Raw genomic sequence first — 72,089 nt, 5'->3', positions numbered from 1 at the left:
TAGCCTTTCTTGCTGTGCGTGACTAACCCGCTGTGTCTTTTCTATTCAGCAGGTGCGGTGCGATTCCAGGAAGATGATGGAAGGACCGCTCGATGAAGTTCCTGGAAGATGCTGGCCCAGGTGAGGATGGATGCTCGTGCGGTACCTTCTTTTCTGCTTCTTCTCTGCAGATGTGGCGGTCCGGGAATAAGCGGAAGGCAGGGCCGGAATGTTCAATTGCAGGTAAATTGCAGGCCTTCGTCGCTTAATAACTCCTGTTCTTCTCTTTTCCATTCCCAGGTGCCGATGGATAGAAAACCCTGGACGGGCATGGCTGAAGAAGGGCTGAGCAGACACAGTGAGCATTACGCTGCAGGAGTGCAGAATAACGCAAAGCGTGTTCTGTTTGCAGGGAGCGGTTTAAATAGCCTTGCAAGTAGTTCCAGGCAAATAGTCCCTTAACTGTATCCTGCCACTTCAGGTAAAGTAGTCCCACAGCTACACCCTGTACCGGAAGGCTCAGCCTCACTAAACTGAGAATATAGTTCCTTGAGTTCAACACCTACTATGAGCCTGGCGCCAGCGGCGCCAGGACTGAGTCCAGGAGATTCTAGGGTACTTCTTAGGGGCTTGATAAGCCCTTAAGGATGCCAGTGTCAAGGGTGCCCTTACCAGATTCAAGGGTTTGGGAGCATGCACCATGACACCATGATATTAATAACTTCAAAACATTTTTATTTATTATTAGTAGCAGTCTCCTAAAAATTGTCAAGCTTATCAGAATGTAGGAAACCAATTGAGACATTGAATGTGAAGGCTTACATTGCATACTATCCACCAGTGCTCAGCAATCTGGTCTGTAGCTTGAATCAACACTCGGATGCTGTCAGACAAGATCAAAGTTTTGATTTCAGGACATTCATGTCTGAAAGGGGCAGATTTGCAGAGGACATTGGCTGATACCCTCCTTGACATAGTGTTGGCACATAAAATGGAAGACATAAATTCAGGACAGTTTTTTAAATTTCTAACACTCACATATTGAAGTCATTGTACCATTCACAATTGCACCATCTGCAAAAGTACATTTGTTTTTCATCAAATAATTGGCAACGTTGAAAGATTCCTCTGTAACAGCATGTACATTCCAGCTTTTAGCATTCCTACTTTTTAAGATCGCATACAGCTTCCTTTTTCAAAAATTGTTTTTCCAAATGTGTGTATTATTGCAAAATGCCTTACAACTTTACTCTTAAAAAATCTTTTTTACACTGTGGATGCAAATAGTACACCTTTTTAGCCTTTTATTGGATGGTGCATCTGCATCTAATATTTCAAGGGTAGTTTGTTTCTTGTATTTCAATCAATGTGTTATATGCTTTTAAAAACATCCAGCATATATCACTTTCTGCTTTAAAAAAAAATAATCCACTGCCCGTTTAGTATATTACCAATTCATGAAAATTGTTCACATGCAAGGGTACAGACATTGTAGCCAAGGAAAAGTAAGCCAAAGTCCACTTTGTTGACTACCCTAAAGTTTTTCTGTCAAAATAATTGTCAAGATTGTAAAAAAATGAACATGTGGATAAAAAGTGCAACAGGGCTAAAATAATATTGTCTTATAGCAATGACTTGAAACAAGCACGAATCCATCTAACAACCCAACCATAGTATATGAAATGTTATGTTAACATTTTAAGCAAAGAGTATGGTTGTAGTGGGGAGCGACTTGTTCTTAATGGGTGGTAACCTGCCACCCATCTGCCCTTTATGAAGTAAGCAGTATCACAGAGAAGGAAAAGCACTCACCGGATCGCTGCTTCTCCTTGCAGAAATCATGCAGGGCATTCTGGCGCATGACTGGATTGCACCTACAGCTCTCTGATATATTGAGGGCTCTATCGTCCCAAAAATGTTTTAAAATGACAATTCTGACATATTGTTTGCAATGGCGTTAACGTGTTTTACACTGGCAGTGCCGCCATGACAAGGTGACAAGGCATCTATTGCAATGTTCCATGTGTTGGAGAATTAAATCGTATGGTGTCTTGCCCAATTTTTAGCAAAAACAGCGCTCATGAATGGCACCCTTTCAATCCAGTGTTTAAAGTCTGAAAATCACCTACCAGAATTTAAACATATGCATACAGGTACCCCACAAATCTCTGTAGATCTACCGGTTTGTGTACAATAACCAATTACAATAGCCAAAGGGGCTCAACCCTATAAGTTGTTCTCCCATCACATGGCTCTCCTCTATGTTCTCTCCCCGTATTCACCACCCTGTTTTGTACAGTGCTCTCTGTGATGAATCCTGTGGAATCCTCACAGAATCTGTGCCTAAAGTCTCCTTCCATGTGGCATGAGGAAGGCAGCTGCTACCTGATCCTAACCCTGGTGGTGGTGTTAGCCATGTGAATCATATGGGAGGAGAAGGTTCTCAGGGAAATGGGAGGACTCCGTCAGCAGAGATGCGGTATTCATCCTCTCCTGAGGGTTCCTTAATGCTTGCATATATAATGGCATGTCATAGGAAGGCCTCCTCCTCAAGTTACAAAATACAAGACTCCTTTTTGTATTAAAAGAAAAATGAGTTATATAGGGAACAGGGAGATAATGCAGCTACTTTTAGTAGTTCTGATTGTATAATAGGTTTGGATAAACCTAAGAAGAAAATGTTGCCTCCTTTAAAACCTCCCCTTGAGAAAATATATTGTAAACTATTTAACCCAAGTCTATTAAATGATCTTAAAAAAAAATAAGAACATTATGGACTTCAAGTCCCATAATGCTCATTGGTACTGAGACAAAGAAGAGGGATGCATAGTTGCTAAACTGTATTGAACAATAATCTAACTGTTGTAACAACCACACCTGAGTGGGACCTTTTAAACATTTAAAGGTCCCTCAGGTGCAGGTTGATGGGAGGTTGCAGTGTGAGAAGCAGAAGCAGCAGGAAGTAGAAGGTGGGACTGTCACATTGCCAGAAGCCGGATGGGTGTGCAACGGGAAGTGGTGTGGAGGCCAACTGTCCCACAGGGGGCAAGAGAGGCACTCGTGTGTCCTCCATCGAACTTCGGGGATAAGCTTTCACTGAAGCATGTTTAGAGCAACTGCTGCTCCTTTGACAGCGCGAACAGAGGAAGCAGACGCAGAGCTGTCGAGCGTCAGCGAGTGCCTGACGTGTAGAAGCAGCATTTCTGCAGGAGCCACGAAATACCAGTGAGTTGGTCTGTTAGAGGTAACCCTGTGGTGCTCCAAAGTAGTATGCTGGGCACAAATATACTTTTTCTGAACACTGAGCATTTAAACTAAAGTGAGCAGAAGCAAAGTATAACCTACATTGCCAAAGCCAAGAGGGGGCAATAATTGAGAGAAACAAATGAAACCTTTAAAAAACGAGAAGTCGAATGAGAGAATACTGTAACTTGCATTACCAAAGCCAAAAGGACACAATAAAATAGGGAAAGGGATATCACTTGCCTAAAGAGAGATATCCAACAAAGGAACAATATAGCCTAAAGGGCCCCAGTCAATTAGCTGTATAAAAGGAAATCAGAAGTTGCAGGAGAGAGGCCCTACTTCTAGAAAGGATCAAGGGGAGAGAATTATATCCTGCATTGTCTAAGACAAACAGATCCCCATGAGAAACATTGTCCTTTTGTGCAATGTGTGTAAAAGAAGTTGTGAACCAAATGTGTTGAAAGTAAAGAGATTGAGTCAAGAAGCCGTTGTTAATTTCTCCTTCCCCATTGAGGTTTAAGTGTGGAAAGATTGGAACAAGCCTCACCACAAAGTACAAATAGTAGTTTAATCCTGGCAGGCGAGTATACCAGGAAAGGGACAATTGGAGGTTAGTCCTGGCAGGTAAGTGGACCAAGAAGAAGGTGATTTAAAGTACTGCAAAGGGGTAGAAGGTTGTGGTGGAAAGGATGTGACAATTCCACTAATGTGTTTTTATGAACTGTTATGTATACCATCCTGACAAAACAATGTTGCTAAAAAGGAATAAATGTGAAATAATAAAAAGAGAATTGCCTACAGAGTGGAGAATTAACTTTTGATGTGACATATGAAGAGAGAATCCTTTCTTTTGTTGACTAAGCTAAGATTGTGGAAGCTATTGTAAAGCTATGATATTGATCTTCAAAAGTCCTTGTTGGAGCAGACCTTGTAAACTTAGCCAAGAAAAGGACATTTCTGGAACAGTGCATTCTACTTGGCTAGTAAAAGGAACCTTTCTGAAATGTAACTAATGTAGAGGAGCAGGTGTATGCCGGTCCTCTGGTCCCTGCCCCCTTACCGCCATCCTACTGGAGTAGCAGACGAAGAGCTACACTTGGGAACCCATGCATGAATCCATGCAACATTCCTATACCGTGTTGAGTGTATGAAAGACGATATGCACTCAGACAGCCATTCAGAATATACCCTCACATAGCGGCAGAAGAAGGATGCTACCAGGAAGCATGCCCATGTATGAACCTATGTTGAAACAATATGAAAATACTTAAAACTGACAATGTAACAATGTAACTGAAGCCCTAAGAGAATCCTGTATCTAAAGACAAATTGTGAATATATGAAGATGAAATAACATGCTCACCAATAACTGTAAATACGCTGTATTGCAAGGTAGAAAAAGTACATAGAAGCTTGCTAAAAAGAGGTACATACGCAACGTTTAGGACGACCATTGGAAGAAAATGGACGACGGTCTGTGTTACAAATCAATCCTGCTACCTCAAAAGACGACCCTAGGATTGCAAATTGAAGAACTGACAGAGAAGCTGTTTTCATGTGCAGGATAAGGAAGTACCTAGGCTTGGGATCAAGGAGGCTTTTTCGAGAGATGAGTGCAAGGCACAAAAGGAGTCGAATGAACAGACCATGTGCATAAGACATAATTCTGCTAAGATTAGGAGAAACGAGGGCTTCTGCAAGTGCCAAGTGTTGAACAATCACAAGGGCAAAAGCCTATGTGAAGTGGAGTGAGCAAGTCTCAAAAAGCCCTATTTAATAAAATCAAATAGTAGTAAAAGAGAGGCTGAAATTGACAAATCGTCTGTCTCCTAACACATGACTCAGAAGTCGAAAACAAGGGCTATTCATTAAAAGTTCAGATGGAGTTAGCAGTCTGCTCATACTCCCTTGAATATACCAGGACCGTGAGCAGACTAAGAGTTCAACTACAAACAGAAGGCCTTGGCTAAGGATCGAGCCGATGACATACGTTGGACTAATTGGGAAAACAAGGAATGAATTGACGCATCTCGAGCACCTAAGTTTCATTTCTACTCATCTGCTGCTAAACAAGCCGAAATTCCTAGGTTGGATGGGGTTGCCAACCAATCATAATGCCTGCCACACACTTTATCATACAATGTTGCATTTACCAACCGGCTGCCCTATTCTCTGCTATAATCAGTAAACTACGTATTTAGAAGTAGCCCCGGGGGTGTCCTACAGACAAGGGGCAGCCAATGAGATATTTACACTTTTGATTCTACAAGTAGACATGTTACCCTAATCCAATCCCTCCCGTTAATAGGTTTTGCAAAATGCCACATAGGATGACATCATTAATGACGTATGTAAAAGTATATAAACTCTGTACAAACAAGATAAGGTGCGAATATGCATGCATCTATTTTGATAGCTGTTCTTTCTCCCTGCTTTCCTTCATTGAGATTAAAGCAGTATTTTACCATCTTCATTGGGTCTGTCCGATTATTTGGTCTGTGTTATTTACTGGTAATTACATCTAGGGCATAGAGGATGCTTCAAAACTTTGGTTTGAGACAACCTGTATTGATCCTGGGGAAAGGGATCCAGCCCAGGTCACAAGGATCCTTGTTTACAAATGTGTTTTGGAATGTTTGTTATTGTGTGAAGTTCACATTGCCAGACATTCCCTGTGTGTTTTGTTGTGTGTATATTAGTGTGAGGGACAGATAAGTGTTGGACATTAGGTAAGCTTCCTTTAGCCTTGGTTGGTTAGGTAGGGAAATCCTTATTAGGCTAGGGACAGACGGGCGTACATCTCCCCTCTTTATTATTTAAAAAAATGACTTTTTGTGAGAAAATTATCTACTTATCTGTTCTGCATTTCTGACCCCTCATATATGTTACTTTGTAACTCTGTTTAAGCTATATTAATCCTATAAGTATCAAAATATATACATAAAAAACACTGCTCGCTTTTCTCAACTAATTACTTAATTTATACTCTTATTTCTTAAAACATAGGCTGAAACAGAACTCTTAAATTATATTTTTTTAAGTCCTTGCATTGATAGCAAGTCATATTACATTCCTGTTTAGTTTTATAAATGTAAGTAGACAAGCACCAGAATGCAGTGCAGCCAGTAGTTTTCCACATTTATTTAAATGTAAAATTGCTGTTAGCGCTTGAATTCATGTATTGGGACATGCATAGCGGCGGGCCCCTATGGATTACAGCAAATTCTATCTTTACCTTAGATACAATTGGGGTACTAATGCCTTAAAACAGAGAACTCTGTATCTTCAAATAAAAATAAATAATCCACAGTTTTACCATAAACAGCCACACGTACCTTTTTTCTTGCAAGCTGGTACTCGCATGGATTGTCCTTTTTCTACACACAAATACGCTGAGCAATAGTGTAGCTTTATTTTCTCCATTCTGATGAAAGCCTACAATAACCAGCATGCAAAGTAATGGTAACCGAAATAATTAAGAAACCGTAAGACAAACTATTGCAGCCCCAGCTTTGTTTCAGATGCATGCAGATGTATGCAGCCCTTTCGTTTCTAATCAGCCATCATTGGCACTTCTTGGTGACAATGGCCACAACACACATTTCCGATTCACTTATAATTAATCCCTTGTTGGGGCACTGCCCCGAGCCCTTCACTACCAGATACAGCTGCTCCTTTCACCGTGCACACAGCTTTTGACTATTTCCTTTGCAGGAAGAGGGGAGGCAGTGGAAGAGGCCGAGGGACTCCAGACACCAAAATAAACGCACAGTGCTCTTTTTCATGCCGGGTGCAAGGAGCTACTGGGAAGCCTCGGGTGAGCTACCAGTGACTTGCGATCTGTTGGTTGGAACTCTAGCTCTAGAGGCTTTTCAGTGGTCTCATAAGAGTTGTGGTGCTCCTTTCATCCAGATCCTGCCAAACAGAAACACACTGCGCTACAATTTTTCACGTCGTTTGTCTACTTGCCATAATTGATCTGGACTCCCTAGAACTCGTAGTCTCAGAACACCTGTCATTACCTCCAGGTGCGTCGACTGCGGGGCTGGAGCCCTTTAAACCACCGCCCATAAGAGGCAAATGTACAGCACTGGAGCGGCACTCAGTTTTAGCACAGTGCTTTACGACTTGCCATAACTTGCCTGGATTCCCAATGACTCGTAATCCCAGAACGGACATTAGGTGGGGTGACTGCGGGGCTGGAGCCCTTTCACCTGCCGCCTATAAGCGGCATATATACAGTGCAGAAGTGGCGCTTCGTTTTAGCAATGAGTTTTATTACTTGCCATAATTTGACTCCCAAATACTCGTAATCCCATAGCGGTGACAACCACAAGATTCACATTCCTGTGGTGCTGCCCCCTTAAGGGACGCGCATGCGGCAGCGGCATGATGTTGCACGCCGCCGCCTGCATTATAAATAAAGGGGGCGTTCCCGGTTGGGGAGTGCGACCGGGGAGCCTGAAATAAAGGGGGCATTCCCAGCTGCGGGAGTGCGACCGGGGAGCCTGAGCTGAAAAGACGTGTGTGTCTGAGTCTGTGGGGTTGGGGGCTCACGGGAACTGCCTGATGGGTCACAGAGGGGCCCCCAACAGTGGCGACGAGGTCGGTGCATTGCCCGGGCCCCGGCGGTGAAGACATTTCAATTTTTGATCCGGATCGGATTACTCTGGAAATTCGTTCCATGCCGTAGGCCGAGCAGATGCCACGCGGCAAGTGGCCATTTTGGATTCCTGGCAGGGGATACTCACGGGGCTCTGGTAGGGCCCATGCAGGGCCTCCATGCCTAATTTTTTGTAATATTGATGGCGGGCAGTTGTACCTGCCCACACATGCCCAGATTTAGACTTTTTTTGGGGGATTTTTGGGCGAGTTAAGGTGAGGAAAGAGGGGAAAGATGCTGAGGCCTGCTTAACCCTTACACCTCCCTGGCTCAATTTTTGGGACATTCATGCTGGATTACAGCATCCTGCAGCTGAGGATCTCCATCTTCATTGTCTCCTTCATCATCATGCCCAGCTGCTGTGTGTATAGGCACAATTTGGACTGGTAATATTCTGTGGCCTGCTGTTTTCTGCTGCCCATCATCACCATCAGGTCTGGACAAGTGGTTCCTGGGCGTCTGGACTGGTGCACTTCATGGCCCCAGTGGGCCTGTGCTGGGTGGGTGAGTTGTGGCCCCCAGTTCATGTTGGGGGTGCCTGTGCGCTCTATCCCATGAGTGCGCCTGGTGCCCAGGACGGTGGGCAGCCTGCAGGCCCTGCCCCAGCCGGTAGTACAACAGGGAGTGCAGCCGGTTCCCCAAGTCATGGCGCAGATGCGAGCCCCTGCAGCCCTACAGCCCATTCCAGAATTTGACATCTCAGGCCCCCCATCCAGCTTGGGGCCAAGGTGGAAACGCTGTGTGGACCGTTTGGACATGTACTTCAGGGCCACCATGGAGACAAATGAGGACAGCAAGCTGGCGACCCTACTGTATGCGGCTGGCCCTGCAGAGCAGGACATTTTCGAATCCCTTCAGCCCGTTGATGCTTCTTACGGGGCTGCCAAGACGGCCCTTCAGAACCACTTCCTGCCGCTCGCCAATGCCGATTATGAGAGATTTGTCATGTTGTCGGCCCGGAAGAAGGAAGACGAGATGCTGGACACTTTTTATGGCCGTCTCAGACGTCTCTCGTTGGTGTGTGCCTGGGGTGACTCGGAGAACATGATTAGAACTATGTTAATGCAGGCCTGTTCATCGGGAAAGCTGAGACGGCAGGTGCTGAGAACCGGGCACTAAACTTGCCCGCATCCTTGAACTCGGGCGCTGCCATGAGGTGTCGGAGGCAAGGGCGTCAAGGATGGAAGCTGGGGCGCGCACGGTTAAGACAGAAGAAGTATGTGTCATGTGGCGGGGCAGCAGAGGTATCCGGAGACCAGGTACCAGCCTCCATGACAGGGGCGGGAGAGTTGGTGAGTCGTGCCAGAAATGTGGCTATGACCTGCCCCACCCTGCTGAGTGCCCATCGGCGGGGAGAACTTGTGGGAGGTGTGGACTCGCGGATCACTATTCCCGCGTGTGTAAGGCGGCCCTGCCGGTGATGGTGCCCCGAGGCTCAGTTCGGTCGGAGTTCCTGCGTCAGAATCGCCCCCCGAACGTGGCTCAGGTGTACCAGGGGGAAGATGGTGCCCCCGCGGAAGAGGAGGAAGAGGAAGAGAACATCTTCTTCATGTCCAGCGTGGGGTCTCTGAAATCCAAGAGCAGACGTCAACCGAGGTGTGTGGTAGCAGTGAACAAGTCTCCTGTCCCGGTGCTCGTAGACACGGGGGCGTCGGTAAACGTGATAGCCCGTGGACACTATGATGCAATGGACACACCACCGAAGCTGGTCAGTCCGAAAGCTTGCATCTTCGTTTTCGGTGGGTTGGAACCGATCCCCCATAAGGGCGCTTTCGTGGCAAAGGTGGAGCATGACGGTTCGAAGATAACGGCCCGCTTCTACGTCACGCCGGTGAGCACGAACACCCTCCGGAGTTGTGCCGCGGCAGAGGCCCTAGGCATCGTCAGTTCTTCCTACTCTGTAAATCTTGAAGACATTAATGACTTGCTGGACAAGTACGCCGCCCTATTCCAAGGAATTGGTCAGATGGCCGGTGATCCAGTGAGGCTGTACATTGATGAGTCTGTGCAGCCCATTGTCTTGAAACATCGGAGGGTGCTGTTCCATCTCCGGAAGCAGGTAGATAAGGAACTGGACAATCTAGTAAATCTAGATATCATCGAGAAGGTCGAGGGACTTACACCATGGTTGTCACCAATCGTGGTGGCAAGGAAACCGAAGCAGCCTGACTCTGTCCGAATATGCGTTGACATGAGGCTACCCAACAAGGCCATCAAAAGGGAGAGACATCTGACCCCGACCATCGACGACATAATCGCTGAAGTACAAGGTGCTTGCTTCTTTTCTAAATTGGACCTTCGAGCCGGCTACCACCAAGTCGTACTGCACCCGGAGTCAAGGTACATAACCACTTTTACTACTCACCGTGGACTTTATAGGTACAAGAGACTCACTTTTGGCGTGTCATCGGCAGCGGGGGTGTTTCAAATCATCATCAGAGGTGCCCTCGCTGACCTGGATGGAGTCCTAAACATTAGTCATGACATCCTGGTGTTCGCCAAGACTGAGGTGGACCATTTGCGCAAGCTGGCTAGGACTTTTGAGAGACTGCAGTCGCTGGGCCTCACACTTCACAGGGATAAGTGTGAGTTTTTGCATCCGACCATCAAATTCTTTGGGTTTGTATTCAAGGAAGGGGGTGTGTCGCCAGATCCGAGGAAAGTGCAAGACATCAAGAAGGCTCAACCGCCTGAATCTGTTTCAGATGTGCAGAGTTTTCTTGGCCTGGTGACATACTGTGGTCGGTTCATCCAGAATCTAGAGTCCAGGTCGGAGCCCCTGAGGGCCCTCCCAAAAAAAGAAACATGGCATTGGGGCCTTCTTGAACAGGCGGTGTTCGAAGACCTCAAGAGCGCTCTCACAGCGGAGGATACCATGGCGTTTTTCGGCCCCACTCTCCCGTCCGAGATCATCGTTGACGCCAGCCTGTTTGGTCTGGGACCTGTATTGACACAAATTGGCCGGGATGGTGGTGTTCGCTCTGTAGCCTACGTCAGCAAGGTGCTGTCTGACATCGAGCAGCGCTACTCCCAGATATAGCGGGAGGCCCTGGCAGTGCTGTGAGGGTGCAGGTACTTTCGGCTGTACGTCCTGGGCAGGCCGGTCCTAGTCGTGACGGACCACAAACCCCTGCTGCCCATACTGGCGGGTTCCTCGTCCAAGCCACCGGCGAGGATTGAACTGTGGATGCTTGCTCTCCTCGAGTATGGTGTCAGCCTCGTGTACAGGCTTGGCATGAACAATGCGGTGGACTACATGTCCAGGAATCCCGGTGAGGGCGGCAGGGATGAGCAAAACACTTGTGCCGAGGAAGCGGATGATCACGTCCGGATAGTGGTTGAGGTGGCCACCCCCAACGCTATGCCCCTCGAGGACCTGGAGGCAGCCGCAGCCCAGGACGAGTGTTTTCAAATCCTGAAGCATGCAATCCAACAGGAGTCATGGAAGACCATACTGGATTCCCTGGCCGGCCGCACGCAAGAGGCCAAGGTGGGCCTGGAATAATTGTGGAAGGTGAGGGAGGAGTTGTCGTTCTCAGCAATGGGCCTTCTACTAAGGGGTGACCGGATCGTCGTGCCCCAAGCCAAGATCAGCGATATGATAGGTCTGGCCCACCATGGACACCAAGGAGCCGCCAAGACCAAGGCTCGGCTACGCCTCAAAGTGTGGTTCCCTGAGCTGGAACGGAGGGTCGATGACTTTGTTGCTGCATGCGTCTGGTGCCAGGCGGCATCCCCGCTGCAACGAGAACCGGCGATTGAAGCAATGCCCAGGGGGACGCGGCCATGGGAAGTGGTGCATGCGGACTTCGGATCCACCACACTGGGCACACACTTCCTGGTGGTGGTGGACGAGTATTCCCTCTATCCGGAGGTTGAGTTTGTTGACTTAGTGGCATTTGAGCACGTGGTGGTTGCCATCGAGAAAGTATTTGCCTTCCATGGTTTCCGCCATACCCTATGCTCGGACAATGGGGCGCCGTTTCAGAGCGAACGCTTCTCAGAACTGATGGAGGGGTATGGGGTTCAACATCGCAAGATCACTCCGCTCTGGCCAAGGGCCAACTGTGAGGCCGAGAGGCTGATGAGAATTCTCAACAAGACTTTCCGGATAGCGCAAGGCCAGAGGCAATGCCTGCAGAGGGCCCTATACCAGTTCCTACGGGTCTACTGCACCAACCCCCACGCTTCCACCGGAGTCGCCCCAGCTGAGGCCCGGTTTAAAAGGTGCCTCCGAGGGCTGCTGCCAGAGGTGGGGGAGAAGGAGCCCGGTGTGATCAATGATCAGCAGGTGGCGCTGGATCGCCGGCTGCGGACGGAGCAGGAGAACGCGAGAAGAAGACTCCACCCGCAACGCCACGAACCAGGAGATGAGGTCCTCATCAGGAACCGACATCCCCATGCAAAGCTTTCTCTCCCATATGAACCTGAACCACTCAATGTGGTGGCTGCCAAGGGGTCCATGGGAGGTCGGCCGTCACCAGGAATGTGAGTTTCTTCAAGAAACTAGGGCACCCCAGGACTGAACTCCCTCACAAACCGGACAGCCTGGAAGTTCCTGACGAGGGTGGAGGCTCGGCTCCCCTCCCTGCGTCCCCAGCCCAGGGACTGCTGCCGGATGGACTGCCCGTGCCGGAGGTAAGCGGGAGGTACCCCCAGAGGGCTGGGTGAGGAAAACCCACTTACCTCAACGAATATGTGCTGGGACAAGTTTCTTAATCGGCTCGTGGGACAGGTGTAACCGTAACAGGGATCCGGGGAGGTTGTGAATAAAGGTGAGTTGTGGGACTCTGTTGGTAATTGCACTGTTTGTTGTTGTTCTTGTTGTTTGCAATCATTGATACACATTTGTTTGTCCTCATGGAAAAGGAGGAGTGTGGTGCTGCCCCCTTAAGGGACGCGCACGCGGCGGCGTGACATTGCACGCTGCTGCGTGCATTATAAATAAAGGGGGCGTTCCCGGCTGCAGGAGTACGACAGGGGAGCCCGAGCTGAACAGATGTGTGTGCCTGAGTCTGTGGGGTTGGGGGCTCACGGGTACTGCCTAATGGGTCACAGAGGGACCCCAACAATTCCCGACCACCCCCACCACCCACCTTACGCCCTACCCACAATGAAAATGAGGGAAAATTACACATTGTTGATGGAATATTAAAAGGCTGCAGACTTTATTAATTTACAGACATTTATTTTGGGCGATCCAGCCATAACCGTCGATGGCATTCTACAATCAAATTGATTAACTACACTGACAATGTGAATTGCTTCCGGGTGAAAGGTTTCACTTGCGGGCAAATTTGTTCTGGGTCAGGGTGACTAAAAGGGTTATATTTCTTTTTATGACTAACCCTGACCCCTTCGTCAGTCAGTGCTTTTGACTCCCTCTTATAGGGCTGGGGAGCAGTCAAATTCTTCCTGAGGCTAGCCGTCGTTGCTCCGATGCGCCCCCAGGTTATGTGAATACCTTATGGTAGCTGCTGCTCGGCTGCCGTGCAACTCTGCCATTCCAACATCTGTGACTTCAGAGGAAATCAAAACATTATGCATATGATGTATGACGAGCTTGAAATAATTAACTTAAGTAGAGGCCGGAGGGATTTACAAAATTCTGACTGCAAAAAAGGATGTGTTAAGGGGTCAGGCCATTATAAAGGGGGTATCGAATTGCTCTACCCATCCCTCTGATGTACACAAAATTTGGTAAAGAAGTCCTGTGGAGACGCAGGGTAAATAAAAACGGAGGGACTGTCTTCTGTGGGGGGTTCACCAGTAAGGTGCCCCCGCCCCCATTGTTCGCCTTTGGTGAATGGGGATGTTAGCATTACACCAGGCATTACTTCCAGGTGCGGTGACTGCAGGGCTGGAGTCCTTTGACCCGCCGCCTATAAGAAGCAGATCTACCATGCTCATTACCTCCATGTCCACTCTTCCTCGTCCCAGCACTTATAAATGAGGTGCCCCACATCCATACAGGAACCCTCTTTCTATTTTTAATTCTGTAGGCCCCGCCACCTCCCGCCTGCGGGCATAACAGCCTGCCTACCCCAAGACCCAACAGTTCGTTTTTTCCTGCCTGGGCAGAGTCTGTTTTCTTCTGTCCCCCCCCCCCTCTGCATAGCCAGGGGGTGGGGACAATTCATTGTCTTTTCCTGCCGCGTCAAGGGTCCCCTCCGGGGTGGGAACTGGCTCGATTTGGCAGATGTACTTCCCTGTTGAGTGCAGGCGGGGTGTCCAGTCCCTCCTACCACTGCCGGCATAGCTGGGGTTGGTAGTCGAGGTTGCCTGCCCCTGTCGGGGGGCTGGGTTGGTGGGGCTTCGCGGAGCGACTCTGACTCCAGATCTACATAGCCCAGGATGGTCCTCACCGCGGACGAAGGTAAGCAGGAGCAGGGGGCATAGTCTATTCTGGGAATTGTATGCACCTGGCCTCGCGGGCTGGGTTTGGTTGTCTAGCAATTGTGTCCCCCCTCCTGCCTGGTTTTAATTGTATGCAGGGGCCTCGAATTGTCTGTTGGTTTCTCCTCTGTGGCTGCTCCGCTCTGCGTGCAGGCCTCAGCTTCTGGGGTTGGTGCTGGCACCATGGGAAAGCACACCTCCAAATCTCGCCATGTGGAGCCCCGCTCTCCTTCACCTTCATCTTCTTCCTGTTCCCCTCGCCCTGCTAAGAGACAGAGGGGGTGTAGGGTGCCTGAGGACCGGCTCCTGCCTGTTTTTTGGGGAGTCCTGCAGTAGGAGGGGATTCAGCCTCATCATGGAAGGGGGTGTCCCTTTCCTCTTGCTTGGACGGCTCTTCTTACATCCTGGGTGATTCCCGGAGGTCTGCTGAATTCAAGGGCAAGTACCTGGACAAAGAAGCCACAGTGGATGTTCTTCTGCATGTGTCCTATTATATGGGGGTTTTTCGGACTCTGAACCCCAGTCTGCTCTGGCTGGAGGGGTATGGCCCCCTCCGCCCCAGTTTAAACGCACTCTCAAAAAGGGTCTCCTGCTTCTCTCTGAAATGAAGACTGAGATTTTGAGGGAGTGGGTTGATTGGACAAGTCAGCGGTCCCCAGGTTCCTTGCCAAGCTGTATCCCTTGCAGGGGGAGGAGGTGGCCCTGCCACAGGTGGTTCTGGTGGATGATATTATCCCTAGTCTGATGGGGAGGACGTCCTTGGCCTCGGACGATTTCCTTTGGGACCCCACGTATCGTAAAGTGGCTGCTTCCTTGAGGAAGGCTTATGGTGGGGCTCATCTGGCTTTACGGGCTGCCACTTATGCTTCATACACGGCGGAAGCTACCCTTGGGAGTCTGAAATCCGCCCTGAAAGTGGCATGGGAGGGCTTGGGTCCTGCGCCCCTTCTGCAGGCCATCAAGTCTCAGGTGGAGTTTTTGCCGGACTTGGCGTATGATGGTGTGAAGGTGGCCACCATATCCATGGGTTCCATGGTGGGGGGGGGGGGGGGGGGGCGTTGACACGTTCTTACCAGTGATTGGAAGACGGACGCCCTATAGAAGTCTACTGCCATGAACATTTCCTTTGAAGGACTGATGCTCTTTAGGTATTCCCTGAAGGACAAGGTCAAGGCAGACAAACATGCTGGCCAGTTACAAAGGAAGTCTACCCCTCCCCAGCGGTCTCGCCCCCGCCCTTGGGGTCATGCTCGGCCTGTGCAGGGGTGGAAGTGGCACTCGGTTCGGTCTCCCTCCCTCATGCTCCCACTCGCCAGCAGAAGTCCTGACATCAGGCCTTTCGGGGGCTGCCTGACAGTGTTTTGGAAGTAATGGTCCCGGCTCTCGGGGGATGCCCGAGTCAATCATCTGGTGAGATGGGGGTACAAGTTGGAATAGGTTTCCCCTCCTGTTCTGTCTGGACTGGTCCGGACGCCTCTGACCAGGTGCCCTGTCAACAGGATGGCTATGCAGCAGACACTCCGGGAACTCCTCTCCAAGAGGGTCCTTCGGTGGGTGCCTTGATCAGAAAGGGGTCTGGGGGATTACTCCATTGTCTTCCTGGTTCCCAAACCTTCGGGGCCCTTCTGTCTTATAGATCACAAACTCTTGAACCAGCACATTCTGACTCTGAGGTTCAAAATGGAGTGTTTTCAGCGAGCCATTCCTCTGGTCAAAGGCTCAGATTTCCTGGTTTCGCTAGATCTTCAGGACGCCTACCTGCACATTCCTATTTGGTCTGCCCATCAGAAGTTTCTCAGGTTTGCGGTGAGCAAGGGTCATTTCCAGTTCTGGACCTTGCCCTTCGGTCGAAAGTCAGCTCCCCAGGTCTTCACCAAGGTTCTGGGGCCAGTCGTTGCCTCTCTGCACCTTCTGGGGATTTGGGGATTCCCGTACCTCGACAACTGGCTCCTGAAAGCTCGATCAAGGGTTCTTTTGCTGCAACACCTGGAGTCTACTTGTGCTCTGCTGACCTCGCTGGGGTTTCTGTCAAGGATGGCACTCTGTCAAGAGTGGCACCGGGCACCCAGGTAGGTTTTGGGTGGCTGTGCTTATGTAAGATGACAGATAAGCACACACAGCAGGAAGCACAACAAGAAAGAAGAATAGGCTACAGTAGCTGTGAACAAAAAGGGGTGGGGAATACAAAGGTACAAACACACTGGATTCCCTCTTGGGGTGTATGCAGAAATGTGAAAGAGTGTTCGACGGGCCTTTGGAAACTCCAGCCTTCTGCACAGATTGCTATTACAGGGGCCCACTCTGTATGCTCATGGCTGGGAACAACAGCAGTGGGTGTCTGTACCTGAACCCTAAGGCATGAACAAGGTAACAGTACTTCACAAGACTGAAGCCTGTACGGGTCCAGCAGGAACCAAACAATGACACAAAGTACAACACTGAAAACGCGACAAGGGAAGGGGCAACGGTTGCCTGCCGGAAACCAACAGTCAAGCTCTGTACAAAGGATTTACATAAGACACAAGTGAAGACAAGAACAGAAATATCCAGGGAAAAGGAAGTCAAAGAGAACAAGGTTAAGAACAGAATCCGGAAGAAAGGAAGGGCAGAAACCTAGTATCTAACTGTAGGGACTTGTGACCGGAAACTGTACACGGAATAGTAGAACAGTAACTCAGGGCTGGAAAGACAAGAGAAAGCTAGCAGAAGGAAATTAATGAAACAGTATAACTGAAATGGATAACCTAAGGGGAGGACAAAAGATTCAAGGAAGAGAAGGAAGGGGATCAAGAACAGGGGGTTGCAAACAAGGAAGAGAGCAAGGGAGCAGTAGCCAGGAAACAGGGGGGCTGCAAACAAGGAAGCAGGGCTGCAGTAACGGATGGCACAAGGTGCAGGCAGACTGTTGTGGACTGCAGAGGACTGTAGTAGGCTGCAAGGCAGGGAGTCCAGAGGAGCAGGTCAGCAAGGAGCGAGCCCACAGGAGCATGGCAGCGAGGCAGGGAGCCCAGAGGACCAGGGCTGAAGGCAGAGCAGTGTAGCAGGCTGCAAGGCAGGGAGCCCAGAGGACCAGGGCTGAAGGCAGAGGAGTGTAGCAGGCTGCAAGGCAGGGAGCCCAGAGGAGCAGGACAGCAATGAGCAAGCCCACAGGAGCTCGGCAGCGAGGCAGGGAGCCCAGAGGACCAGGGCTGAAGGCAGAGGAGTGTAGCAGGCTGCAAGACAGGGAACCCAGAGGAGCAGGGCAGCAAGGAGCACTGGAATCAGAAGCAGGATAATAAGGCAACAAGAATAGCATACAAATCGTGGCTCTAGGCAAAAAAGGGGCTGGGAGAACTCTTGATGCAAGAGATTGAGCTCCTGCAGGCAGCTGCTTAAATACAGCCCTGCCCTGTACTTAGGCGGGCTAATTGGCAGCACCTGGAGCAGCACACCTGAAGGTAATCTGCCTCCTTCCTTCTATGGTCCTGAGAAGGTTGAAGCAGCACTGATCGCTAGTGCTTCTGGGGATTGTGGTTCCAATATTGATGAATGGGAATAGCCAGGAATTGATAACTGTAGCAAGGTGCATTATGGTACATGTTGTTAGCTGAATTAAATAAGAAAGTACCAAAGTCGTGCAAATGGAAATTAAGGACCAAAGTGTGAATAGGGGTTGTTCAAAGAGTATTATGAAGATAAATGAGTTCCAAATAGTCCGTGATGGTTGCCAATGTGTGCGCCAGTGGCACAGGCATGACAGTATGTCCCTCTCCATGCCCCTCTCCAGGCCCCCTGAAGACTGAGAAACAAGAAGAGCAAGGCCAAGGCCTGTCACACCGTGAGAGAGCCTTATACTAAAAAGGCACATCATGAAGATCCAAAAACTGTTTACGGCCGCAAGATGAGAGTCTTTAAAGGAGGAAACTTTATCATTGTTCAGAACCTTTGGGATTTAATGCAGAAAAGACAAAGGGCCTCATTACACGGAAGGCGGTAGTCCAGGGTGCTATTAGCACCCTGGACCATGCCGGTAAAATACCGGCACCGCCTTGGCGGAAAGGGGATTTACCGCCCCATTCCAAGGTTGGAGGGGCGGTAAATCCCCTTTCCGCCATTGCCCTTCCCCATTCCCATTTCTGCCCCATAGGGCTCTATGGGACTGGGGAAGGCGCTAATTACGGCACCGCAATTTTGCGGTGCCGTAATTAGCTCCGAGGTCCCTTAGCGGGTTGGTATTTAACGCCTGCAAAAAGCAGGCGTTAAAACTCCAACCCGCTAAGGGACCTCGTAGTACGGCGGTAAGGGTTAACGGTCACCGTTGCCATTAACGGTGACCGTTAACCCTTACCGCCGTCCGTGTAATGAGGCCCAAAGTCTTAGGGGCACAAAACACAACAGTGCGTTCATGAACTGAGGAACAGTGAGGATCTGCTGCAGGCTCCATGGCATATATTGCTTTGAAAGTAGTGGTCTTCCTTAGAGCTGGCAATGCTACAGTGCTGAAAGGTGGAACCAGAGATTCAGCTGGATTGGTTGCTCTAGGAAGGTCTTCCAAATCTTCAGATGTATTGGTAGTTGGCGTGATCTTTATATTTGAAGACAAAACAGGCAAGACAGGAATTTCATTGCAAAGTGTAAACAGGGGTATCTCTTTGTTCGCAAATGGATCTTCAACGGTATTCAGATACCTGGACTGGTTCTTGAAAGGAACAGTATCCTCTAAGCACTCGGTTGTCTCATTAGATATGATAGAAACTATCACCACTACGGAATAGTTTTAGGGATGTAGATCAGGAAGAGAAGGTGCTGTGGGATCAGGTTGTGTAGCAGAAGCAGAGGTTTCAGCCGCAGCGAGCATAGCTGCGGAGGAAGCAGAATTCAGGGCATCGAGAGCATCAGAGGTAGCTTTAACTTCAGGAAACACAGCGGCAGGTTCTTCAGAAGCACCAATGGCAACATCAAGATTTACAACAGGGACTTCAGGAGTCACAAATGTTGCAGGGACACCATGAGTTGCAGTGAGTTCAGACGCCACAGCAGCTGGGAGATCAGGAATAGCAGTAGGAAGTTCAGGCGCTGTAGCAGCTGGGAGTATAGGTGCCACAGGAGCACCAGCGGGCAGGGACGCAACTGAGGCTGATGGAGTAGAGTCTGGTAGTTTAGGTGCTGCAGAGGCACCAGCAGGAACAACCGGAGCTGTAGCCTTAATATGAGTCCTTTAACTAGCTTTGCAACAGGTACTGTCCTTGCAGGCAGAGAGGAAGGGGGTGCTTCTACTGCAGTAAGAATGATTTGAGATTCTGCATCAGTAACAGATTCAGGAGTACTAGCAGGAAGAGCAGCAGAGATTGGGCTTGCCGATTCTGTAACAGGTAGCATGGCTGATGTAGGATCAGGAAAGGGTAGGCTTTCTGATGGCTGGCCTTCAAAGTCTTGTGTACCCAAGTTGATAGATGGGTCTGGGGTATTGACTGTTGGCAAAGCTGGATTCCAGACAGGTATTGGGTATAGTTCAGGATCTGACTCATGGCCTGGTGCTCGAAAGTCCATAGAAGCAGAGTACATCTCTGACTTGGTCACTTCAGTAGAGGCTGTAAGTGTGAGTAAAGGACCGCCATCAAGGGTTGAACGGGACAATCCTTTGACTCAGCATGATCTCCAGTCAGATGATTACACTTGATTTGTGGTGTAATGGCAATGTGAGCAATTTGGCCCACCGGAGGAGTTAATTATTCACTATCTGAACAACAGCCTGAGTTACTGTGTCTAGTAAGTGAATGAGCTGTGTTAAGATTTAGATGGTATGCATATGCCAAGTTCAGGTCTTCCATCTGCTCTGTATAAGTCTGTATCTTCTTCTGTGTTACCATTCCAGTTCTTATGTCAATCTCTAAAGACAGAATGTCTGGTGTTTGGCATAGTGTCAGATGGTCTGGTAAATTGTGTCCCTTTGCTAGATTCTTACAATGCAAATAGACAAATTCATCAGAGGTCTTCGGTTTGTCTTTTAAGGTGCAAGAGCTGTTCTTGTAACTGGTATGTTCCATTTGCCAGTTCTACAACTTCAGAATCTGGTGTAGCAAAAAAGCCAGGTGTTGCAATGTGAAGACTGACCTTGGTGTTATCGTGGTTAGTAGTTACTGGGGGAGCATTGAGACAACTGATGGTCAGTATTGGTCTTTTGTACCCAGGACCAGCTGCACTAACCTCAGGATACTGAATGCCTTCTCCTGTTAAATGAGTGTTATCAGCAGTCTGGGGAGGTTGTGTAGCTTGCCAGGCTGATCTTGAGCATATCACTTTGGCAACAACGTACTCTGGTTGAGAGTCTGCCAGAATGAGTGCAATATCTTTGGCTGTAGCAGTGTTAAGACATTGGGCCTGAGACAGGGCAACCTGGAATAAAGGAATACAAGGTTTGTGTACAGACTGAATGTTGAATGCAGGGTCAGAAGAAATGCCAGAAAGCGCATGAGTGTTTTCCACTGTTTGGGCTAACAAAATCTGCAAGAATTCATTATCTTGCTGTAGTTCTTCTACAGATAGGGACTGCGGATCATCATTACAAATGTCATAGTAGTTTAACATAGAAGGGTCAGAGAGCCAGTGAGTGTAGTACTCTGCTTGCAAACCTTTGTTTACAAGGGCTAGTCTGTCTTTTAAACTAGGGTTTTTGTTTGCTGTCCTTAGGAAAACTTTAGATTTCTGCAGAGGTTTCCTGAACCGAAAGGAAAGCATCTTTGGTCTGTGTGTGCCTTTCCTGCCTACGGAACAAGAATTTATTGGCTCTTGCATTCTGTCAAGGATGGCACTCTGTCAAGAGTGGCACCGGGCACCCAGGTAGGTTTACGGTGGCTGTGCTGATGTAAGGTGACAGATAAGCACACACAGCAGGAAGCTCAACAAGAAAGAAGAATAGGCTACAATAGCTGTGAAAAAAAGGGGCAGGGAATACAAAGGTACAAACAAACTGGATTCCCTCTTCGGGTGTATGTAGAAATGTGTGTTCCACGGACCTTTGGAAACTCAGCCTTCTGCACAGATTGCTATTACAGGGGCCCACTCTGTATGCTCATGGCTGGGAACAACAGCAGTGGGTGTCTGTACCTGAACCCTAAGGCACGAACAAGGTAACAGTACTTCACAAGACTGAAGCCTGTACGGGTCCAGCAGGAACCAAAAATGACACAAAGTACAACACTGAAAACGCGACAAGGGAAGAGGCAGAGGTTGCTTGCCAGAAACCAACAGTCAAGCTCTGTACAAAGGATTTACATAAGACACAAGTGAAGACAAGAACAGAAATATCCAGGGAAAAGGAAGTCAAAGAGAACAAGGTTAAGGACAGAATCCGGAAGAAAGGAAGGGCAGAAACCTAGTATCTAACTGTAGGGAATGGTGACCGGAAACTGTACACGGAATAGTAGAACAGTAACTCAGGGCTGGAAAGACAAGAGAAAGCTAGCAGAAGGAAATGAATGAAACAGTATAACTGAAATGGATAACCTAAGGGGAGGACAGAAGACTCAACGAAGAGAAGGACTGGGATCAAGAACAGGGGATTGCAAACAAGAAAGAGGGCAAGGGAGCAGTAGCCAGGAAACAGGGGGGCTGCAAACAAGGAAGCAGGGCTGCAGTAACGGTTGGCACAAGGTGCAGGCAGACTGTTGTGGACTGCAGAGGACTGTAATAGGCTGCAAGGCAGGGAGTCCAGAGGAGCAGGTCAGCAAGGAGCGAGCCCACAGGAGCAGGGCAGCGAGGCAGGGAGCCCAGAGGACCAGGGCTGAAGGCAGTGGAGTGTAGCAGGCTGCAAGGCAGGGAGCCCAGAGTCCAGGGCTGAAGGCAGAGGAGTGTAGCAGGCTGCAAGGCAGGGAGCACAGAGGAGCAGGGCAGCAAGGAGTGCTGGAATCAGAAGCAGGATAATAAGGCAACATGAACAGCATACAAATTGTGGCTCAAGGCAAAAAAGGGGCTGGGAGAACTCTTGATGCAAGAGACTGAGCTCCTGCAGTCAGCTGCTTAAATACAGCCCTGCCCTGTACTTGGGCAGGCTAATTGGCAGCACCTGGAGCAGCACACCTGAAGGTAATCTGCCTCCTCCCTCTCTGGTCCTGAGAAGGTGGAAGCAGCACTGATCGCTAGGGCTTCAGGGGATATTGGTTCCAATACTGATGAATGGGAATAGCCAGGAATTGATAACTGTAGCAAGGTGCATTATGGTACATGTAGTTAGCTGAATTAAATAAGCAAGTACCAAAGTTGTGCAAATGGAAATTAAGGACCAAAGTGTGAATAGGGGTTGTTCAAAGAGTATTATGAAGATAAATGAGTTGCAAATAGTCCATGATGGTTGCCAATGTGTGTGCCAGTGGTACAAGCATGACAGTTTCTCATAATCAGAATAAGTCCCATCTACAGCCCTCACAGGATCTTCAGTTCATTGGGGCCCTGTTTTGGACTTCGGGGGTGTGTTGTTCTTCCCCTTGTCAGAGCTCAGATGCTGCAGGATTACCTGGTGCATCTTCTGGCTCGGGAGTCGACCCCGGCCAGGGACTGTCTTCAGGCGCAGGAGTACATGGCGGCGTGTGTCTTCCTTGTTCCCTAGGCGAGACTTTACCTACGTCCCCCATTGCTCCATATCCACAGGTTCTAGAAGGAGTCGGCTCTGGACTTAGAGGCTCCTATCCCTGTAGGCCCCTCCCTCAGGGTCCAGCTTTGTTGGTGGCTGCACCTGCCCAATCTGTTGTTGGGGTTCCTGCTTTGTCCACCCTCTCTGATTATGATTATTGTTGCCACAGGTGCCAAGCTGGGGGTGGGGTGGTGGCCCTGGGTCAGGAGCTACAGGAGAAGTGGTCCCAGGGGGACGCGGCCAGGTCCTCCAACTGTATCAACCGCCAGGGGAGCTCTCCGTCTCTTGCTCTTCTCCTCTGTACTTAGGTGGATTCTCATCTTCTGTCACTGTCTGCTTGTCACATCAGGAGCCGGGACAATGTGGGGGCGGATCGCCTCAGCCGTGTGTGCCCCTCTGGGGAGTGGGTACTACGGGAGGTAGTGTTTCGGAGGCTCTGCAGGGTTCTGCGGACTCCTTGGGTGGATTTGTTTGCCTCTCCCCTGTCTGCGAAGGTCTCCTGGTTTTTCTCCCATTTCCCCTCTCTAGGTGAGTGGGGGGGGTGGATGCTCTGACCTCTCTGTGGTCGCCGGGGCTCTTATATTCCTTTCCGCACCTCCCTCTCATTCAGAAGGTGTTGCTGAGCATCCAGGTCTCTCAGGGGTGGTGAACTTTGTTGCCCCGCTTCGGCCCCACAAGTGCTGGTTTCCCCCTTCTCCTGGACTTGGCTGTCTTCCCCATGTTGCCTCATGGTGGGTGTCTGGATCCGGTGGTGGGCCCCTTAGGGTTGGAGAGTTCCAAGAATTTGGTCTGGGGGGCTTGGAAACTTAAAGGGCATGCCTAGTTTCTGGGGGACTCTCTGACAAGGTGGTTTCTCACATTCAGAGGGACTGGTGTCCTACCTTGAGGGCCTATGAGAGGCACTGGGGACATTTCATGTCCTGGTGTCTGTATCATGAAGGTTCCTCCTCCTTGGGTTCTGGGACTTCTGTGCGTGCTTCAGTTTCTTCAGGATGGGTTTAATTTGGGTCTCTGTCTCCACCCTGAGGGCTCAGTAGGCTGCTATACAGCCCTTTGGGGGTCCGGCTGTGGGTGGTCACTCCTTGGTGGGTCGCCTTCTTCTGAGTTTTTCTCTTACTCGGCCTGTCCTTGTTTCTGGCTTGCTGTCCTGGGATCTCCCGTTCGTCTTTCAGGCTCTGCTGTCTTCTTCTTTTGAGCCTTTGTCTGAGGTTTCCCTTCGGTCCTCACGCTGAAAGTTGTTCTTTATGGTGGCTATGAATTCAGCACAGTGGTTGGTGGAGCCTGGTGCCCTCTCTTGTGAGGTGCCCTACCTAGTGGTTTCCCCTGATGCATTGTTTCTTAAATGCCACCTGTTCTTCCCTCCCAAGGTGGTGTCTATCTAAGTTTCATCTTGCCCACGAGATTGTTCTTCCTTCCTTTTTCCCCCCTCTCCCTCCTCTCCGGAGGAGGTTTTTTGCGCCGCTCTGGATGTGCGGCGGGCGGTTCTGCTCTATTTGGAACGCACTACGGCTTTTTGTTCCTCCCCGAGCCTCTTTGTTACCTTTGGAGGTGCGGGGGGGTGGTCCCCGGGCAGAAGGCGTCTGGGACCACCATCAGCTGTTGATTCTGGGATGCTATCACTTTGGCCTACCCTTCTGTGGGGTCTCCCCTGCCATCTGCGGTGCAGGGCAGGTCCACGAGGGGGATGTCTGCGTCCTGGACTGAAGCATGCTGTGTTCCTATCCAGGACATTCACTGCACCGCCACTTGGTCTGATCCACACACTTTCAGTAACCATTACCGTTTGAATCTGCACCACCAGGAGGCGGGGGCTTTTGGGACGAGTGTGTGGAGTGTGGCGCTCTTGTGAAATACTTTGTTACTGCTGTCTGGATTTGTGTATTTCATTAAATTAGTGTTGGTTGGGTTGCATTTTCCAGTTGCCTTTTGGTATATTTTCTTTGCGATCGGCCCATTCTCTCTGGAGTTGGCACACCTCAATGATAAGTGGTGGGACAAGGAAGTGTGGACTTGGAGGTAATGCTCAGATTACTTACTGGTAATCTTCATTAGTCCTAGTCCTTCTCTTCCTCGTCCCCGTCCCAGCACGAGTTTCCTGCCTCTCCATTCCCCGTATTGAATGGGCCTATTGGGCAGTGTTACGTACTGTTGGGTATTGGGGAAGGCGGGCTGTTATGCCCAGAGGCGGGAGGTGAAGGGGCGGTGCCCAAGAAATAAAAAATAGGAAGAGGGATCCTGTATGGAGGTGGGACACTGGGATGTGCTGGGAGGAGGAAGAGAAGGACAGGAGTAAGGAAGATTACCAGTAAGTAATCTGAGCAAGCTGCGCAAAAGCTTGTCGCCGTCATCCGGCTGTGACCTGGCTGAAGGTCTTAGGATGACCGATGCTTAAGTCCGCTCCAGGGCTGATATTGGCCAGCACATCACCTCAACAACAGAGACGTGTGTGTACTCAGATGGAGCGATAAGAAGAGCAACGGCCACTGTTTCCACCCCTAAAGTGGACACCTATGATCTACATAATCCTACAACATGTCTGTTAAAATCTATTAAAGTGCCAACAGCTCCTCCACCCCCTTTAAGGTCAGTGAGGGAAAATGGCAAAATGTTTCGAGCCGCAATCACAAGGGGGTTCTGTATCCTCTCCCATGCTGGAAAGTGATAAAACATTGCTGAATTGCTTTGGAACTAAAGTGACAAAGTACAGCTAAAGCTATTGTTCTGGTGGGCCACTGAAATCTAGGGCCTGACGATAGCACACTAGTGGTAAATATACCTCTGAACAATATGAGGGATTGGCATACCCCTATCACAACAAGCTCTGCCCGACCTATTGATGCAATAGTTGACCCGATGATAAACAACGATCAAATCAGAGAACTGAATAATAAAGAATTTGAAACACACTGCAATATGATGCATATATAAGGGAAGAGTATTATGTACCCTGCAACTCCCCCTACATAACTCTACCCAAGTAAATGATGAACTTATGGGACAAGTAACAGCATTGGAACACGCGTTTCTCTCTGGGAATCTGTCTTACAACACTGAGACATTGTGCACTCAAGTTCAAGCATTATATAATATATTTTTTGTTTTGTTTTAGCAGAGATAGGTTTCTAAACCCGGGATCGGAACACGTTGCCCCTGAGCTATCTCCCCTCACAAAGCATTGAAGTACTTGTTGGCCATATTAGTTAAACAACTTGAAACACTACAGGATAGTGATGCTATCCTGAAACAATGTCTAGACCAACAGAACCATCACGAATGAAGCATGTGTCAGACACTTCTATTATCAAAGGAATTGTAAAGATAAGGGTGAGATGCAGGCACGCCAAGATGTAAATTATAACCCACTAGGAGGACTAATAAACTTCACCCATGATAAAGACTCTGAAGAAATTATTGTTATTAGCAACTGGTTTAACACAAAAGAACCAGATTTCTGTATGCTTAAAAAGAGGAAATTGAAGACTGTAAACGTGAAAAAATGCACACCAGATAAACCTGGAAGAAAATAAGAAAGACAGAGGAAAAAGACAGATGACTAACTGTAGATCCTAATTGATAAAAAGGAAGCATGTGAAAAATATGAAAGTGTGCACAAATGTGAGAGAAAAAGGAGAAGAATGAACCAATTAGCTGAAATGGGAGATCTGGAAGTGCACAGCTCTAAAACAAAAGCACAACAGATAATGGCAACAATGATATACGAGATTATTTGGTAAGAGGAAACACTAACTTGTCAACAATCGGGCATGTTGTCTGAATGACAAGATCACAATGAAGTCGCCAGGGATTACTGCTATTTTGGAAGGCATACAGCCTCTCTCTCACCCTGATCACTTGAACTCTATGCTCCATAGAAATTGACTTTTCCCCAAGTAAGAACTGTCAGAGATAAGATTAACACGAATAATGGAGTCTTTAGCATATTTCCTGGTGATGCAAACGGGGAAGGGCAACAAAATTACTTAATATGGAAATCAGCAGTAACAACCGCCAGAGATAAGATTGTTATCAATGCGATTAAATGGCGTACGAAACATATCTCTTTATGGTGTAAATGGGAAAGGGCAATTAAGTGGAACTTGGTAGAAACAGTGGAGTGCAAAGTGTGTTCTGTCTCAAATAAAATTATCATCTAAACAGATTGACTTTGCTACTACTATTTAATCGTACTCGGCAATTACAAGGCATTACTTCCGATGACATAACACTTGTGGAATAGATGGAGGATTCCCTGTATGCCACTGCAATTGCCTATTTTAGCTCATCAACAGCATTTGACTTTGGGATGTCCTTTGACCTAGAAATAGGATAGGAAAATTGGGCTATGACTGCAATAGTTAGATCTGTGGGAGAAAAGTCATTAGTAAATTACACCTGATGGTTCGTAGCACTATATAAATGCCAATTATTATAGGCGAGGCATGGTCCCCACACAGCCATGTCCTTGCCTATTTTGTTTAGATAGCCAACACTTGGAAGGGCGTCAGCGCCCACAAGGTATGTTTACAAGTGGGAGAGTTTCTATCTCAGTTAGTCAAAGAAGCGAAGTTGCAGATGATCACATTTCTGGGGGTTGAAGCACAATAGACAGATGCTGACACATTGGACACATTGGAAAATTAAAGCTGGCAATGGCTACCTTTTGGTTTTACAACTGAGGCTTCTGAGTCGTCCCTAGCCTGCCCTTTTCCATTTTGTCCTGGAATACTCGTAGCTTCACACACTATCCCACCATTTTTAATGCGATAGCCTGGCAAGAAACATGGATGACTGAATTACTGACATTGGATGGTAGACACATGATACATGCCCTTGCATTTAAAGGTAACAAGGGCAGGCCTAAAGGAGGACAGCTACTAAGTATCTAATTCGGTACAACTAGCACAGGTGGAACTAGGGTTCAATTTATGTTTTAGCAGCCATAATGAGGTCTAGAATGCAGGAGGGTAATCCTTATCCATACTGGTCATTAACAAATATGACCCCGCCAACTAACAATGAACATCCTATCATTATATCCATGATTGATAAATTACTGGAACAACATAGTGCAAATATTCCTACGTTAATGCACACATTCCATCTGACTCTGACATTTTGAGCAGGAGTACATAACGGTTTATTGAGACGCCACTCTCAACACATGAGTCCCCACTCATGTGGTTATGCAACAAACTGTTTAACAGATTTCTTCTTTCTTTTTTAGCCCTATATCAGACACATATCATGCCCCTTGGATCCCTCTCCCCTGAGCTAACAATGAGTCAATAACCAGGCCGGTGTATGGGAAATATATTGGTATTTATTTAAATTAAAAGTAATAGTAATTAGCATGAAAAGGTCAAAAACCACTTTATCAGTGGTACAACACAATCAACTTCTCTCAGCATAAATAAATCATAAAAGTGAGTTAAAAAGAACACAATCACAATTCTTAACTTTCTGCAAATTTTACTTGACGCTGATCAATAACAAAGGCATTTATGTAATGTTGTGGGATTTTGATTTTCCTGCAAGCTTAAAAGGGTAGCAATAGGATTTCAAGATTGGTAAAAATACAAATGGCAATTATAATTTCACCCACATCTTTGGTTTAAAATAACAAAGGGTGATTTATCGCTTTGTTTTTCATACCCATCCGCCCCCTTGCTTTGGTCTATGTTGGGAAGTCAGATAGAAAAGTTGGAACTCTTTGGGGAGTTTTGGATTTCAGACCCCGCTTACAGAAAGGCCTGTGTTGGGGAAGCTGGATAAAAAGGTTGGACTGATTTAAGAACAAATACACCCCTCTTCCTTAATGAAGTCTGGTTCAGCTGGACAACAAGGATTACCCAATTAATGTATAGGCTATAGCTTTCAGCACACACTGAGAAATGAGCTGAGTGTTCTCCCAAATGGGGAATTCATTAAATTAATATTTTTGGTTAAATAGGCTAAGGATCTATGCAGTTGTGCCCCACCACCCCACAATTGCCAGGAAATTACATAGAAAATGGTACATAGATGGAATCCATTTGCCTTATAATGGCTGAGAAAAAGGCCTAAATGATCAAATGGTCCTGCTCCTGCCTCCCAGCCATTTGTTTTCACTGGGTCATCCTGTGCCCAGAGGGTTTTTTATCAGTCGTTTGTTCAACTCCCTGAGGTCGGCACATAGTCTACATTGGCCGTTTGGTTTGATGATCCTCAGTACCGGGTTGTTGAAGGTACTGTGGATCGTACGGATTATGCCACGTGGTTCTAAATTCTTAATAATCTCCGTTAGTGACTACATGGATGTGAGAGGTTACCGGTATTGTTTCACAAATACAGGAGACATCTCGGGGGGTGTGGGAATGGTGGTTGAGTTAATGGATGTGCGTCCAGTGTCATATGAGTCCACTGAAAAGATATCTTGGAATTTCATGAAGACCTGTTTTAGCTTTTGCCTTTGCTCCTCGTTCTCACAGGCATCAGCAAGATTGATCCTTTCCTCAACCATCTGCTTCAAACCTGGAAAGACCTCGGGCTTGGCAATTTCAGCAGTATCCTTCAGATGGGTGGAGAGATCTCTTTTGATAGTGTTGACCTGGACAGGGGATTCACAGGTCACCTCTTCCACACTGTAGGGGCAGGAAGAGTGTACCAGGACATTCCCCCTCATGCCTCGTAAAAACCATTTCTGGAGGAATACCGTTCCTTATGTCGAAACTGTCATTTGGGATTGGTCCTAAGATTTCGTTAACTAAATCAGTAGAATAATGTTGGGCATCAACTGCCATTCCAATAAAGGTGTCTGCACCCAAAGTGATACTTCGAGGGTCACTGTTATCCACCAATATTCGAATAGTGTTGTGTTCTAGGTCTACTAGAGGTGTTGGATTTAAATTTAAATCTTGTTGTTGGAGATGGGAATTTAGATTTATATATGCATCCTGATGTTTGAGGTTCTGTCCTTGCTTAATTTTTAGGGGAAGAGTAAATTGTCGCACCTGTCCTGCGATGGTAATCTCTCCTTGTACTTGAACTTCAACTGCATAAGGCAGCAATTGAGCTGGCCGGAATGCTTTTTCAATGTTGACAAAGCCCATGGGGTTACTCCCTAGTCCAGACCAGGCTTTTTTTATTAATTGGGTCCAAATTGATTGCGAATCCATTGAGAATGTCACTTCCCAGATAAAAGACGGAAGGGACATCTCTCACGACCCAACAATTATGGTCTATACTTTTGTTGCCAATGGACATTTTTAGCATACACCTACTAGGCAAGAGATGTTTAGAATTTGGGGCTCCAGACCTACTTCCCATTTGTCAATTCAAATGTGGGAATGGTCTGATCTTGGGAGTTTCCTGAATAATTCTTCGCTTATTGAGCTCCTTCCATTATTCAGGCATACTCTGGCGAGCACTGGTTCCTCCCCCTCATTTACATGAATGGGGTTTCCCCCCGGATATATGTCCTAATTGACCTTCTAAATTAGGTCAATTCTCCCGAGGTCAATTGTGAAAAGGTCAATTAGTATACAACCCTCCTTACAGCTGTCAGATGGTAAGTTTCAGCAGCCTTCCTGATGGTCTGTCTCTTCTCTCTGTCATCCGTTTTTTCTTCCCCTGTCCTAGTGCAGTCCCCGTTATATAGCAGCAATGATGCCACCAATTTTATAGTCTTGGGGAGGTACCCTGCAATAATTGCTGCCACTAGAATTGGACAGTTACCCTTTGTTCTCCTCCCAACCCAGCCTCCAAGTCAGGATTGGTTTAGGGGTCTGGAGAAACATATGGCAATTGTCATTTGTAATCACCCCTGAGGGTGAGGGTGACTGAAAGACCTCAATGAGTACACAGAGTAATCGACACTTACACATCACTCCCAGTCAGGTGAATATATATATATTAAAAATACAAATACATTTATTTCAAGGCCTTTGAGTTTCAACACACAAATGAAATCACAGTAAAACTTATTAAGCCAGCGCAATCCTATCTAAATACATATATACAAGACCAATGGGGTGTAAAGGGTTAATGCATGAAATGGGTCCACAACCTAAAAGGGGAGGGCAAATAGTCTTTAGCCCCTTCTGCATCCAACACACTCCTAACTAAGAGGCAGTCCAATCCCTAAGAAGAGTCGAGCCTAATGCTCAAATGTACATGCAATACCAGAGCACGTGGTAGTTCAAATGGGCAAAACAGGGTCTTTTCAGGGGTCTGTAGTAACTCAGGAAGGTGGGTGAGGTGGTGAAGAATAGGTTCCCACTATTCGAGGAGGGTCTCCACTTGAGGACAGAGTCGACTCCGAGAGTTGGGAATAGTTGGGAATAGTTTGCTAGTTCACACTAGCAGTGGAAAGGAGAGTGATGATTCCCAAACGGGACAGTGTGATTCACTCTTGGTGGATGGATCAGGCCAGTTTCACTGCAGCCTGCTTCATGGCAAGAGGGTCACAAATGCAGTGCACCTGCAAAGTTCGTCACCACGGCTGGGAGACACAGTAACTGCGTATGCTCCGGTTCTGGCGCACTCATCACACTTTAGACCTGAGAACACCAAGTGTACGCAATTCTGGGTGAGGGTGCCGTGAACACAGAGCTAGCGATATACCAAGTTTCAAGGGCCTCCTTGAGACTGTGGCGGTATCAGCGCAAAGAGTCTGCGTAAGCTGGCCACTCCACTGTTTGGCCCAGGGACACTTCCGAGAAGGCTTACTTGCAGGTTTTGATGAAGGTACCGGGAATAGTTGGTCCCACTATGCTAATGGGTCAAAGCGTCTTCGCAGACATTCTAGGACGACTAGATGCAGAGGGGTCCCACGGGACAACAGCAGGCTCAATGTGCCAAACCAAGCAGTTTCTCGACTAGGCTTCGTAGTTTCAGGATACTTGTATCCTATCCTTCGTTCAATGAGAACTCCAGAGATTGACCTGGTATGGGTGTTTGAGGCCTTCTCTTATCCAGAATCTCCTTCGTGCCAAAATGAAGAGGACCCAATGGGAGATCTGCTCACATACAGGCCTAACATACGTGACCCAATCACAGACCAGACGTTCCAGCCCACATCCTGGAGATGCACACAAAAGGCATGCAGAAGCCCGCAAAAGCTTGGTGTTTCGTGGGAGAATGCATGCCAAAATAAGGACTGACCTGGGTCGGCTTGACCTGGGGAAGGTGAAGGGGCAAGATGGCCAAAGGACAGGACAAAGAACCTCGTGGCATGGCCATTTTGGAGCCAGGCCACCTATTTGTGCCAAACTCTGTAATCGCGGTTTACCTGGCAGGAAAGGGTTAAAAATATACAAAAAGATAAGCTGCTACCAGCCCTGTCCAGCACTTCTCCTAAAGAATCCTTCAAGAGTATCTAGGCCCTTTGGAAATGACGAATAGACCCAAGTGTACTGTACTGGAAGGTAGATTGTACACTTTTTACATGTTGCAGAAAATTTGCAACATTTGAAAAGAACTAAGACAAACAAAGTCTCCCAGTACTGACTTTCTTAAGGGAATGTCAGTTTCCCCATAAAAAGTGAGCGAAAAGCCCAGGGAAGTGCAGCAAAAGGCTGGGCTCCCCTGGTAATATCAGACTATGGTATTTAACATCAGCAAAAAGTTGGGGGGTACACAACTGTAGGGAACATTACACATGACATGGAAATCTTTCCTAACAGTTGTCCTTTCAACATTTTGCCAAAAAACGAGTTACATATCACAACTTCATAATTTTACTAGCAACTGCCATACTAAATGTATTTTCTGTTCCAGCTACTCATGGGGAATAAGATAAGCTGACCACCAAATCTGTATCATGTAGCGCGCCCATGTGGCACCTTTCTGCCGTTATGACTATGTACATTATTAAGCATATCCCTAATTTCATTTTCCACCCACAACCAACTCTCATATTTGGAACATGTTTCGATCAGCCAGAAACCTAGCTTAACTGGCCATTACAGTTCCTGGAGTCGCAGGTAGATACATTTTATATCCCCCAAATCACCTGGAAATTACACAAAAAATGTTACATAGATGGAATCCATCCGCCTTATGATGACTGAGAAAAAGGCCTAAATGTTAATAGTCCTTTTAAATCATTTGTGAATCTTCATGTGGGACAAATGGTCCTGCTCCTGCCTTCCGGCCATTTGTTTTCACTGGGTCAGCCTGTGCCCCGAGTTTTTATTATCAGTCTCCTTTGTTCTGGAAGCTTGCTCTTTGAAGTGGGTGCCCCCATTTTCACAAATACTAGTCATGCTCCAGCCAAGGGTGACTTTTCTTGAAGTACATGCTTTCAGAGCCCGCAGGTTTGGAGAACACTGAATTTTGACGGCTTAAGCTGGACGTTCTTTATTGCGTTTGGTCATTAGATGGGAGATGTGACATAAAGGCTGGAAGTGGGAGATGTCCTTGTGAAGTTTTGCCCACAGCCAGCAAAAGGGTCTGCCTTGGGCTGACATTTTCCATGAAGACAAAGTGGCTCTTCAAATATGTCACTGGAGTTTTGGAGGTGAAACATAATATACATTGCTTTTGGTCAACCCACACAGCATGTTTTTTTTCCTTACATTTTCCTGTGCGCAGTGATATTTTTTCACTTTTACTTTTAAAACTGTTTTTATTTGCACGCCGTTTTTGTTTTTACTGTTTACAAATCCTGTATTCCATGTGACCGGGATCTTTGATTCCTCCTTCTTTTGTAAATTAAAATGCTGCTTATCAATTGGTAATGACAGGTAGGCCCCTTTCCACATGGCTCTTTAATTTTTACTTGAAAAACAAAAACAAAGTCCACACGGTTTTTGTTTCAGTGTTTAAAATGCCTGCCATTCATGTGAAAGGGACTTCTGTTTGGGGCCTTTAAATGCACCCCACAAGTATGTGCGGTCCTCTAGCCTCCACTACAAATTTTGACAAACTGGGACTGCAATGGGCTAATATACAGTATTACCGTGGCTTTATTAGATTGAATGGGTATACTAACAGCAATTCTCCACCACGTTTCAACTGAACCGCAGAGATTGCTTTGGCACTTTAGAGTACGCCTTTATATATCAATCAATAATTAATGAAGTGGTGGACATTAAAGTGATCGTAAGAGAAGAGTGATCACTATCCTCTCTTGACCTTCTTAGAAGAGTCAAAACCTATAAATATCCATGATAGGATTGTTAATATTACTCTTAATAACGGCTTAAACAGAATCAACTGGGAGGATCACAATGTAGATAAAGCCATCTGAACCCACAGACCTGGGTCCTTTAAGACGAGGTAGCAATACTTAGAGATGGATGGGGATGCAGAACTTACTTAAACATTAATATTCAAAATGACTCAGGAAGTTGGCAAATTTCTGTTCTGTTTTTATTAACAATTATCTAAAACAGGGAGTACAACGGACATCATGTGACGTTCGCTTGAGCTCTCAATACATTTCATAAAAAACATAACTTTTATAGCAAAAATTAATCATCATTGACGTGACACTACATGGCAAACTAAGAAAACCTATCAGGGAAAATAATTGGCTTTCAGAGAATATCTAGGTATATGTTCTATACATCCGGGGGTAGTGATTGGGTCTCGAAGGTCAGGTGGGCAACTAAGCCCATCCCAAGTGCAAGTCACCTACATAGTGTCTTGGGTCACTGGGGTAAATGTGAGCATGCGATTCCAATTTACTGCAGTGACCACAGTGGCAGACACTATCTCGAAACTAAAAGCCTCAAATTGCAAAGGGGACAACTTCCCAGTCCACTTAGTTAAACTCTGTGCCCCTCTCCTCATCCCTATTATTACAAACTTTGTGAACGCCTCATTCAACACAAATACAGTCCCGGCAAGTATAAAAGAAGCGTGGGTGACCCCACTGCTAAAAATAAAACCCTCTCTTGATGCAACAGTACCCACTAATTACTGACCAATAACCACCTTACCATTTTTGCTCAAGATTATCGACAAAATAGCTTACAATCAAATTCAAGCCTATCTTGAACAAAACCAGCTCCTTGGAGCTAGACAATCTAGATTCAGGCCCAACCACACCAAAGAAACTGCTCTCATGGATCTAGAAATCGAGATAGACACCATCAGGGACTCAGGTAAACTCTGTATACTACTGCTGTTAGATCTATCTGCAGTATTCGACTTGGTGAACCAAGATAAACTATGCGCTACTCTAGCCAATGACTTTTGTTTCTCTAAAGATACCACCCTCTGGGTGCAATCCTTTCTAGCTGAATGCACGTCTAGAGTAAGCATTGGTAAAGAGGCTGCCCATCCCATACCAGTCCCCATTGGGGTACCCCAAGGGTCCAGTCTCTCGCCCACCTTATACAATGTGTACACTAAGCTTCTCTTCTTGGCTTTGGACACCATGGGTGTCAGCTACACTAATTTTGCAGATGACACCCAGATCCTCATAATGATCTCAGGGGATTATGTCCAGAACACGATGATCATCAACAAGATATATGTAATAATCCAAAATTGGATGGCTCTGAATAGCCTCTGTCTTAACGATGAGAAAACAGAGATTCTCATTGTGGGCTCCAAAACCAAAATCTCCATTAAGATTACTCATTTATCAACATTGATGATTCTCTGATCCCAGTATCTAAACAGGTCAAAACCCTAGGAGTTTATTTAGATGCTAATCTAACAATGACCAGACATGTTAGTGCCCTATCATCCTCTACATCCTACACATCCAAATTGATTGCACTGAGTCGCCAGTATCTCACGCCCACTGCAACACTCTAGCCAGAACCTTAATACTATCTAAGCTGGATTACTGTAACATACTCTTATTAGGGACCTCAAACTCCAACCTAGGGAAACTACCATTAATGCAAAACAAAGCGATACGAGCAGCTTTAGCAATCAAGAAGTCCGACCATATCTCCAACATTAGGTGGGAGACTCATTGGCTACCCATTAAGGCTTGAATCATCTTCAAATCACTGTGTGTTACCTACAGATGCCTTACCAATAAAGCTCCCATCTACTTAACTCAATAAGCAAAAAATATTGTAATAGAACGCTCAGATCCAATAATAAGTCGCTCCTTGATGCCCCCTGTTTCAAAAGCTCCAGAGCGGGAGGCAGCAGCTTCCTTATCATGGCCCGAAACTCTGGAACGAGCTTCCACTAAACATTAAAAATGATCATTCCTTCCATGGTTTCAAAGAACGACTAAAAACCTGGTTATTCAACCAATACTAGTTAAACCATGCCTAATCTAATACATCTACCCTTGTAGGCCTAGATTGATGCCTCCATAGGGTATACTACTACCAGAATCTTTAAATAGTGAAAGTGACCATGCAATGTATTAACCTATGTAATGTTTGTACCACTGTCTTATTGAATGTCTTAGGAATACAGTTGACTTTTATTGTAAAATGTCTGTAACAACGACATGATACCCGAGGTTTTGGGGCGTTTAACAAATGTAATAAATAGTCACAAAATACACAATGATTCATTGGTTACACAAACTATAGAGTTCTCTAATACGTGGCCCTCTACAATTGGTTGGCATGCTTGTACCCTCCTGGAATATTCCACACGCTAGCAGCACGCAGACTGGTACCCCTGGTGCAGGGAGGGTTGCTTGGTCATGCCTCCCCACCCAATTAGCCCAACATCTATCATCACTCCTACAGTCTGCCCTTCAATTAAAGGCTTTGAACTTGGCCTTGCAGAACCTCACTTGTGCCTGTGAATTAAAGGGAGTGTGGCATAGTCTTGTCTTCTGGTTTCGGTGTAGCTTGACCCAGAGCTATTTTGATCTCGATCATGTGACTGAAGACCACTCTTTTGAGCTTTTCACTGCATATAATACTATTAAATGATGAACCTTTGACGCCTTCGGTGTTTTTTCATTCTATTTCAAACAGAAGTTTCTTCCTTTCTCACCTTCACTGTAGCTTTTTGACAGACATCCAGGCTCTCTGTGGCCTCGACTTGGTGCTGGGCCAGCCAAGCCTTTCTCGGATTCTCCTTCGCCATCAGCTATTTTCCAACGGCACCACACTGAAATCCTTTCCAATCATGGAGTTTCAAGTGCATCGTGGAACATCCAGGTTCTATACATTCCCATGTATATACATTGGTGCATCGCCGCAATCTATTCACTACATAGCCAGCCTTATGATCACTTTGTCTACTTGCGTTACTGCATCTGTACAAGTGTAAAATGACTTTGCATTTTCTTTGGTGCTTCTTTGCACAAGCAACTTAATTTCGATCCTGAAATGTTGCTTAGCTTCGATGCTTCTTCAGCTTCTATAGAATGTCTATGTTCTTTCTTCATTGACATCTCTTCTGGGCATGTCAATTCTATTTCGCATTACGTCATCAGTCTTCTTTCTCATTCATTTTCACACTTCTTCCGGAACTCCTTCCAGAAGAACGTTATTTCTTCTCGCATGCATGTACGGTTTTCTGAATGGATACCTTGTCTCAAGTATTCTTTGCAGTATAGGCATCCTCATTGGTACTGTATGTGTTGCCATTTCCGGTTCCCAACATATAGGCAACATGGGGGCAGACCTTTTGGTGGGGGTACTTGGTGGGGGTACTTGGCTCCTCCTCTACACTCCCCCCTCTAAGCGATTTATCAACCACTCTCTCATCAATCTTCACATCAAGACATCCTCTTCTGAAGAAATGCTTCTTTGGGACCCGTATCTTTATGACTCCTTTCAGGCATCCTGCTGATTTCAGATATTCATCAACACTCCAAGTCATAAGACTGCATTGCAAATTAACAAGGGGGGTCCTGGGAGTCCCTCTGCCAGACATTAGTCCTGGTTACGAGAGACTTACACAGAGTCTTTAGCTCACTACCTGTCACAGAGAAGAAATATCCCAAACATATCAGTCTTTGTCCTGCCCTAGGGCAGTCCAGCAATAAAATGCTAGACAATTCTCGTCTGAACAAGAGTGCCAGCAGCAACCCCAGACACGTGTTTCAGTCTGGTTGGACCTCATCAGTAGGGTGGAGCTGTGTGTCTCTGAGCCCAGTGAGCAGGGAGTGCCTCTCTAAGAATAGTGAGCAAGGGGTCCACGTCTGGATTGCCCTAGTAACTTGGGGTGAGACCCAAAGATACTTGAATATGCAAATTGGCAAGGGGGTCCTGGGAGTCCCTCTGCCAGACATTAGTCCTGGTTACGAGAGGTTGAGCTAAAGAATCTGGGTAAGGCTCTCGTAACCAGGACTAATGTCTCGCAGAGGGACTCCCAGGACCCCCCTTGTTAACTTGCTTAAGACTACATAGTCCATTGGGACTGCAGTAAATCCAACTTCCCACATACTACTTGTGGTACTTCGGATACAGGAACTTCGTTCCCCCAGGTGCATGAATACTGACCTTTACGTAGTCTCCGATTTCTTCATCTGTCGGTTCTTTGGGTTCGAATCCTGATTCGACATCCATCACAATCTTCATTCCTACTGTTTTCTTTGCAGTCTTCTTGCATTGTGTGATTATTATCCTGATCACACAGAATCCAAACATGATCATCACCAACAGTGCTCCAGGGAACTTGAAAATGTTCAACATCTATTGTGGAACCCATAAAAAGATCGATGCAAACCAACTGTCATCAGCAATGTCTTCTACTTCATCTACCATCTTGACGTGCAGGTTTGTCAGCATTGTTATGGCCTCTGTCAAGGTGCCATTCTCCTCATCGTGAGAAGATATGCACGTGCAACATGATTCTCTGATTTTGGCACAAACACCTCCATCCATAGCTGTGATCATATCTAAGACGTATCTGTTCTGCAGAGTCATCAGTCGTATGGCACTCAGCTCTTCCTTGATAGCATTGAATCCCTTTATGGCGGTGTTGACCATCTGCAGGAGCTCCCATCTCGTTATCTGTAGCCACTTGGTATTCGCCATTGTCTGGACTCCAGGCATAAAGATAACTGAAAAAAATGCTGAGTTTTGGCTGAACAATCTGTGTTCATATGGAATAGCATCAAAGGCCTCTATTGATTTGGCTGAGAAATAATGTTCTCACTTCATTCGATTTAGAAGTTCAGCATATCTCTTCTTCCTCAGGTGAGCATCTGCTTTTGGAAATTCTCCAATGTTCAAGTCACTTTTTGGGATCACTAATGCTGGAACATAGTTTTACAAAGGTAGCGGGCGCCCCTCTCTCGCAAGAACAGACATGATAACCTGTTCAGTGGTTATTAACCACTTGAGAGTTCGCAGCCACTGCTTTTACTCACTGTGCCTTTCACAGATGGGTAATATCCATTTGCATATCAGTCTTTGTCCTGCCCAGGGGCAGTCCAGCACCGAAATACAATGGCAATTCCAATCTGAACGAGAGTACCACCAGCAACCCCATACACGTGTTTCACCCTTGTTGGGGATCATCAGTGAGGTGAAGCTGATGCCTCTCTAAGCACAGTGAGAGGGAGACCACCTCTGGTTGCCCCCAGGAGACCTAGGGTTACCAATCCCAGGTTCCTTAAAAAATAGTTTTACAAAGGTAGCGGGCGCCCCTCTCTCGCAAGAACAGACATGATAACCTGTTCAATGGTTATTAACCACTTGAGAGTTCGCAGCCACTGCTTTTACTCACTGTGCCTTTCACAGATGGGTAATATCCATTTGCATATCAGTCTTTGTCCTGCCCAGGGGCAGTCCAGCACCGAAATACAATGGCAATTCCAATCTGAACGAGAGTACCAGCAGCAACCCCATACACGTGTTTCACCCTTGTTGGGGATCATCAGTGAGGTGAAGCTGATGCCTCTCTAAGCACAGTGAGAGGGAGACCACGTCTGGTTGCCCCCAGGAGACCTAGGGTTACCAATCCCAGGTTCCTTAAAAAATAGTTTTACAAAGGTAGCGGGCGCCCCTCTCTCGCAAGAACAGACATGATAACCTGTTCAGTGGTTATTAACCACTTGAGAGTTCGCAGCCACTGCTTTTACTCACTGTGCCTTTCACAGATGGGTAATATCCATTTGCATATCAGTCTTTGTCCTGCCCAGGGGCAGTCCAGCACCGAAATACAATGGCAATTCCAATCTGAACGAGAGTACCAGCAGCAACCCCATACACGTGTTTCACCCTTGTTGGGGATCATCAGTGAGGTGAAGCTGATGCCTCTCTAAGCACAGTGAGAGGGAGACCACGTCTGGTTGCCCCCAGGAGACCTAGGGTTACCAATCCCAGGTTCCTTAAAAAATAGTTTTACAAAGGTAGCGGGCGCCCCTCTCTCGCAAGAACAGACATGATAACCTGTTCAGTGGTTATTAACCACTTGAGAGTTCGCAGCCACTGCTTTTACTCACTGTGCCTTTCACAGATGGGTAATATCCATTTGCATATCAGTCTTTGTCCTGCCCAGGGGCAGTCCAGCACCGAAATACAATGGCAATTCCAATCTGAACGAGAGTACCACCAACAACCCCATACACGTGTTTCACCCTTGTTGGGGATCATCAGTGAGGTGAAGCTGATGCCTCTCTAAGCACAGTGAGAGGGAGACCACGTCTGGTTGCCCCCAGGAGACCTAGGGTTACCAATCCCAGGTTCCTTAAAAAATAGTTTTACAAAGGTAGCGGGCGCCCCTCTCTCGCAAGAACAGACATGATCATCTGTTCAGTGGTTATTAACCACTTGAGAGTTCGCAGCCACTGCTTTTACTCACTGTGCCTTTCACAGATGGGAAATATCCATTTGCATATCAGTCTTTGTCCTGCCCAGGGGCAGTCCAGCACCTCACTGATGATCCCCAACAAGGGTGAAACACGTGTATGGGGTTGCTGGTGGTACTCTCGTTCAGATTGGATTTGCCATTGTATTTCGGTGCTGGACTGCCCCTGGGCAGGACAAAGACTGATATGCAAATGGATATTTCCCATCTGTGAAAGGCACAGTGAGTAAAAGCAGTGGCTGCGAACTCTCAAGTGGTTAATAACCACTGAACAGATGATCATGTCTGTTCTTGCGAGAGAGGGGCGCCCGCTACCTTTGTAAAACTATTTTTTAAGGAACCTGGGATTGGTAACCCTAGGTCTCCTGGGGGCAACCAGACGTGGTCTCCCTCTCACTGTGCTTAGAGAGGCATCAGCTTCACCTCACTGATGATCCCCAACAAGGGTGAAACACGTGTATGGGGTTGCTGGTGGTACTCTCGTTCAGATTGGATTTGCCATTGTATTTCGGTGCTGGACTGCCCCTGGGCAGGACAAAGACTGATATGCAAATGGATATTTCCCATCTGTGAAAGGCACAGTGAGTAAAAGCAGTGGCTGCGAACTCTCAAGTGGTTAATAACCACTGAACAGATTATCATGTCTGTTCTTGCGAGAGAGGGGCGCCCGCTACCTTTGTAAAACTATTTTTTAAGGAACCTGGGATTGGTAACCCTAGGTCTCCTGGGGGCAACCAGACGTGGTCTCCCTCTCACTGTGCTTAGAGAGGCATCAGCTTCACCTCACTGATGATCCCCAACAAGGGTGAAACACGTGTATGGGGTTGCTGGTGGTACTCTCGTTCAGATTGGATTTGCCATTGTATTTCGGTGCTGGACTGCCCCTGGGCAGGACAAAGACTGATATGCAAATGGATATTTCCCATCTGTGAAAGGCACAGTGAGTAAAAGCAGTGGCTGCGAACTCTCAAGTGGTTAATAACCACTGAACAGATTATCATGTCTGTTCTTGCGAGAGAGGGGCGCCCGCTACCTTTGTAAAACGGTTGCCAGTCAATTCGTCGAAAAAAATTGGTCGACCAGACAAATGGTCGAATCAAATTGGTCGAAAACCATTTCGTCGAATTTTTTTTTTTTTCTATTTTAACCCTTTTTTTTTTTTTTTTTGGGGGGGTCCCCCCCCCCAACCCCCTTTTTTTCTCTAAAAACCCATTTTTTAACAAAACGAAAACCCAAAAAATAAATATATAAATAAAAAAATTTTTTCGACGAAATGGTTTTCGACCAAATTGCGTCGACCAAATTGCAGTCGACCAGTTTTTTTTCGACGAGTTGACTGGACACCTGTAAAACAATGCTGGAACATAGACAATCACTAACGATCATTGTCCTCCCCAATTTCTGGGCTGCATCTTATAAGCTCTGGATCCACAGGCCCAGTAGTGATCCATTATCACTGCTGTCCCATCTTTCATTCCTGGCACATCAAAGATTCAACCACACTTTTGATTCTCTCCAACGTTTCTCGTGCCATTGTTTCTGAAACATAGTTTTGCACTATCTGCAATGGGCCTCCTTTGTCTTCGACCCACGCCAGAGGTTTTGCAAGCCTCGGCCATAGAGGTTTGCATCCATTTTCCACTATGTTGATAGTCGGTTTGTGAGGAACATTTACTACCAAAGCTCTGCATATAACTACGCCTTCTTCCCAGCCATCTGGAGAAAGTACTGTTCCACAGATCTGCATTTTGGCCTCTTTCTTTGCAGCTTTGAATTTCTTCATCATTTTTCCTTGACAATTGAGTTTTCTATTTACTTCCCATCTGATTCCAGCTCCTTTCACTCCAGGTTGGTCATATATTATCACATGATTCCTGGTAAATGTCCTTGCTCTTGTCTTCAAATCTTGAATATAATCATCTTTGTCTGGAGCTGACCATTCTGTCACCATACCAAGGATGCCGTCCGGCCCTGGAACTGTCCTCTTGCTGTCAAGGAGTTCCCCCCTTCTCACCCGAGTTTGATCTTTGCTGCATTTCTTGGTCGATGCCTTCTTGCGGACGGATCGGGTCTTGAATAAGGCTGCACGAGTCTCTTCCGACTCCAGCGTGCGTTCAAAGTTCCGGGATGCAGAGATCCAGGCATCCGGGAATTTACAGAGTGCGCTACTCAGCACACGAGTCCAGGAATCAAGAAAGGAAGGAAAGGGACTAGGAATGGGGTTGGCTGGGAAAGAACCAAGGAAAACAATACTGCGAGCTACGGAGCACACGTCTGGTCGCTACTTCGCAATAGCATTGAGATGCGCGGAGCCGCGGGAGGCGTGGTCTATTAATAGAACATGCTACGTCCAACGTGTAGAGCGAGGAAGGTGTTTCACAGTGGACGGCCATGTAGGAAGTACCAGGGAGTGCTAGCCCCGTTGAGATAAGGACCAGGAAGTCCAAAAGGGTCGTGTTCTGTAGGTCATGACAGCATGCCTCCTCCGAAGACCCGTTCCTCTGGGTTTGCCCGGGTGTATAAGGTGAAATCTTCTGAGCAGTTGAGGGGACTTGAGATTAGAAAGTGGTTCCCAGGTTCTTTCACTAGGAGGATATCCTTTCCATTCAACCAGGTATTGAAGCTGACCCCGTTTATACCTGGAGTCACATATTCGGGATACTTCATATTCCAATTGGTTGTTGACCAGCAGAGGAGGAGGTCGGCAGGATTTCTGGGAGGATTGGGTGTAGGGTTTTAATAAGGATGTGTGAAATATTGGGTGAATTTTCTTCCAGGAGTCTGGTAGTCTGATCCAGTATGAAAATGGATTGATACTTTCCTTGATGGAAAATGGACCCATAGTACCGAGGGGCCAACTTGTTTGGCCGTAGATGTCGGGGTAGTAATTTCGAGGACAACCAGACTTGATCACCAATTGCATAAGAAGGGCCTGGTCTTCTTTTGGAATCCGCATACCTCTTAGTCTGTGTTCTGGCCTTCTCTAGGTTTTCTTTGGCCTCCTGGTGTACATTGATGAGGGTTTCTATCCAGGAGTCGACAGTAGGTACTGGTGTAGGATGAGGGAGAACAGAGGGTAGAACCGATGGCTGGAAACCTTGGCTACAATAAAAGGGACTGGTCTTAAGTGCTGAATGATCGTAATTGTTGTAGGCGAATTCAGCCACGGGTATCAGGAACGACCAGTCATCCTGAACCTTGGTGGCGAAACATCGAAGATACTGCTCCAGCACGTTCTGTGGCCCCGTTGGTTTGGGGATGATAACCAGATGAGAGGGCGCGTTGGATTCCCAAAATGCGACACAGATGTTTCCAGAATTGAGAGACGTATTGAGGTCCTCGATCAGTCCATGCAAACGGAATATGTGTTCCAGGAAGATTCCAGCAAGCTCAGACGAGGATGGTAGCTTACACAGGGGTGTAAAATGAGCCAAATGAATTAACAAGTCTATGGTAACCATGATGGTTGTGTATCCTCGGGAAGGTGGTAATTCCACAATGAAGTCTGTAGCAATGAATTCCCATGGCCTTGTTGGCAGTGTAGGTTGCAGTAGAAGACCCGCCGGTCTCTTGTTATCATGTTTATTTTGACTACAGATAGTACAAGCTTTGATGTACTGCTGTACGTTGGTCTTCATTCCAGGCCACCAAAACTGTCTTTGTATGAGACGGAGGGTGTTGGTTATGCCACGATGTCCGGAGTGAAGGGTATCATGACAGAGGTTTATTATTCTTTGTTGTAATTTCTGTGTAGGAATGATCAGTGCATTGTCCTTGAATAAATATCCTTCCTTAACTCTTAGGTTCCATTGATTCTTCCTTGAAATATCCTTCCAGAGATCAGAGGATTGGGTTTGCACTCGAATTTCTTCCAGGAGATTGACTGCTTGAGCTACAAAGATCGTGTGGGGAAACATCTTAGGATAGGCCCCATCTTCAGTAGCTACATAGTTAGGACGTCGAGATAAGGCGTCAGCAATCGGGTTTTGTGATCCGGGAACATGAGTGATGTGGAACTGGTACTGGGCAAAGAAGTAGACCCAACGTGCCTGACGACTGTTCCTACACTCCAATGACTGTAGAATTTGAAGATTCCGATGGTCCGTGCGGACCTGAACTGGATATCTAGCACCCAGAAGTAGATGTCGCCATTCAGTGAAGGCTTGGCGGATGGCTAACAGTTCCTTTTCCAGGACGGAGTAATGTGTCTCACTGGGAGTCAGGGTTCGTGAAAGGTAAGCAATAGGGTGTTCCAGTTTATCCTCAAGTTCCTGCTTCAAGACCGCTCCTATGGCGTAGTTAGAGGCATCCGTTTCCACTAGGAATGGTCTATTTATGTCGGGTTGGGCCAAGATGGGGGCTTGCGTGAACTCTGTCTTTAAACGTTGGAATACCTTATCTTGCGGTGTAGACCAGGTAGAGGGGGTGTCTTTCTTCAAGAGAGCAAAGATCGGCTGACCGATCTTGGAAAAGGTAGATATGAACTTCCGGTAGAAGTTGGCAAGCCCCAGGAAGGATTGAACTTGTTTCACGGACGTGGGAGCGGGCCATGCCAGTATGGCCTTTATCTTTGAAGGGTCCATACCAATTCCTTCTGGGCTAAGGTTGAATCCTAGGTAGTGAACAGAAGTAACGTGAAACAAGCATTTTTCGGGCTTGGCTAAAAGTTTGTGTTCACTGAGTCGTTGTAATACTGCCTTTACATGCTCTTCATGCTTTAGAGGATCCTTGGAAAAGACCAATATGTCGTCCAGATAGACCATGACGAAGAGGAATAACATGTCAGAAAACATCCTATCCATAAAACGTTGAAAAACTGCGGGGGCGTTAGCTAGTCCAAAGGGCATGACTAGATATTCATAGTGACCAAAGGGTGTTCTAAAGGCTGTTTTCCATTCGTCTCCTTCCCGGACACGGATTAAATGGTAGGTACCCCGAAGATCCAACTTCGTGAATATTACGGCGCCTCTCACAGCTTCCAGGATATCCGAGATCAGGGGCAGTGGGTACCGATCTTTGAGGGTGCATCGATTTAAGCCACGATAGTCGAGGCAAGGTCTGAGTTCCTTGGTGTCCTTCTTGGGAACAAAGAACAACGAAGCACCCGCTGGAGATTTTGAGGGTCTTATGGTGCCGTTTTCAAGGTTGGTATCCAGGTATTCTCGGAGGGCCTTTTTCTCAGGTTTGGAAAGGATGAACATTCTGCCGAAGGGAATCACTGCTCAGGGATCTGTATCTATGGCGCAGTCTTCAGGTCTGTGAGGGGGTAAGGCCTGGACTATGGCAGTTGAAAATACATCAGCATATCCCTGATAGGCCTCTGGGACTTGTATGATATTGGAAACCATGAGTGGTGGTTGCTGGTCTCTTGGTGGTTCTTTAGGGGGTGTCGAGGAGGAATCCAGGAATAGACAGTGGGACATACAAAACTCTGAGCCTAGGAATAGTGATCCTGCTGTCCAATTGATATACGGATTGTGCTTCTGTAACCAGGGCATACCCAATACCATGGGGTAATGAGCTGACTTAATGATGTCGAATGTAATCCGCTCTTGGTGTTAGGGAGAATCCTCTGTTAAGGCTAATTTCCCAAACCTAGTGAGTCCCCCAGCAGCTTTGCTGGATTTTTGGGGTTTATTCTGCTGCTAAGAGTGAGACTCTTTTTCTCCCACTCTTAGACATGATTTGAGATATCCTTTGACTTTGCAATGTGCTTAATGGGCTATGGGGTCTTTTACTCCATAGGGTTTCATGTATTTTTGTTAAGTGTTACACATCACCCTCAGTGCAGTAACACGGGTGTTCTAGTGACCCCCAAACATAGACTCCATACCCTGGGACTGACTACTGTCTTCCAGGGCATGTAAAGTCACCATTGACTTTATTAGTCTTAAATTGGGAACAGAACCAGTACAAGCCATCATATTGTGGAAGTACTGGTAGGGGTAATTAGATTGGGTCTGTTTTTTGAGGGGGCACTGTGCAGTCCCCCCTTGTCTAGTTTCTGGCTGGTGGCAGTGGTTACCACGCAAAATATTCCACCAGAATATTTCCTATGGGATTTTCCCATTCATTTTAAACGCACCACTTTTTGGTGCAATGTTAAAGATACCGCCGGGTTATTTATTTAATATTTATTCCCCGGTTGAGTCTTTTTGCCAGGACTCGGTTTTAAAATAGCGTGTGTGTTCGCCTCTGTAACTCCAACCCAAGCCGAGCCCTTTGTTCCACTTTTTGGCAGGCTTCTCTACAGAAGCCTCCAAAAGTGGTGCCACTCTGTCTGGATCTACAGGAATTGTGGGAGGTGGGTTTAGGCACCCTGGACTGAGTTGCCTCGGCAACTCAAGTCGCACTCTTGTGTGATTGGCCCAGTGTTGAGCCGCCCGGCTCACCACTTAGCATGTTTGAGTGACAGCTAGGACTGATGAATGGGGGTTTTCTGAATAAAGCAGGCCTTTGGGGACTGGAACTTCAGAAGTAGCCACAGGACCAAAGAATCCGAAGAGGGAGAAGCTGAGCCGACCTGCAACGACGACACCACCGGTGGAGCCCTGCTGAACCATCTCACCACTTCCCAACGACAGAGAAGATCTTCATCCCGGAGAGTCTTCTTCCTCTGACCTGGTGGGGATAACCAGTTCCCCCTCTTTTTTGCCTTCCTGGATTGTCTCATGGTTGAATCGCCCGTGCCAAGCACCCCGGCGGCCGGATAGCCATGCTTCACCACTACCGTGAATAAAAGGGTAGTACCTTTTAACCAGGAAACTCCACGACTGGTTTCTTCCCTGGCAGTGCAATGACCTCCAGCTTTCCTCCACGTCGAGATCTCCTCTTCCCCTGGACGAAGCACCGACTTGCACCCGCTGCCAGGAACAACTGCCTCCGCTGGCGCTTTCTCCCCATTTCAGGTACTGAGTTCCTCCTGGTCTCCCTTGCAACAGACTGTTCAAGGTGTCCCGTAAATCCTTGACTTTCTATCCTGGGGTGACTTGGGACCTACTAACTAACTTTTCCTGACTTGAGCCAACCCTTTTTGAACTATTTGCAACGACTCTTTAAAAGTACTATTCAACTGTGTGATCTTGGACACATTCCGCCTTGCTCTCTTCAAGAGTGGGCCTGGCCTATGACTTTCTTGCTCCTCAGTAGATTCTGCCTTTTCAGACTTGCTCTGGTTCTCCTAAAGTGTTGGCATTGTGTATGTTCCTAAGTCTGCCTTTTTCCCTCCCTTTTTAATTAACTTATTGGAGTGCCATCTTAGGTTAAGCGCTCACCTCTGTCTGAAAATAAGTGGTGTTTTAACTAAGACTTGTTCAACAAGTGATCAGGGATGTATATATATTAATAGTGACTGTTTGAACTTGCTTGCCATATTAGTGTTGGTGTATTTTACAAAGTGTGTTTTTAAATAAATAATTATATACTTTTATACCCAAGCTCTGGTCAGTGTTTGCTTGTGCTAATGTATTTTGGTACCTATCTTGTATACTCTATATACTGTCTAACTCTTCTTGACAGGCGTCTGGCTGCTCAGCCACAGCTACCGGGTAAATCTGGGTGGTACAGACTGCTACCAATTGGATTTACTGCCAACACCTGTAGTCTTAAGCCATTTGCAGTGGTCCCTAAGGGAACTGCACAGGTGTCTGCCTAACACTTGGTGATGGTTTATAGAAAGCTGGATCTCTTTTGTCTGCAGGCTTATGGGTCCTGAAGTGAGGGGTCTTCCGTCGATTGCTTCCACCCTCTGCATGGTGCTTCGTGTCTCGTATGGAATATGATGACTAACAACCCAGTCTTGATCAATGAAAATTCCCATAGCTCCGCAGTCTCCCAAGGCCAGAATGGGATAGGTCTTATTCTTGGAGGGTGATAATCCTGTAGTATCACCAAATTGTTTTGTCCAGGAGAGTTCAAGGATGGAATTGATGTGAAGCAAACATCTCTCTCCCGAAGTTCTGCTCCATCTAGGATCAGGAGCTGGCGTTTCCCGAATGCCGAGGAGGGGCTAGAGGACACTCCCTAACCAAGTGTTTGTCTGAGGCACAATACATGCACAACCCTGTATGAATCCTTCTCATCCTTTCTTGCGGAGATATAGGTCCACGGAAGGCTCCTATCTGCATGGGTTCTGGTTCAGAGACTGAGCCTGGGTTTGTGTCTGTCTTGGTGGTACTCTCAAAGGACACTTTCAGAGGATTACCTCTGGATTTCTTCTTCTCTGCCTTCCTTTCCTGGATACGGAAATCTATTTGCATAGCAATGTCCATTAGTGCCTGGAATGAGTTTGGGCGAGCCACTCTGGCCAACTCATCCTTAATCTCCTCATTCAGTCCTCTCCTGAAAAGGGTAAAACTCGCCTCAGGGGACCAATCACATAGGTGAGAATATCCTGGGATCCTTGCTGAAAGTCTAACGGGCGTTCCTGGGCACTATAGACCTACTCTGGACGGTCAAACATGGTCTAAAGGGCTTGTATGAACCCATCATAGTCATCTAGGAGAGCATCGCTGGAATTAACGAGGGGCGTAGCCCAGGTTAAGGCGTTTCCTGAAAGGTGAGAAATTATGAACCCCACCTTAGCCCTGGGAGTCGAAAAGTAGTAGGGCTTAAAAGTAAAGTGGACCAAAAATGAATCCAGAAATCTGCGAAGGGTTTTTGTCGACCCATCGTATTTGTCCACTATGCCGCCCAGCAACACACTTTCTTTTGTGGCAGAATCACGGGATAGAACTAATTGTTTGAGAGCGGCGTTTTCCGCCTTTAGATTCTGCACCTCGGTTGATAGCTCTTGCATGCCACGCATCAGGTCCTGGACGGCCGCTTCCATGTCCATATCGAGTTCGGTCGGGTGGCGTCTCAAACTGTCAAGGAGTTCCCCCCTTCTCACCTGAGTTCGATCTTTGCTGGATTTCTTGGTCGATGCCTTCTTGCGGATGGATCGGGTCTTGAATAAGGCTGCACGAGTCTCTTCCAACTCCAGTGTGCGTTCAAAGTTCCGGGATGCAAAGATCCAGGTATCCGGGAATTTACAGAGTGCGCTACTCAGCACACGAGTCCAGGAATCAAGAAAGGAAGGAAAGGGACTAGGAATGGGGTTGGCTGGGAAAGAACCAAGGAAAACAATACTGCGTGCTACGGAGCACACGTCTGGTCGCTACTTCGCAATAGCATTGAGACGCGCGAAGCCATGGTCTATTAATAGAACACGCTACGTCCAACGTGTAGAGTGAGGAAGGTGTTTCACAGTGGATGGCCATGTTGGAAGTACCAGGGAGTGTAAGCCCCATTGAGACAAGGACCAGGAAGTCCAAAAGGGGCGTGTTCTGTAGGTCATGACACTTGCAAGGCAGAGTGCAATGTGAGCTAGGCAATGAGCTGTTTGTACATCTATCTCAATAGCTATGAATACCTTAGACCATGGGTGCACAACATACGGCCCGCGGGCCAAGTGCGGCCCGTGAGGCTGCTGGATGCGGCCCGGCAGGGTTGAAGACTTTCCTAATGGAAGGCGGCCCGCAAGCAGCAAAGGTCGCCCTCCATTAAGAAAGTCTTTGTTTTCCTTGCCGGGCCGTGAGTCACGCAGTGTGTGTGTGTATGCTGCCAGGGAAGCTGGGGCTCAGTGACCTAATCTGCCCTGGCAGGGGTGCAGAGTAGGGGGGGCTGCGGGGCCCTCCCCCCCCCCCACCCCTGGCAGAATGAAGTCGGGGCTGAGCAATCCCCACCCCCCCACGGGCCGCACAGAAGAGGGGCAGTATGGATGGCCCTTTGTTCCATCCATACTGTCTCTCTCTGGCGGCCCGGGTAAAAGCCGGAGAAAAAAAGATGTTTAAAAATGGAGGGACGGATGCAAAGCAAGAGGCTCTTGTTTTGCATCTGTCCCTCCATTTCTAAAAATCGTTTTGGGTTGGGTATACTTCTACATCTGTGCACCGGGGTGCACAGATGTAGAGGTACACCCAACCCAAAACGATTTGGGCAGTGCCAGAAGCCTCGCCAGCGTTCCCGGACGTCTGGGTAAGTACATGGTGGGGGGGCTGTATGTTTGTGTGTGTGTCTGTCTCGGCCCCGTCCTGTGTTTTTGTTTTTGTATGTATGTTGAGATGCGGCGGTGGGGGTGTGTGTCGGGTGTGTATGGGTGTGTTTGTATTTGTATGTCTGCATTGTATGTTGAGATGCGGAGGTGGGGGGGGTGTCGGGTGTCTATGGGTGTGTTTGTATTTGTATGTCTGCAGTGTATGTTGAGATGCAGGGGTGGGGTGTGTGTCGGGTCTGCTTGAATGTGTTTGTGTGCAAGTGCAGTGTATGTTGAGATGCGGGGGTGGGGTGTGTCGGGTCTGCCTGAATGTGTTTGTGTGCAAGTGCAGTGTATGTTGAGATGCGGGGGTGTGGTGTGTGTCGGGTCTGCCTGAATGTGTTTGTGTGCAAGTTCAGTGTATGTTGAGATGCGGGGGTGGTTTGTGTGTCAGGTCTGCCTGAATGTGTTTGTGTGCAAGTTCAGTGTATGTTGAGATGCGGGGGTGGGGTGTGTGTCGGGTCTGCCTGAATGTTTTTGTGTGCAAGTGCAGTGTATGTTGAGATGCGGAGAGGGGGTGTGTGTCGGGTCTGCCTGAATGTGTTTGTGTGCAAGTGCAGTGTGTGTTGAGATGCGGACGGGGGGTGTGTGTCTGGTCTGCCTGAATGTGTTTGTGGGCAAGTGCAGTGTTTGTTGAGATGTGGGGGGGTGGTGGGGTCGGGTCTGCCTGAATGTGTTTGTGTGCAAGTGCAGTGTATGTTGAGATGCTGGGAGGGTGGGGGTGGGGGGGCTGGGGGGGTGGGGTCGGGTCTGCCTGAATGTTTGTTGTTGTTGTGTGCACGTTCAGTGTATGTTGAGATGTGGGGGTCCGAGTCTGTATGCGTGCATGCTTGCGAGTTTGTGTGCTGAGTTGGGGGGGCTCGAGTTTGTATGGGTGCATGGTGTATGCTTGTGGGTTTGTGTGCTGAGTTGGGGGTGGGGTGTTCGGATCTGTATGGGTGCATGGTGTATGCTTGTGGGTTTGTGTGCTGAGTTGGGGGGTGGGGGTTCGGGTCTGTATGGGTGCATGGTGTATACTTGTTAGTTTGTATGCAGGGGTGGGGGGGTTGGGGTCTGTATGAGTATGGGGCATAGTGTTTGCATGAGGGGTGGGTGTCATGGGGCATAGTGTTTGGTTGAGGGGTGGGTGTCTTGGGGCATAGTGTTTGCATGAGGGGTGGGTGTCTTGGGGCATAGTGTTTGCATGAGGGGTGGGGGCCATGGGGCATAGTGTTTGCTTGAGGGGTGGGGGCCATGGGACATAGTGTTTGCATGAGGGGTGGGGGCCATGGGGCATAGTGTTTGCTTGAGGGGTGGGTGTCTTGGGGCATAGTGTTTGGTTGAGGGGTGGGTGTCTTGGGGCATAGTGTTTGCATGAGGGGTGGGTGTCTTGGGGCATAGTGTTTGCATGAGGGGTGGGTTTCTTGGGGCATTGTGTTTGCATGAGGGGTGGGTGTCTTGGGGCATAGTGTTTGCATGAGGGGTGGGTGTCTTGGGGCATAGTGTTTGAATGAGGGGTCGGGGCCATGGGGCATAGTGTTTGCTTGAGGGGTGGTTGTCTTGGGGCATAGTGTTTACATGAGGGGTGGGTGTCTTGGGGCATAGTGTTTGCATGAGGGGTGGGTGTCTTGGGGCATAGTGTTTGGTTGAGGGGTGGGTGTCTTGGGGCATAGTGTTTGCATGAGGGGTGGGTGTCTTGGGGCATAGTGTTTGCATGAGGGGTGGGGGCCATGGGGCATAGTGTTTGCATGAGGGGTGGGTGTCATGGGGCATAGTGTTTGGGGGTGGGAGCCATGGGGCATAGTGTTTGCTTGAGGGGTGGGGGCTATGGGGCATAGTGTTTAATAAAAATAGGGGGTTGAAAAAGCCTCCTGCCACACCACGCCCCACCGCGCCTACCGCCCCACCCACATTTACTTTTTGGCCCACTATAGCCATCATGTAAGGTACTTTCGGCCCTCTGTCAAAATCAGTTGTGCACCCCTGCCTTAGACTTTCTCATAGAATAAGGCAGGAGAGCACATATATATAGCAATCCTCCTCAGAAGTTCTTTCTCACTTCTTTAATGTGTTAATACCACATGTTGTTTCCCAAATGTACTATACTATCTAGATAATCATTTAATTCATAACCATCCCCTCTTGCACTTCTCTTGTGTCTATTTCTTGTATAATGAGTATGTACCCAGTGATTGTGGAGTAACTCAAAAACAGACCTCCCGCCAAAAGGAAGTTTAGAACCATCTGTCGCAAAAATAGGTGCTTTCTCATGCACCACTGGAGTAGGAACAATCAAATATGGCTTTCGCCTTCTTACAGTATCTAGTTCTGTATTGGTCACTGGAGTGGGAAGAATTGAGGGAACTCTCTTTCTTGGGACCAACAAAATCTACAGTGTGAATCAATAAATTCAGAAAGACAATGATGAGTGTCGAACATGCATAGATTATGCACCAGTATATTAAGTCCCACCATCGGTGTCTTTCCACTCATCGTTGACGCTGCTCACTTTCTGGAACTGCAATGTGGTTAATAGACCACATGATTGCCTGTGATTACTGTTAAGGAAGAAAAAACTTGTTTTATTCAGGCAATCTCGTTAAATGCTCCGGTAGTTGTTGAATTTGTTCTGTGATCTCCACAAGCAATTGACTGATCGCAGGATGATTTATAGGATCTTGCATAAACAGAATTGTTTGTGTTCGGCCAAACAAGATTAGGATGAACTTGGAACAAATAGTAAAGGATCATAATAAGTAGTTTATGGGCATCATAGTTAGATATGACCATTCGTACTCTCGAAGAAATGTTCAGGTAATTGTCTAAACTGTTCTATAATCGCTGTCAATAAACGTCTAAACACAGGGCAATTATTAGGATCTTGGACAAAAGAACGCACATTAGTGCTCCTCCCAACAAGAGCAGGGTAAGCTCTGAGTATAAAAACAAAGACAGCAAGAAGTAGTCTGTGTACATCAGGGACCATTTACACCTCCAAAGAGAAAGTCAGTGAGAAACAAGTCGGGGAAATGCTCTCTCTTCCAGTCATCAAACAGAATGTCCAAATCTGCCATTTTTCGTTTTTCTTCTGCACTCCACAGTCCAACGTCAACAAACTCCTGTGGCTCAAGAACAGTTGCTTTCTCACTCCTTGCTATTGTAACTATAAAGAGTGTTTAGGTGAAGCCACAGTCCAAATTTACTCTTTCGTATATCTACTGGATAGTCTTTGCATCGTTCTTCCTAGTCATCAACCTAGTCTGCACATGCTGAACTTCTTCTCCTTGGCTTGCTACTGAATGGGTTGGGGGTATGTCAGCCTCTCCAGCGTAGACTTTCACATCTCCTTGGTGTATCCAAGCTCGTCTCCCTTGGACCTTGACAGCTGACAGAGTAATATCCTCCACAATGAAAAGGCCACTAGATTGGGGCTCATGCCACTTTCTTGTGAAATTCCTGATTAAAACTTTATCTCCAGTAAACTATTTAGGTAAAGAAAGTTCTTTAACTCTGGTTGCTGTGTGGTCTTCATCTGTGTTCTGAGACCGACACCCCATCCGCTTGATTTGATCTGAAATTACAGTCATACATGTTAAGTATGCATTTAACTAATTTCCTAACAATTCTGCAGTTGTTTGGGCATCATTCCTAGTCCTCGATGGAGGAGTCAGAGGCGTTCTCATTTGCCTCCCTGTGACTAGTTTGTGGGGTGTGAGGTGGTGTTCAGAGCCAGGCTGATTTCTTAATGCATATAATGCAAGGGGCAGGCAATGCAGCCACCCCTTCTTCCATGTTAATTTCAACTTTGCTATTCTCTCTTTGAGCAGACCATTGAGTCTCTTACATATTCCATTTGTTTGCAGGTGATAAGCAGAAAAAAAACTTGTGCTTAATGCTAAGCAACAAGCTAATTTGCTCGGAAACCTCATTCACAAAATGGGGGACATTATCAGTCACCAGCACCTCACGTACTCCCCATCTGGGAAATACTTCTTGAACTAAAAACTTCACAGCACAAGTGGCATCAGGATGTGTGCATGGACCAGCTTAAATCCACCTTGAGATGGAGCACACTACCACTATCATATTCCTATATCCATTACAGACCTGCAGCATTTCAACATAGTCAATATGTAAATGCTGAAAAGGACCATTTGGTTGAGGAATTACTCCTGTGACTGTTCGCAGCGTGTGCCCAGCAGTAAACATTTGACATACGATGCAATTTACTACATAAAAAGTAACGTGTTCTAACAGGTTGGTACAAATCAGTTCTCCGCAATGGTTGCTGCAAGGCTCTCTCTAGTGACATGCACAGGGTAGTGTAGCTGTTCTAACGCCATCCTTAATAAGGCTACAGTCATCATTGGTTTACCAGTGCTGTCTTGTCGCCACAGTGCTCCGGAAGGGGATAAAGAACACTGTCTCCGTATCCATAGCTCTTTCTGTTCTTGTGGAGATCCACTTTGAACTTCTATTAACTGTGTTTGTGACAAATTATTAAAGCTTTCATTCACAACCATTATCACAACCATTTTCTCTTTTACATCGGGAGTAGCAAAACTCATTATAACAGGTGTACATGCAACCTTTTTTGCCTTTAGTCTGCGGCTTGGCTTCCGCATGAAATAAAGTCAGTTCTCTTAGTATGTGCTGCGCATTTAACTATTGCAATGGCTACTGGGAGTTGTAGTGCTCTAATAAGCCTTTCCAGTAATGCAGCGTGTTGCACTGGAGTGCTGTCCACTCAGAGGTAGCCCCTCCTTTTCCAACGTGCTGACCCTGCATGCACAGCTGACGTCATGTAGGCGGAGTCACTGTACACTATTACTTCCTGCTCTGCATGTGTTACGCTCAACTGGTCTCTGCGGGGGCGTTAGGGCACGGTTGGAGCCCTCCCAGGAGTTGACTCCCTCGGATCGCTTCTCTCCCCCAACTGCTGTGTTTTCGTGGACCCGGAATGCTGGAACTGTTCCTGAGAGAAGATGAGAGGCACTGACGATAGCGTGGTGGTGTTGCGGTTCCCCTCAACCCTTTCGTGCCAAAATGTAGTACACAGGAGTGTGCCCATGCAAGCTCACCTGTTTTTATGTAAGGATGAGCTCTCCGTCCCGCTTTCCTTCAGCAGGGGCACTGTGGATGGACCTAGTTGCATCACTGGTCCAGATTCTGGAGGTCCAGGCCGGCTGCGACCATTCCGTCTCGAAGGTAAGTGTTTATATCTATGATTATTGTCCGTATTCCTTGTGTTAATTCTTCCCCAATGATTATTGTTCGTAACCATATATCGTTCTCTCTGCCCCTTGGTGATGAAGATGGCTCTGGAGCGCGTAATGGTGAAAAAGTCTATTCCGGATAACCCATTGGTGGTAAATAGATGGTTCCAGAAGTTGCGCCAAGTTCGTGAGTTGTGCTGCTTTAGCGTGTTAAAGTCTATGTGATTGCTCGCCTTGTGTTTCTTATTCCCTTTGCAGGTGCGGCTGATCGGTGTTATCTGGTGAGCGGTTTCCGAACTCCTGCAGGCTGCCCGAGATGAAGATCCACGTGGATGCTGCGCCTGAAGATGGCCTGTGTTGATGGGAGTTCGGGACAGGTAAGGATGCTGGGCGGCACACACGGAGGATTCAAGAAGACAGGTAAGATGAATGCGGCTGCTGCAGAGTCGGAAGCGATAACGGTGCTTCTTCAAGAGGTGTCGTGCTAGAATCCAGATAAGATGCGCGCGGCGGCTGCAGATGACACTACTTTGTCATCTGACGGGTCGTCTTTAAACATATCCTCGTCAGTGTTGTCAGTCAATCTGTATTCTTCCCCAAAGGCAATCACTGTTCTCCATGGCCTGCCCTCGTCATCAAATCCTTTGAGCATGGCCAATTCCCCTCGTTCTATGGCTGCCTGTAATTCCAAGGGAAATATCTGTACCGCCTCTTCATCCATAGGCATCTGTGGCCTGAACAAAAATTCATCAGGTACTCTCATAATCGTGCCCATTAAACCAGGTAGCCATGTTAACAAAATGCATACCCCATAGTGAAAAACCTCAGGTTCTAACGACGTTCCCCGCAGAGCTATTTGCCCTGTAAATGACATCATGAATTCGCTCACATTTAAATAATGTATTCCTGGTGTTTAACACAATATGCCTTCATCAGTGAAGGAAATCGTCATGTTTAGCTTCATCATTAAATCTCAGCCCAGTATATTAACTGGAGTCTGTCTTGAATACAACAATGGGACCGACATTTCACATTCTCCTATAGAGACTGGTAATTTCACGGTAAAAGGAACTCTACTTGTAGCTCCAGAGAACCCTTGAGCATTCATGACATTTCGCGACAATGAAAATATTCCCTCTCGTATACATGAGCGAGTTGACCCAGTGTCTAGTAAATAAGAAAAGGATTTGCCTCCTATAGTAACATCAACCCTTGGTTCCTCTAGAGGATTTGGCATTACTGATAGTACTGAACACATCATGTCACCCTGCGAGCTGTCCTATTGTGGGTACATGCTTATTCCTGTACCTGTGAAAGCATTCCCACCCTCAATGGTGACACCTCCTACTCTAGGATTCAGTAGCTGTCCTGTGTTTGCACTCTGCTGTATCTGCATGGGTGCCTGCTGTGACTGATCTTGCGGCAGATTCAATGGTGCTTGCTGTGGTTGCAAAGCCTGTTGTGTTTGCGGTGCTTGCGCTTGATACACTGTGTGATCTTGGGCGAACCTATCCCTATTTTGTGGGCTATATGCTGGAGGATATGCTGTCCTCCGTCTTGAAAATTGCCCATTCTCTACATACTCTTGGCTCCTACATGTTCGCACAATATGTCCTGTCATTTCATATGACCAACACACAGGAGGGAATATCCTAATCTGCCCTCCCTGCATGCCTCGATTATCATTTTGAACATTCTGAAAGCCTCCTTGATTATTCTCAAAGCCTCCTCTGCCTCAGAAACCTCCCCTGCCTCTTAGCATGAACCTGTTTCCTCCTTGATCCGACTGCCGTTGGTTATTCATCTGCGGCATACCTGCTGTCTGTTGTAATCCTGGCCATTCTGTGCTAGTCAACATTGCCCCTTCTATAGCATATTTTGACAACTTCTTTTGTACTAGTTTGGCTTCTTCAAGCTGCCTAGCATCTTCTCTTTCGATTCTTCTCTTGCAACAATCGGCAATGGTGCGCAATGGTCAGCGGTATTTCTGGCCATGGCTTTGCTTCCATATCCATCAGCTTCTTAAACTGTCTATGTACCTTGTTCTCTCAATCCCTGACACAGAATATGATAGAATACCGATATCGATTTCCCCCATGGTTCTCGAGTTTCCAAGGACCACTGCTCTTGAAAGTTTTTAATGTAAGCAAGCTGATCTTCACCTTTTTGCATCTTACGTGCCATAATTTCACTCATATCTGATGTAGCAGGATATTGTACTCTAAGCGCTTTCCAGGCTGCTGCTCTACATTTATTAAACAGCGCGCTGTCATGCGCTGTGTTCTGTGCTGTGACACTCTAGTATCCTGCTCTCTTCCAAATGTCGTCAGCCCTTTCCCCAAGGATAGCTGCTAGGAGACCCTTAATGTCCCCTAAGGCTATAGTATTCCCTCTGGTCATTTTCTCTAGCTCATATATCCATTTTTATGCACCCGACGTTAAACTGGGCAACTTGCATCTTAAATTGTCTTTATCCATCTGGGGCTATGGTATATACTGCGGTCTGACACCTCCTTTCTCTACCAAAGGGAATTGTGAAACCCCAAAATCACAATCGTTTGCCTATCCATAGTAGGGACAATGGTTCCTGATCGCCTTCTACCTGGCAATGACCTCAGTCTGCTTACGTACGGTGGCAATTCCCCCTCTCACTACGAGATCGCTGTTTAGGTCGCTCTGAGAGTGTCATAAGCTCTGGTGTACTCTCTTTAGGCAAGTCAAGGTCCAACCATCTAACTTCCTTGTCTGTCTGAAAACATCCCTCAGGACCGCATGCACTAGCTCCCTCCTCCCCATGGAAGGCTTCACTGTCTTTGTCTGACATATCTTGTCCTCAACTCGTGTGGCTGTCCTCTTTCTCATCTCGGTTTAGAGTCAGCCTGTCTAAAGACAAAGCTCGGTGCTCGAGGCTAAACGGACTTCCCTCCTTGCCCCGTGACTGGGAAATCTCAAATCGATCATCTTTCCCTTTATTTCTCAATTCACTTTTTGTTCTCATCTCGTGATAAGCTTTTTCAATTCTATCTCCAATGTTTCCTATCTCAAAATTCTCCTCTAGGTTTACTCTAGAGGGTCTTGGCATCGGTTCTTGCAACGGGAGAAACTTCTCTATATCCTCCCATGCTACTACTGGATTTGGTTCCATTAGCTCTTTCTCAATGCGATCAATGTTGCGTGCCCTCGGTCTTCTCTTTCGTTCCATTTCCTCATCAAATTATCTGTTTCTTTGCTTCCTCTCTAACCCTTTCTTTTCCCTGTATTTTCGCTTCTCTTCTCTCATTTGCCCTATGCACCTCTTCATCTCTGCGTCTTTGCATTCTTTTATCTCCCAATTTCTGCTCTTCCTCTTCTCTTCTAGCCTATCACGTTCTTCGATTGCTCTCTGCCTATTATCAAATTTTCTTTGCTCTTCTGCTCTTTCTTCCTTTCTTAACTGTTCTTCCTGATACATTTGTTCTCTTCTTTGTCTATTCTTTCGTTTAGACCCGTCTTCTGTATTTTTTATATTGCTCATCTTGGTCTTCCCTTTGCCGCACTTCCTCGATGCTCTTCACATCAAGTTTGAGCAATAGCTGACCACCCATGCATTCATTCTGAATGAGCGATATCTCGTCAGTTTTGTCTTTTTCTCCTTTCCATCTCTTAATTTCCCATTCTATATCTGGGGTCACACTTGGTCGCTCACCTTTCTCTTTGTCCCATAAGACTTTAGAGATCACATCTCTTTCTGGAGTCCTTTCTGGGCTCTGGTCACTGCTATAAGCAGGCGGCTCATGTGTCAGATTACTCTACCCTGCCGGTGCTTTAAGCTCTCTCACTGGATACACTCCTTCATCCTTTGCACTATCACCATTTACTGCATGCGCGGTAGGGGGCGCATAAGACTCAACACCACCCTTTTTGCACTGTTTAAGCATCCAGTCTTCAGGAGGCGGGTCTTCCCTTTCCTCCTGGTACATCTTCAAAAGCTAGCTGTAAAAAAAAATCCTATTTCTTCCGTGTGTACGCATCGTGCAAATTTCTGGTCATATGTTGCAAAACTGCTTTTGACAAAGATTCCCCCTTGTGGCCATGGCATGAACATTTTATCTGCCTTTCCCTTTACCCATTCTGTACTATATTGCTTAAGCTTGGGTGCGTGTTTTGGCAACTGTTTGCACAAGTGTATGAGTGGATTAACATCCTCCATTGTGACAGGTCTCGATCGACTGTCAATACTTACCGTTCTTTTACACAGAAGAATACTTTTCAGAAAAACATTATAATATGAGCGTGCACCAATCGTCACCGCTCCAAACCTCTGTCTCACTTTATTTCAATCTACCTCATGAGTCAATACTCAATGACTAAATAGATAATATACTTTCAACTTCTTGTCACACTCAACTACTTGTTGCTCTTCAACATCTCATTGTTTTCTCTAAACATAAAATACATACAATACGCAAACACACAGACGAAATGGCCGGCCCAACATATTTCTCTGCCAATGCTCCTTGTGACTACTCTCCTTGCCCCTAAAATGACTCCTGAAAGGGAGTGTGAATTGATTCCTTCAACAGATCTAATGTTTGTAGCCTATATATCCACTTGGATTTTGAAACTACTCCTTCTAGATGTTCCTGAACGTAGGACTGTGGGCTTTCATATGGATCGTTCCTTGTCCATATCTCTTTACTTGACGCTCTTCATCATTAACCTGAATACCCAACCAGTATTTCCCCGTTATCAATTTCCCCATGCAATACACTTAATGTTTTGCCACTTTTCTCAATCTACTTACCATTCGGTTTTCAGCTCCTGACCCTCTGGATCGTCTCCTCCTCAACCGGCCACTGTATCCTTCGGTCTGCTCAGCTGCCTGTAGAAACCGGGTGTGTAATTCTGTGAAAGAGGGACCTGTTCCACTCGTCTCGTTTATGTCTTGCAAGAGCTTATTATTGGCCGCTATTCACAGGGAGCTTTGCAGTGCTCCAGCTAAATGGCAGAAGACACCTGATAATCCGAGCCCCTTAAAATCCTAGTGTAAGTCTTCTACATTGTCACAAAATACACACTGATTCATTGTTTATACAAACCATAGGGCTCTCTAATACGTGGCCCTCTACAATTGGTTGGCAAGCTTGTACCCTCCTGGAATATTCCCCACGCTAGCAGCACACAGACTGGTACCCCAGGTGCAAGGAGGGTCGGCTTGGTTATGCCTCCCCACCCAATTAGCCCAACATCTATCATCACTCCTACAGCCTGCCCTTCAATTAAGGATTTGAACTTGGCCTTGCAGAAGCTCACTTGTGCCTGAGAATTAATTCTCAGGCACAAATGAGCTTCTGCAAGGCCAAGTTCAAATCCTTAATGGCATAGTCTTGTCTTCTGGTTTCGGTGTAGCTTGACCCAAAGCTATTTTGATCTCTATCATGTGACTGAAGACCACTCTTCTGAGCTTTTTGCTGCATATAATAATATTAACTTATGAACTTTTGACGCCTTCAGTGTTTTTTCATTCTACTTCAAATAGAAGTTTATTCCTTTCTCACGTTCATTGTAGCTTTTTGACACATCCAGGCTCTCTGTAGCCTCTACTCTTGGTCTAAGGCCAGCCAAGCCTTTCTCAGATTCTCCTTCGCCATCCGCTATTTTCCAACTGCGCCACACTGAAATCCTTTCCCATCATGGGGTTTCATGCCTTGCTAAAGGGAATCATGGAAGACTGAGGTTCTATACATTCCTATGTATATACATTGGTGCATCGCTGCAATCTATTCACTACATAGCCAGCCTTATGATCACTTTGTCTAAAAGTGTCAAATGACTTTGCATTTTCTTTGGTGCTTCTTTGCACGAGCATCTTCATTTCGATCCCAAAATATTGCTTAGCTTTGATACTTCTTCTTCAGCTTCTATAGAATGTCTGTCTTTCTTCATTGCCATGTCTTCTGGGCACGTCAGTTCTATTTCGCATGATGTCATCAGTCTTCTTTCTCATTCATTTTCACACTTCTTCTGGAATACCTTCCAGAAGAACGTTATTGCTTCTTGCATGCATGTAGGGTTTTTTTCAATGGATACCTTGTCTCAAGGATTCTTTGCGGTATAGGCATTCTCACTGGTACTGCACGTGTCGACATTTCCGGTTCCCAACATATAGGAAACATGGGGGTGGAGCTTTTGGTGGGGGAACTTGGCTCCTCCTCTACACATCCATTTAATAAACAATATCCAGTGGGGACACAGTGTTATCCCGGAGTCGGCCATAGAATGTATGGCACACAGTGATTGTCTTGCCAAAGAGTACATAGCACAATATGAAAAGACCATCTCTGACAGAGAGAAAGCTAGGGGAAGGGAACCCCGTTTTCGGATGAGATTGTGAACAGTGAAATAAGGCAAGCGTGAACCCGCGGAAGGGATGCCGTATGAAAGCTAGGACAAGGGAACCCATGCTTTCTGATGAAGATAAGCAAATCATGAACTGTGTTGAAATTTCATGAACTGTGTTAAGGAAAGGCCGTAGTGCAACCGACGGAGGGAGGACCATGTTACAAAGAAGATCTGAACCCGACGGAGTGAGATCCTAGGGGCGAAGAGCAATCGCCCAGGTGCAAAAAACTACAGAAGGAACGTTTGTTCGTTTTTTTGTCATTGTGAATCCGCTGACCCTCTCAGGCAAGAGACTTAGCCTGAGAAGGTTTTGATATTGTTGAACAGTGCTCAGAAGTCCAGCTGTGTCCTGTGCTTGAAACGTAGGGAAGGGAGACCCAGCCATACCATCCCGATTTATCATTTTTGTGAATACTTCTTTCTTTTCTGGTGAACATTATCCCACTCTTTTTGGTAACTTAGTAGTAAGAATTGGCAATAGTTTTTTTAGTATAGGCCCTTTTTATTTGACAAGACGCTACTAGGACTGCCTTATTATAATTTGATGGTCGTAGCTTGCTCCCATCTTAGCTTTAGGTTTAGATTAGGCGTTTTTCTCACCCCTGCATACAGTTTAATAAACACCCTTGAACTGTGATCACTTGTGTCTGTCTTTACTGTTGCCACCATGAGTTCCTTACACCACCTATGACCACAGTGTGTCTGCCTTATGTTCTTGAAGCACTTGTGTCTCTGCTGTATGCTTGTGCAGGCACCTCTGTTCCTTTTCTTAGCAACAAGTCATTCTATCTGCAGCTGATCCTTGCGGCGGCTGGGCGATGTTACATTGGTTGGCTGTGGGAGTTCTGAAATAGATAGACAAAGACTGACAAGTAGCAGACTTTATAGGTAAGGCAGGACATAAGGGTCTGAAGACAAACATACTTGCACAAGTGGGGTGGGGGGCATGAATTGGAGCTCTCTCTGCTGCCACCATCCACCTCAGGGTTAGAACTGGCTCTGGATTGCTCCCTGGTAAGCATCTCACTCCCGCTCCCGGATGAGAGATGTTACTGTGCCCTCTTGACAGGACCAGGTTACAAGCCTTGTCATAATGTATGAAATGAAAATGTTGGTGAACATAAAAACGCTTCATGAATCCCAAGACAGATGTGGTGTAATGTTTCAATCAGACATGAGAAAGCTAGAAGTTTAAGACTAGAAGAATGTATTTATTCTTACATTTGTAGAGCGCCTAAAACCCACAGGCATCCAGGCGCTGTTTGCCTAGAGGGAGTGAAGGGATGGGGATGAGGGGGCAAGGAGGAAGTCAAGGCGAAAGGAATAAAGACAAGAGGTTCAGATCATTACAGTAGAGTAAATTGTTTTTGAGATTCTGGGAGCAGAGGGCAGTAAGGTTGTGTCCTGAGATTCAAAGTCAATGGAACAAACTAGTTTTCAAGTGAGGGGGTAAGTAGTTCCACAAACGGTCGGCCGTGACTGGAAGCCAGATCCCCCAGCTCTGCTGCGTCTGAATAGTGAGGTGGTTAGTCTGTGGCTATAGATCGATCTTGAAGGTCTAGAGGAATTGTTCTTGGAGATCCTCTGTGAGAGGTAGGGGGAGACAGTGTTAAAGAGACATCAGTGGTTATAGAAAGCATTTTAAAGTTGATTGTCTCTCTGACTGGTAACCAGTGTGCAGCTTTTCTGTGGGCTGAGACATGGTTACGTTTTGGTAAACTCAATTCGGCCTGGATGGCATTGTGCTGGATGGTCTGGGGCTTATTGAGATTGCGCTCTGAGGTGCCGGCAAATAGGGATTTACAATAGTCCAACGGGAGCCCAATACTGCTCTGGCAATGGTCATGTGGTCTTGCAGTGAGAGGAGATGCTTGGTTGCGTTCAGGAGTTTGGGGGTGTGGGCTGTTGAGGAAGCAATAGCGTTGACTTGGCGGGCCATGCTGAGGCTGGAGTCCAAGCAGATGCCTAGTGTTTTGACAGAGGCGGAGACCGGAATGGAGCAGGCATCTTTGGTGAATGAGTGGAAAGGTGAATCGAGTTTGGCAAGACGCGAGGGGGAGGGGGGCTGTATCAGGATTTTTGTCTTGTCGTTACTCAGATGGAGCTGATGGGTTACCATCCATGCTTGGATAGTGTCATAGATTCTGTTGATGTAGCTGGAGTCTTGATCATAAATCCCTGAGATGGGAATGAGGGTTTTTGTGTCCAGAGCGTCTTGATGGTCGAAGAATGGTTTTGCATAAATCTTGTATAATGTGGGGGAGACACATGAGCCTTGTGGAACCCCACAGGGAACTTGCGTTGGATGGGCAGCTGTGGGCAGTTGCGCTTCCAGCGTAGACACAGGCTTTTCTGTCTGCAAGGAATGAGGCATTTGGTGGCCTTGGGAGAAAAGTTAGCAGCTGTAGTGAGGTGGTGGTTGACCAGATCAAACGCTTCCGACAGGTCAAGAAGAAGGAGGAGGGCTAGGATGCCAGTGTCGCTGATATCGTCCAGTCAGTTATTAAGGTCAAGGAGGGTAGATTTGGTGCCGTGGCTAGGTCTGAAACCTTACTGTCGAGGGCTGAGTATGCTGTGTTGTTCCAAGTAGGCTTGTATCTGAATGTAGGCAGCACGATCAAGAATTTTAAGAAGAAAAGGGACAGTGGTAATGGGCTGGTAGTTAGTGGGAATAGTAGGCTTGAGGGAGGCTTTCTTGATGAGGGGGGAGGTCCATGCTTCCTTAAGGTTCGGTGGGATGGGGCTGCTCGAGAAATAGGAGTTGACAAATGCACTGATGATAGGAATGAGGGCTTCCACCAGAGGGTTAGCCAGGATTATCTAACAAGTGGGGCTTGAAGATAATGTAGTTGAGCCCATGGCAGTGACATTAACACCTGTAAATGCCCACACAGAGCTTCTTAGTGGCCATTTACAGACTTTGGGCCTCATCACGACCTGGGCGGTAACCCTTAAAATCGGCGGTAGCGCTCATAGCGCCGATTTTAAGGGTCTGTCGGATCACGACTCCAAATACCGCCGACGCAATAACAGCCGGCGCAAGGACAGCCGGCTGTACAAGCGCCGGCCACAAGAGCGCCAGGAACCTTTAGCGCTAAAACATCATCGATCAGGAGTACGGCGTAAGCGCTATTAGGGCCATAAAATCGGCTGAAAATCTGCCGAAAATACCTCCAGCAAAAAGCTGGAGGTAACAGTACACAGGCCACAGCAATGAGGGCCCAGGTGTAAGCAATGCAATCTAGAGGCCTACAAAGGACGCACCCATGCACAACACCCCCTCCCCAACACCATGCTGCCATTTGGAGCCGGGAGCCTTGTTGTCGACTTCTACCTGCTGCGCCTGGAGCTACAGAGGCCAGTCAACCAGGCCAGGGCCCTGGGAGTGCAGTGGGGATGAGGAGAAGGAGGAGGAGAGCAGCAGCAGCAAGGCGCCCAGCCATCCCCAGGGTCAGGCCAACACCCTGGGCCCTAACTGATGGTCAGTTGGTGACAGAATATCGGCTGGACAGGGCAACCATCACCCAGTTGCTGGACACAATCCAGGGTGACATATGCAGCCGCATAGCCACCAGCACGGCAGTACCTCCCCTAGTGAAGCTTATGTCTGTGCTTCTCTTACTTGGGACTGGCAGCTACCAACATACCGTTGCCATGATGCATGGAATGGCCCAGTCCACATTCAGTGCCATGCTGGCACAGGTGCTTGATGCACTGTTGAATCATGTGAACGAAAATGTTGCATTGCCAGCCACACAGGCACAGGTACACCAGCTAAAGGGTCAATCCTATGCCATTGGCCAAGTCCCGAATGTAATAGCAGCCCTGGACTGCACACATGTGGTACTTGTACCACCCCAGGCACATGAGGCTGCCTACAGAAACCGGAAAAAGTACCATTCACTCAATGTGCAGATGACATGTGGCCCTGACCTCACCTTCAGCCACTGCTGTGCCCGCTACCCAGTTATCCACCCACGAATCCATGGTCCTACGCAACAGTACCCTGCCAGCGTACATGGAAAGGCACCGAGGCCAAAACACATGGCTACTGGGTGAGTACAAATGTATACCACAAAGCATGTCAATCCACAACTGATGGTGCCTGTCACAGAATCCATCATTCCCAATGGTCAGCAGCATCACAGCAGCATACACATCCAAGCAGCTTGCACGATGAACCTTGGACATGTCCAACACAGCAGAACACACCCATGCAGGATGTAAGAGATGTGATGGCACAGTGACATATGGATGCCCCACCACAACAAGCCATCCTGTGTGAGTAGCACCATGGCTCCCAACACTGACACAGTACAGATATCCCAGCCTGGCCATCCGACAGCAATGAAATACCAAACCATCAGCTGGCACATCCACGAATGCTCCACACATAAGTAGGCCGAGTGATGACAATGCACATCCCACAAACACTGTCCCCAAAATGGCCATGGGAATGCATGGAGAACAGAACAGAATAGTGAAGAGCAGCAAATACAACTGTAGGCTAATGGATTAGCAATGACACATGAGGTAGCCACTTCTGTCAAGCAGAAGTAGATGGAAGGGCCCCCTCATCCTGCGACATGTGAATGAGTACTGTTACATATCGAAACATAGCCGTACCAAGTGGAGAGTACCCCATTGATTCAATTGTGCCCATAGGACAGTGCACTCCACAATGTCATAGTCCAAATGACAAATATTGCAAAATCACACTGATGACCGGGCTCTGTACACCCACTGGATTTACCTTGTCCCCATACCGGCTTTCTCTCCCCTACAGATGAATCTGGATATCCCCAGTACACGTGGCTCATTACTCCTATGCGTCACCCACACACGGCTGCGGAGCGGGCATACAACCTTGGCCATGCCCGTACACGGATCTGCGTGGAGTGGGCATTTGGACTTTTGAAGGCACGCTCCCAGTGCCTCGACCGCACGGGAGGTGCTATGATGCATGCACCAGAAGAAGTTGTGAAATCTTACTGACATGTGCCATGCTGCACAACATCTGTTGTCGCAGAAATGTGCCACTGCCCCCTGATGCTCATGTGCAGCCACCTGAGGATGGTAGTGAGGGTGATGAAGTGCCAGAAGGTGTAGCACATGCACTAAGGGTGGGCCTGAGGGAAGGGAGGTTGGCCAGACAGGGATTGATTGATGGATTATTTTCGAAATGGGTAATAGGTAAATGGTGACTTCTACATCAAATTGCATTTGTAACAATCACTACTGTCCATGCATTGTGATTTTTGTAACGTTATTTATTTTCCCTCAAACAATCCCCCCCCCTCCACCCAGTTAACACCCAACAATCACCCCTCCCCCCCAGTGAGCATCCAACAATCCCACCTCCCCCCAGTGAGCATCCAACAGTCCCCCCTCCCCCCAGTGAGCATCCAACAATCCCCCCTCCCCCCAGTGAGCATCCAACAATCCCCCCTCCCCCAGTGAGCATCCAACAGTCCTCCCTCCCCCCAGTGTACAACCCCCAACTGTGCTGTTGCCTGATCAGGCCCACACCAATGATGCCATGCACCGCTATGATGGGCGCGGGCGCTTCCCTCTCCCAGGACCCTCCGGTGTGTGTGCCCTCAGGTGGCGCAAGGACCGGTGCCTTGGAGATGGTTCCAGTGAACCCTCTGTTGGTGTGGTTGAAGTTGAGGGCACAGAAACGCTGGCCATCATGTGCTGGCGCATGAGGGCATTTGCCTCTCGTTGTTGTTCTGCTAGTGCAGACACAGCCTCTGTGAATTCACGTACCCTTTAGCCAAAGCCTGTCAGGGCAGCAGTGCATTGTTGCACGACATGACGTGTGCGTGCATTGTCCTGGGCAATGTACTTGCATCCATGCCTAATCGAATTGCTCACGGCCTTAATGTGCCAGCTCTGGACTTTGGCCATTGCTTCCACCCGGGCCTGTTTAGCTTCTATTATGTCCAGCCGGCCAATGACTGCTGCCCCAGTGACATGGCCCTCTCCTGGCGCGTCAGGTGGTGGATCGCGAATTGGGCGCTGTTGGGGGGGGGGGCTGCATGGTGGCATGCCACCAGACTGGACTGGGCTTCCTGGCTCTGAACGATGGCCCTCTGGGATCCCATACGACGGGGTGTCCACATCGGGCTGGGGTGTGCTGCAGCGACGCACAGCCACTTGCCGACTCCCTGCCTGCTGTCTGCCTGTGCTTGGACTTCCATGGGGTGTTGACGCCCCTTCCCCATCACTGCTGCTGTGGGTGTGTACTGCGGTGGCATGATGCCCACGTGGAGGTGTTACTCCCACATCGGGCTGCGATTCCGGCCTCTCTCCCTTGGCGTCGGGGCTCTGGATGTTGGCTTCCGGTGAGCTGCCGGTAGCCTCCCTGCGGCCATGTGGCTGCCGCTGCTGTCTGGCGGGGCTGAGTCGGGGTGAGGTGGGTGTTCCCCAGTGTTCTCTCCCGTGGGTGCGGCCTCTTGGGGGGGGGTGGTGCTGGTGGAGGCACAGTGTCGTGGGCACATTGCCGGTGTGGCCTCATCATCAGCATCAACGGCCTCTTGGGATCGACGTGTGCCTGTGGGGTACATAGGGGGTGGTTTGAGTACAGTGCTACATACATTTGTGTGATGCAGGTCATGCCAACAAGTGTGAATGAAGACAGTGACAATGACGCATTCAACTTGCATTCTGTTCAGTCAACATGTGGTGCTTGTTGTGGATGTGCATGGAGGGACACTGCATGGGAAAGCGTGGTTGGGGTGGACTGCGCTCAGGCTTTTGTGGTTGTGTTGATGCACAGTACCACTCTACGTAGCTGTCCTATGGCTATGGGAGTATATCCCCTGCCCCTGTCATTCATGCACTGCACGTACAGGGTCGTCTAGGCAGCACTGACGTTCTAGGGATGTGGCCCTTACTTACGGATGTATGCAGTGCCTCAGACACATGTCTTCACTCTCATTCAGATGCATGTATTCGGGGATGGGACTCACCTGCTGTTGGATCAACGCCAGTCCCTGCCTCCGCTCCACCGATGCCCTCAATGGTCCCGACATCAATGAGGCCCGTCAGTTTCTCCTCCCATGGTGTGAGGTCGGGGGGGTGGTGGGCCTCCTCCTGTGGCCCTGCTTGCACTCCTGTGCTGAGACAGGATGCCTCTCACTCGAACCCGTAGGTCATTCAGCCGCTTGCGGCAGTCTTCCCCATCCCGGGGCACGCGGCCAACTGCACTGACCCTTTGTGCAACACTTTTCCAGATTTGGCCTCTGCGCAGTGCACTTGTTTTACGCTGCTGCAGCTCGTGATGGTGAGTCAGTGCCTCATCCACAAGGACCTCAAATTCTTGGTCGCTAAACTTGGGTTTTCTGACCCTGTCCATGGCAGACTTGCCCCTGGTGCGCTCCTGACTCATTTTCTGCCTTCGAATCAAGTGGATGGCTTCCAGTGCCTGAGATATCCGACGGATTGTGATTTCCAAAATGGCCGCCGCTTCATTTCCCGTTCCGGCGTTGACGTGTTTCCCGCGCACTATAACCGCGCACATGAGAGCGCGCGCTATTAGAGCGACGTGGCGGTAGCGCACAGTGCGCCTGATTTAAGGGTTCGCGCTAATCTCGCTAACGCCTTGGGCCAGGCCGCGTGCACGATTAGTCGTGATCTGGCGGATTATCTGCCGGGTGCCCTGGCGTTAGCGCTATTTAGGTCCGGCGGATAATCCGCCACATTTACTGCCCAAGTCGTGATGAGGCCCTATTTCTATTGCTGAAAACCGTCTAGAAGAGCTAGACCAAGAAGAAGTTAGGCTAGTTAATGAACGCATTTGCCTACCCACCCAACTGTGTCTGCTTTGAACATGGTCCTTAGTTCCTTCGTAAACTTGTATGACAACATTTGGCATGACCTAAAAGCCCATAATGTAATCCTAAATAAGGTGAATGAGAAACTGGAAGTTTTGGGTATGGGTCACTAGCTAAAACCTACTTTTATCAAATATGGAAAGAACCTGTGGCTAAACAGAGGATGTAGTTGTTGCAAACCCGATTATCATTAGTGATGGATCGATTGAAATTACGGCAGTTATCCCTCTGCCCCTAATATGTATAACTCTGAGGAAAGTTTGGGGCTGAATCAGCTTGGGAACCAATTTAATAAAAAAGCAGGCGTTTCTGCTGATGCACAGTCTTTTTGTCAGCCGATGGATGTTTTGTATTTTGAGCCGGAGCGTAGAAATCAACAAAAGGTTATTGAATTAAATAGCCAATTGGATGCAAACTACTGTCCGTCTAGCCCAACAAAAAAAAATCAAAAAGCACTAAAAAAGTGAGGAAAAGGTTAATGCCTGTAGGTAAATATGCAAGAAGGCCGACCCTTATTGATTTCATGAATAAATGTGGGGGCAACAAGAATGCCTCCTTGACTGTAATGTCACCATTGGTTGAAGAATCTAGGACTGATTTGGGGGTTCTTCAAAAACTCCAGAGTAAGGATTGTTCTACACAAACCATGAATAAGGAGGTCTCAATCGAGTGTTTGAAGAAGTCTGCTGTTTTGGATACTAATATTGGGGCTTTACTGGGTGCAACCTCGACTAGGTTGGAGGACGGAACTCAGTCTGACCTACCAGGTCCCAATTGGTCTGGTGTGAACGGGTCTAGTAAGTGTGTAAACCGGGACCCCTTTCAGCATGATCAAGAGGTATCTACCATGCAAAGGGAAGACCTTTTAATGGAACGAAAGACTCCACTCTTGACATACATGGAGATTCCAACTTTGCTTGATCCCTAACTCAGTGTGATGGTATTAGTCAATCTGTGGAACTCTCCTTTAAACAGGAGAGTCTATTAAAGATATTTTATTTTCCAGTAGGATCATCTCAGAATTAACTAATTACTGAGTCTATGGACACAGCAAGTGCATATGATTTGAGTAGTACATCTAATCATAATTGTGGGTTGAGTCTACCCCCAAATATGTACCCCACTTTGAGTCTGAAGGTCTGGCAGTTGCTGTATAAATTACATTTTCATGTCTCAAAAAAAGTGGCTAGGAACCCAATGGACAGACCAAACCCATATAGTATTTTAAGACATTCCCAGCCAGGCACCCAGGATCATAAACGGATGGGCACGAAATGAAGTAACATCGACACTGAGCATTCTCTCCTGGGGCAATATAACAGCCAGCCCAAATTAAAAATGGTTAGCCTTTTAGGCCTCGAGATGTTGGTGTGTTTGAATAGGAGTAATGTCCTTGCAATGTTCTCATAAATTCCAACCTTAGGCTTATTAACATCAGTGGACATTGACCAAGTGGCATTTCCTGATTGGAGTCACACTGATTGCTCTATGCTCTATTTTAGATCTAACTTACTTAAGGAGTTGGTATTTTTGGAGAGACATAAACTTATTGAGCTGGGGTTTGATATTAGGCATGTGTCTGACCATGAGGACGAATGTAATAGTTTGTCTACGGGGTGAGGGGGCATGCTCAAAATTGTCATTTACTCCGGACCATCAGGAGCCAGGTCAGTTTCAAATGAGTTTCTTGAGCCCCAAGAAAATGGACTGGGACTCAGTCACATCTACCTTATGGAACAAATCATACCCGTAGTACTTCTTTGGACCAGACAGATGGGAAGTGTGATCTACATCTGAGTATCTTATCTTGGAATTCAAGAGGGAGTCAACAGCTGTTTAATAATCCTGAGGCACTGAGGCAATTAAAGGCAGCCAACTTAATGTTATTACAGGAAATGTGGTTGGTGGATCCACCTATGTTAGATGGATACTCAATCGGCTAAACCGATCAAGGGGGGGGCAGGGATTTGGGGGAGCTGCTGATTGCAATCAATTCCCTTCTGAATATCAGGGTGGTTCCATTGTATAA

General features: G+C 47.4%; 1 protein-coding gene across 1 annotated transcript; it reads right to left on the bottom strand.

The window, feature by feature from the left end:
• Positions 1-19,040: 19,040 nt before the first annotated feature.
• Positions 19,041-69,747, bottom strand: LOC138492900 (myb-related transcription factor, partner of profilin-like). Its single transcript, XM_069620208.1, has 4 exons — positions 69,367-69,747; positions 20,564-20,659; positions 20,025-20,223; positions 19,041-19,429 (listed from the first exon to the last, which is right to left on the bottom strand). Exons 1-4 carry the CDS (start codon positions 69,745-69,747, stop codon positions 19,041-19,043), a joined length of 1,065 nt encoding a protein of 354 aa, XP_069476309.1.
• Positions 69,748-72,089: the final 2,342 nt, after the last annotated feature.

Source organism: Ambystoma mexicanum, chromosome 10 (assembly GCF_040938575.1).
Source record: "Ambystoma mexicanum isolate Mex_15411 chromosome 10, UKY_AmexF1_1, whole genome shotgun sequence".
Lineage (NCBI taxonomy): Eukaryota > Metazoa > Chordata > Amphibia > Caudata > Ambystomatidae > Ambystoma > Ambystoma mexicanum.
Note: the sequence above shows the minus strand (reverse complement) of the source record. Positions and strands in the feature narration are given on the sequence as shown.

Bases quoted from the DNA above. Each gene is read 5' to 3' on its own strand.
- LOC138492900 (XM_069620208.1), bottom strand. From the start codon at position 69,747: ATGTGCGCGGTTATAGTGCGCGGGAAACACGTCAACGCCGGAACGGGA. The intron at 20,660-69,366 runs GTGAGAGGCATC...CCTTTATTCCAG, and splicing joins TGAATGACCTACGGGTTCGA to GTTGCCCTGTCTCAGGCCCA. The intron at 19,430-20,024 runs GTAACTCAGGCT...GTGCCTCTGCAG, and splicing joins TCATTCACTTACTAGACACA to CACCTAAACTACCAGACTCT.